We start from the raw sequence: 72,089 nt of genomic DNA, 5'->3' as shown, positions 1-72,089 counted from the left end.
TTTTTGAGATTTTTAAGATATACCTTCAGACGAACGGGAACTTATAGCAGCAACAAAATAGAAATGAAAGCAACAACACTCGATGGTGATAGTAGGGTGGTAGTTAGAAGCTAGCAAGCTGATGGTTTGCATATGGGTTTCACGAGAGAGAAAAAAAATATGCATGGTGTTGGATGGTTGTTAGGGTGGTGCAAGGTGGCTCGTTGGTGGTGGCCGGTGGTAGCATTGATCGATAGGAACAAGAAGAAAAGTAGTAGAGGGTGCTATTCTCAATCATGTATGCATATGATGACTACCACCTTGCTAGATATTTGGGAATTTGAGGACTTGGGTAAAGATATTTGAGTAGAGAGATTTGGCACAAGCAGTGTGAATTGGAAGACTTATTAAAATTTCATTATGTAATGGAACACATGCCATCATGTAGGCAAATGGAAAAGTCAGGTGGCCATATTTTAACAACACGTATTATTTTAAATTACCCTCAATTTGAGATGTGAAGTGTGTACACAAAGACCCGGATCACTAGTTGATAGATATCACCCGTGAAAACTTAATCGAATGATAAGATGCCACGTGGCAATCATTGAGGCAACAAATAAAAAAAAATAGTTCTTAATCTAACATAGTGGATGGATATGAAAAGAAGAAAGCATGTGATAGTGGAAGTAATCAAACAAAAAGCGGTGACCTGATAATTAATCACGGATGTTTATAACTATTTCTCTACCAACACTTTAATCTGGGGGGTTAAATCGTGTTCCGTTGATAATCAGTGGCGGATAAAAAGGACTCAGAAAAATCCCAAATTTTTACAGTAATTATATTTATTTATTTTGGTCATTATGGTATAAAATTCTATCCTTAATTTAATAAACAAAAAGTACATCAACTGTCCCTCTCATTTATGGGTAAAATATAAAAAATGTTAAAACTTAACAAATAGTTCCTAAACACATTTTTAATAAGCCTAAAATTTATAGAACTCATTTTCGGATCACCGTTTATTTTAAAATCATATAAGTTTGAATTTGGTTTGCTTAATATCAATCGGGACATCAAACGAGTATTACAATCGTTTAATATTTATTTTTAATATACATTATTTATATATAGAGATATATTTTAAATAATATTTATTGTAATATCCTATTTTTATTTTATTAATTTTTAATAGCAACAACATATAATACTTCAAATTATATTTCGAATTATTATTTATAAATATACATACACACTTATCTATTTATAATTAGTTATTCTTGAATCGTCAGGAATAGTCAAAGGTATAAATGAATCTATTTAAATAGTTCAACAATTTGCAGACTTAGTTTAACAGACTTTGCTTATCGAATCGAAATCATATAAAGATTAAGTTTAAATTTGGTCGGAAATTTCCGGGTCACCACAGTACCTACCCGTTAAAGAAATTTCGTCCCGAAATTTGAGTGAGGTCGTCATGGCTAACAATAAATATGTTTTCCTGACGAATATGAGCTGATAAATAGAGTTTTATCATTATTGAATAATACAGGTAAAATAATTTGATTAATTGAAGAGTACGAATGAAGCTATCACACAAGAGTGAAATGAATAAATGAAGTTTCGTTTTAATTTTTGACGTTGCCTTGGTTGAATTCCGAAATTCAAGGGATTTAAAAGAAAATCTTAGAAATCTATAAGATCTGATTCTTCGATGAATAAGGAAATTAAGATCTCTTTAATTAAATACGGTGATTTGCTTCGATTACTCTGTCTGATATTTCCATTATAAATTAAGCTCTTCCGTTCCATTATTCTCACCATTCCCATACTCTCTTCCTTAGTTCATACATCCAAAAGATTGTGAAAATGCTTAATCCAGTTCTAATCCTTGTCCTTATCCTTACTATCGTAACAATCATTCTCCTTTTCCAACTTCCACCCGAGGAATCTTCTTACTTCTACTTTGCTCTTGGGGTTATAGTGCTTTTAATTCTCCCTTGTCTTTATGTTGCGATAAACATTGATATACACGGTTTGTAATTTATGCGTTGTTATCGGGCTCTATATCTCTCCTTATATTTCAATGTCCCCTTTATGTTTCCTATAATCATTGTCATCCACAGTTAATACTCCCTCCTATTTGCTACGATTTATACTCCAATTTCTATTTCAGAGCTTTGTCCCTTCGTTTCTTCTTCTAGCGATTTGGCATCTCTTGTAATGGTCCAGAATTCGCAGATATAAGTTTCAGAATGAACATTATTAATGTTCTAAATAAGAAGGAACGTAATAGCACGATTTGACTTGTCAAATTACCAGATTCACTGAGAATAGAACTATCAAGAATATACTTTCTTGATATGTTCAGAAGTTAATCAGAATGACAGAGTTATGTAACATGGCACATGATGACGTTATGATCTGTGAATCATCACGTCCCATTAGAAACTCAGCATGACTTACTGTAATATAATCACGTTGATCAAGTGTCATTATATTATACTAACTCATGCATCAATTCCTAACATTACTTCAATAACATTCTTATTTTAAGCTCGAAAGTTTATAGAATATAGAAACTAACAGTTTCTATATGATGTAATACTGATAGCACGAAGAGATTAATGATTTCAAATAAGAATAGTTATAAAAATATCTCCAGAAATATGGAGGATATTTATAATGAAAGATACGATAATATCTCGGAATATCTAAGATCAGAGGATAATAGAAACTATTGTCTGCAAGGGTTTAGAGTAAGGAGCAAGATATTCACTAAAGACTTTAACAGACATTGAATCATTTGGATTCTTTGAAGTCAAACTTATTCTTTGTGATTTGTCCACGGCTTTCTTCATAGTTTCGCATAATCTGCTTTTCGGTACTAAATTTTCTATTGAATGTTTCCAATTTAATGATACACAGGAAGCACGAAGAGGTAACTAATTTCGGACGAGAATATTTATGAAAATATCCTCAGAAATATCGAAGATATTGATGATGATATTTTGGAATTTCTAAGTTCGATGGTTGATGGAGGAAGATTTTCCGCAAGATTTTAACATGACTTCGGAGCAAGATATTCTCTAAAGATTTCAACGGATCCAGAATTATCTGGATTCTTTGAATATAGGGTATGGTCCTTGTATTTGTCCTTGGTCTCCTTCATGGTTAACTTTATCCGTTTTCCAGTTCCAACGTTTCTGAGCTTTTCCAACATTCAGAGTATCGAATCATAAACTGGGTGCCTTTTCAAAATATTTTTCTAAACATCTTTGGTGGCCGGGTATGAAAGCCGATGTTGCTAAATACGTAGGAGAATGTTTGACGTGTTCTAAGGTCAAAGCTGAGCATCAGAAACCATCAGGTCTACTTCAACAACCCGAAATCCCGGAATGGAAATGGGAAAACATTACCATGGATTTCATCACTAAATTGCCAAGGACTGCAAGTGGTTTTGATACTATTTGGGTAATAGTTGATCGTCTCACCAAATCAGCACACTTCCTACCAATAAGAGAAGATGACAAGATGGAGAAGTTAGCACGACTGTATTTGAAGGAAGTCGTCTCCAGACATGGAATACCAATCTCTATTATCTCTGATAGGGATGGCAGATTTATTTCAAGATTCTGGCAGACATTACAGCAAGCATTAGGAACTCGTCTAGACATGAGTACTGCCTATCATCCACAAACTGATGGGCAGAGCGAAAGGACGATACAAACGCTTGAAGACATGCTACGAGCATGTGTTATTGATTTCGGAAACAGTTGGGATCGACATCTACCGTTAGCAGAATTTTCCTACAACAACAGCTACCATTCAAGTATTGAGATGGCGCCATTTGAAGCACTTTATGGTAGAAAGTGCAGGTCTCCGATTTGTTGGAGTGAAGTGGGGGATAGACAGATTACGGGTCCGGAGATTATACAAGAAACTACCGAGAAGATCATCCAAATTCAACAACGGTTGAAAACCGCCCAAAGTCGACAAAAGAGCTACGCTGACATTAAAAGAAAAGATATAGAATTTGAAATTGGAGAGATGGTCATGCTTAAAGTTGCACCTTGGAAAGGCGTTGTTCGATTTGGTAAACGAGGGAAATTAAATCCAAGGTATATTGGACCATTCAAGATTATTGATCGTGTCGGACCAGTAGCTTACCGACTAGAGTTACCTCAACAACTCGCGGCTGTACATAACACTTTCCACGTCTCGAATTTAAAGAAATGTTTTGCTAAAGAAGATCTCACTATTCCGTTAGATGAAATCCAAATCAACGAAAAACTTCAATTCATCGAAGAACCCGTCGAAATAATGGATCGTGAGGTTAAAAGACTTAAGCAAAACAAGATACCAATTGTTAAGGTTCGATGGAATGCTCGTAGAGGACCCGAGTTCACCTGGGAGCGTGAAGATCAGATGAAGAAGAAATACCCGCATCTATTTCCAGAAGATTCGTCAACACCTTCAACAGCTTAAAATTTCGGGACGAAATTTATTTAACGGGTAGGTACTGTAGTGACCCGAACTTTTCCATGTTTATATATATTAATTGAGATTGATATTTACATGATTAAATGTTTCCAACATGTTAAGCAATCAAACTTGTTAAGACTTGATTAATTGAAATAGGTTTCATATAGACAATTGACCACCCAAGTTGACCGGTGATTCACGAACGTTAAAACTTGTAAAAAACTATATGATGACATATATATGGTTATATATATAGTTAACATGATATTATGATAAGTAAACATATCATTAATTATATTAACAATGAACTACATATGTAAAAACAAGACTACTAACTTAATGATTTTGAAACGAGACATATATGTAACGTTTATCGTTGTAACGACATTTAATGTATATATATCATATTAAGAGATATTCGTACATCATAATATCATAATAATATAATAATTTAAAATCTCTTTTGTTATTATAAACATTGGGTTAACAACATTTAACAAGATCGTTAACCTAAAGGTTTCAAAACAACACTTACATGTAACGACTAACGATGACTTAACGACTCAGTTAAAATGTATATACATGTAGTGTTTTAATATGTATTTATACACTTTTGAAAGACTTCAATACACTTATCAAAATACTTCTACTTAACAAAAATGCTTACAATTACATTCTCGTTCAGTTTCATCAACAATTCTACTCGTATGCACCCGTATTCGTACTCGTACAATACACAGCTTTTAGATGTATGTACTATTGGTATATACACTCCAATGATCAGCTCTTAGCAGCCCATGTGAGTCACCTAACACATGTGGGAACCATCATTTGGCAACTAGCATGAAATATCTCATAAGATTACAAAAATATGAGTAATCATTCATGACTTATTTACATGAAAACAAAATTACATATCCTTTATATCTAATCCATACACCAACGACCAAAAACACCTACAAACACTTTCATTCTTCAATTTTCTTCATCTAATTGAACTCTCTCAAGTTCTATCTTCAAGTTCTAAGTGTTCTTCATAAATTCCAAAAGTTCTAGTTTCATAAAATCAAGAATACTTTCAAGTTTGCTAGCTCACTTCCAATCTTGTAAGGTGATCATCCAACCTCAAGAAATCTTTGTTTCTTACAGTAGGTTATCATTCTAATACAAGGTAATAATCATATTCAAACTTTGGTTCAATTTCTATAACTATAACAATCTTATTTCAAGTGATGATCTTACTTGAACTTGTTTTCGTGTCATGATTTTGCTTCAAGAACTTTGAGCCATCCAAGGATCCATTGAAGCTAGATCCATTTTTATCTTTTCCAGTAGGTTCATCCAAGGAACTTAAGGTAGTAATGATGTTCATAACATCATTCAATTCATACATATAAAGCTATCTTATTCGAAGGTTTAAACTTGTAATCACTAGAACATAGTTTAGTTAATTCTAAACTTGTTCGCAAACAAAAGTTAATCCTTCTAACTTGACTTTTAAAATCAACTAAACACATGTTCTATATCTATATGATATGCTAACTTAATGATTTAAAACCTGGAAACACGAAAAACACCATAAAACCGGATTTACGCCGTCGTAGTAACACCGCGGGCTGTTTTGGGTTAGTTAATTAAAAACTATGATAAACTTTGATTTAAAAGTTGTTATTCTGAGAAAATGATTTTTATTATGAACATGAAACTATATCCAAAAATTATGGTTAAACTCAAAGTGAAAGTATGTTTTCTAAAATGGTCATCTAGACGTCGTTCTTTCGACTGAAATGACTACCTTTACAAAAACGACTTGTAACTTATTTTTTCGACTATAAACCTATACTTTTTCTGTTTAGATTCATAAAATAGAGTTCAATATGAAACCATAGCAATTTGATTCACTCAAAACGGATTTAAAATGAAGAAGTTATGGGTAAAACAAGATTGGATAATTTTTCTCATTTTAGCTACGTGAAAATTGGTAACAAATCTATTCCAACCATAACTTAATCAACTTGTATTGTATATTATGTAATCTTGAGATACCATAGACACGTATACAATGTTTCGACCTATCATGTCGACACATCTATATATATTTCGGAACAACCATAGACACTCTATATGTGAATGTTGGAGTTAGCTATACAGGGTTGAGGTTGATTCCAAAATATATATAGTTTGAGTTGTGATCAATACTGAGATACGTATACACTGGGTCGTGGATTGATTCAAGATAATATTTATCGATTTATTTTTCTGTACATCTAACTGTGGACAACTAGTTGTAGGTTACTAACGAGGACAGCTGACTTAATAAACTTAAAACATCAAAATATATTAAAAGTGTTGTAAATATATTTTGAACATACTTTGATATATATGTATATATTGTTATAGGTTCGTGAATCAACCAGTGGCCAAGTCTTACTTCCCGGCGAAGTAAAAATCTCTGAAAGTGAGTTATAGTCCCACTTTTAAAATCTAATATTTTTGGGATGAGAATACATGCAGGTTTTATAAATGATTTACAAAATAGACACAAGTACGTGAAACTACATTCTATGGTTGAATTATCGAAATCGAATATGCCCCTTTTTATTAAGTCTGGTAATCTAAGAATTAGGGAACAGACACCCTAATTGACGCGAATCCTAAAGATAGATCTATTGGGCCTAACAAACCCCATCCAAAGTACCGGATGCTTTAGTACTTCGAAATTTATATCATATCCGAAGGGTGTCCCGGAATGATGGGGATATTCTTATATATGCATCTTGTTATTGTCGGTTACCAGGTGTTCACCATATGAATGATTTTTATCTCTATGTATGGGATGTGTATTGAAATATGAAATCTTGTGGTCTATTGTTACGATTTGATATATATAGGTTAAACCTATAACTCACCAACATTTTTGTTGACGTTTTAAGCATGTTTATTCTCAGGTGATTATTAAGAGCTTCCGCTGTCACATACTTAAATAAGGACAAGATTTGGAGTCCATGCTTGTATGATATTGTGTAAAAACTGCATTCAAGAAACTTATTTTGTTGTAACATATTTGTATTGTAAACCATTATGTAATGGTCGTGTGTAAACAGGATATTTTAGATTATCATTATTTGATAATCTACGTAAAGCGTTTTAAACCTTTATTGATGAAATAAAGGTTATGGTTTGTTTAAAAATGAATGCAGTCTTTGAAAAACGTCTCATATAGAGGTCAAAACCTCGCAACGAAATCAAGTAATATGGAACGTTTTTAATCAATAAGAACGGGACATTTCAGTTGGTATCAGAGCTTAATTTATAATGAAAATATCAGACAGAGTAATCGAGACAGATCACCGTATTTAATTATAGAGATCTTAACTTCCTTACTCGCTGAAGAATTAAATCTTTTAGATTTCGAAGATTTTCTTTAAATCCATTGAATTTCGGAATTCAACCAAGACGACATCAAAAGCTAAGACGCACCTTATTTTCTAAATTCAAACGTGACTACATCAAAAGTTAAATCTTTATCTCAATCTTTTGTGAGAACTTCACTCGTACGTTTCACATAATCAAATCTTTTTATCTATATTAACCAATATTGATAAAACTCTATTTATCAACTCAGATTCGGCATGAAAACATTTTTATTGTTAGCCATGACCACCTCACTTAAATTTCGGGACGAAATTTCTTTAACGGGTAGGTACTGTGACGACCCGGGAATATTCGACCAAATTTAAACTTAATCTTTATGTGTTTCCGATACGATAAGAAAAATCTGTAATATTTAGTCTCGAAAACTTTGGAACTATGTTCATATGTTTAATTACCCTTTGACTATTCCCGACGATTCACGGGCAATAAAATTGTAAAATAGATATGTGTATATATAGATATGTATGTATATAATAAATTGAAATACATTACTTCACCACATGATACTTAACAACACATATTTAATTTTATTCAATCACATATGACATTATATTAATTAATAATAAGACATTTCACATTTTGTAAACTTGTTTATACTACACACATAAAAATAATATTACTAATACACACACGCTATTATATTCAAACATCCAACTGGCACTTTACATTTTTCTCACCTTACACAATTTATAACTATACATAATTCAGCACACAACCACTATATATATATATATATATATATATATTTATATATATATATATATATATATATATATATATATATATATATATATATATATATATATATATATATATATATATATATATATTAAAAATGCAAATTATATATAAAGATAAGGATCCAAAATTTGCTTTGCCATGTGTTATACTTTTCAAGTATGGCCAACCACGTTTTTTTTTTAAATAAATCATGTGGGACCACATGAAGTTATTGGTCGACAGAAATAGATTTAGAAAAAGGGACGTTCAATTATTTTTTGTTTTTTTAAAGTAACATGGATGATGGAAGATGACTTGAATCATTGGCGTATTATTTTTCTTTCTTTTCTTTGGCAGACGTTTTACAAACAAGGGATCCCACATCCCACTTGATATTATACCAACTCATAAATTATATATATACCCACTAACACTGAATATAGATATATTATATGCACACACACATATGAAAACCAACAAACACTCTAATCACAAAAACCCCACTACGTAATATATCAGTTACTACTTAGATTTATGTTATATTTTTTTTTGAGATTCAATGAACCACATTTTTCTATTATATACAGAATCATATGGACATACATCCACACGAAGACATACACATATATATTTTTAGTTCGTGATCAAATATGATCATCTTCACCCTCCCTACACTCGACAACCGCAAGCAAACCCACCTAATCCGCCATTGTCGATCAACACTCAATCTCCTCCGGGAACCAACATACACCACACTACAAACCACCTTTTTCTCTTTCCACCATCGATCTTCAACTCCGGTTACCATAATCCACCACCATCATCGACACCACAAGATCACCACCTTAAGTTACCATAATCAGGCTGCTGTACATTCACCTGCAACCATCGATAATAGTTACCGGTAACTGCAGTTTCTATAAAAACGTTTATGTCCCATGAACAATCACCAACTGCAGCCACCATCTACTACAGTTCTTTTATTTTTTTTCTTGGTTAAACCAAATACCAACATCACATCTTCGATTCCCTTTTACTGCTGCAGTTTCTGTTTTTATCTTAAACTGTGAATGAAGGATAATGATGATGTTCGAGTAAAGATGATGATGATGACATGATTCAAAGAAGTATGATATTATTGTTGTTATTTTTCTGGTCAGTTTCAAACCCAAAACACTCCTTCTTCGACACCCACGTTATCTTCTATCATTATATGTTTATGTTCGACAGCTCCCACAACCATCTCTTGTTCGATACTATTGCTACGGTGGTCAAAGAAGGCTGCTACAACTTGATTAAGACACCGACGTTTTCTTTCTTTCTTTAAGACAGGTTGGATTTGATTTTTCTTTTATTGGGCTTGTTTTGGTTATATGTTAATGGACTTGTGAAACTAGCGTTTTTATTCATGTTCGAAATTAAAGGGTTTTGCTGTTGGGCTTATTAATAAATTCGGAATGGGCTATTGATTTTTAACCCAGGCTAGTAACAATTCTTTTGAATGAGTAGGCTTCGACTGGGTTTCTACTTGTACACGATTGATGATAGATAATAATGATGAATGATGGGCTGTGATGGTGAGGTCGTGGAGGATTATGGTGATGATTAAAATGATAACATGATTATGAAATGGGTTAGAGGAAGAACTAAAATAATATGGTGTATAATTAAATGGGTTGAGTATGTTAACAGAAGGACAGAATTGGAGTAATGGTTAAGGGTGTTGGTGTAGTAGTGGGAGGTCACGGGTTCGAGACTAGGCAGAGACATTTTTTTTAAAAAAAGCCTAATGAGGTAGTTTTCATACTAAGATTACTTCTATTGTTATTATTATTATTATAAATATTATTGGTATTATTGATATTATTATTAATAATTGTTATTATGTTAATAAATAATAGGATTAATATTATTATGTTTTTTTGATTTTACTAAATATTATCATTTGGTAGTACTAGTATTATTATCATAATTACTATTGATACAAGTATTATCATTATTATGATTATTATTATCATTATTAGTGTTATTATAAAAATAACACAATTTATTACTAATTTCATTAGTATTAATATTAGTATCATTGCATAAGTATTAGTATAATTATTAACATACGTATTATTACTAATGTTGTCAGTATTATCATAAGTATGATTAGTATTATTAGTATTATTATCATTCTTATTATTATTAGTATCAAGATTTACATTTGCACTGAAAATTTTATATTATAACAAGATTTCCCTTTGAATTAAAAACAATCATTTATTATTATTATTATTATTAACAGGTATTATCTATATCATTACTATAAAATCATCATTACTATAAAAATCACCATTATTATTAAAAGTATTATTTTTATAAAAACTAACATTTTATCTTATCATTATTATTATCATTACTTTTATTATTATTATCAAAACTATTAATATCAATATCATTACTAAAAATCTAATTATTATTAATATTAATATTATCATAAAAAGATACAAATTGTTACTTATATTATTCTACCAAATAAATAGCTATATAAGAATATATTTAGTACATATCACATAATAACATTAATATTTTCATAATAAATAAAGTATATAAAATAAATATAGTTAATTTAGTTATTAATAAAACATATAAATTACTAAAATAACAATTAATGATAATACATAAACTTGTCAATTACGATTATACGTTTTAATATATATACAAATAATATAGGTTCGTGAATCCGAGGCCAACCCTATACTCGTTCAATGTCGTCATATGTATTTTCACTACAAAATACATTAGGTGAGTTTTATTTGCTCCCTTTTTACTCTTTACGTTTTTGGGCTGAGAATAATGTAAATGCTTTATTAACTGGTTTACAATATTTATATGCGTGAGTTTCATTAATCCCTTTTTAAATGCTTTTGCAATATATATTTTTGGGACTGAGAATTACATGCGCTGCTTTTATAAATGTTTTACGAAATAGACACAAGTAATCGAAACTACATTATATGGTTGAATGATCGAAATCGAATATGCCCCTTTTTATTAAGTCTGGTAATCTAAGAATTAGGGAACAGACACCCTAATTGACGCGAACTCTAAAGATAGATCTATCGGGCCCAACAAGCCCCATCCAAAGTACCGGATGCTTTAGTACTTCGAAATTTATATCATGTCCGAAGGAGGATCCCGGAATGATGGGGATATTCTTATATGCATATTGTGAATGTCGGTTACCAGGTGTTCAATCCATATGAATGATTATTTTTGTCTCTATGCATGGGACGTATGTTTATGGGAAATGGAAATATGAAATCTTGTGGTCTATTAAAATTATGAAAATGATCGTTTATGATAAACTAATGAACTCACCAACCTTTTGGTTGACACTTTAAAGCATGTTTATTCTCAGGTATGAAAGAAATCTTCCGCTGTGCATTTGCTCATCTTAGAGATATTACTTGGAGTCATTCACGACATATTTCAAAAGACGTTGCATTCTAGTCGTTGAGTTCATCAAGATTATTATTAATTCAAATATAGTTAGATATATTATGAAATGATATGCATGTCGTCAACTTTCGATGAAATGAAAGTTTGTCTTTTCAAAAACGAATGCAATGTTTGTAAAATGTATCATATAGAGGTCAAGTACCTCGCGATGTAATCAACTGTTGTGAATCATTTTTAATCGATATGGACTTCGTCCGGATGGATTAGGACGGAAATGTCCCGTTCTTATTGATTAAAAACGTTCCATATTACTTGATTTCGTTGCGAGGTTTTGACCTCTATATGAGACGTTTTTCAAAGACTGCATTCATTTTTAAACAAACCATAACCTTTATTTCATCAATAAAGGTTTAAAACGCTTTACGTAGATTATCAAATAATGATAATCTAAAATATCCTGTTTACACACGACCATTACATAATGGTTTACAATACAAATATGTTACAACAAAATAAGTTTCTTGAATGCAGTTTTTACACAATATCATACAAGCATGGACTCCAAATCTTGTCCTTATTTAAGTATGTGACAGCGGAAGCTCTTAATAATCACCTGAGAATAAACATGCTTAAAACGTCAACAAAAATGTTGGTGAGTTATAGGTTTAACCTATATATATCAAATCGTAACAATAGACCACAAGATTTCATATTTCAATACACATCCCATACATAGAGATAAAAATCATTCATATGGTGAACACCTGGTAACCGACAATAACAAGATGCATATATAAGAATATCCCCATCATTCCGGGACACCCTTCGGATATGATATAAATTTCGAAGTACTAAAGCATCCGGTACTTTGGATGGGGTTTGTTAGGCCCAATAGATCTATCTTTAGGATTCGCGTCAATTAGGGTGTCTGTTCCCTAATTCTTAGATTACCAGACTTAATAAAAAGGGGCATATTCGATTTCGATAATTCAACCATAGAATGTAGTTTCACGTACTTGTGTCTATTTTGTAAATCATTTATAAAACCTGCATGTATTCTCATCCCAAAAATATTAGATTTTAAAAGTGGGACTATAACTCACTTTCACAGATTTTTACTTCGTCGGGAAGTAAGACTTGGCCACTGGTTGATTCACGAACCTATAACAATATATACATATATATCAAAGTATGTTCAAAATATATTTACAACACTTTTAATATATTTTGATGTTTTAAGTTTATTAAGTCAGCTGTCCTCGTTAGTAACCTACAACTAGTTGTCCACAGTTAGATGTACAGAAATAAATCGATAAATATTATCTTGAATCAATCCACGACCCAGTGTATACGTATCTCAGTATTGATCACAACTCAAACTATATATATTTTGGAATCAACCTCAACCCTGTATAGCTAACTCCAACATTCACATATAGAGTGTCTATGGTTGTTCCGAAATATATATAGATGTGTCGACATGATAGGTCGAAACATTGTATACGTGTCTATGGTATCTCAAGATTACATAATATATAATACAAGTTGATTAAGTTATGGTTGGAATAGATTTGTTACCAATTTTCACGTAGCTAAAATGAGAAAAATTATCCAATCTTGTTTTACCCATAACTTCTTCATTTTAAATCCGTTTTGAGTGAATCAAATTGCTATGGTTTCATATTGAACTCTATTTTATGAATCTAAACAAAAAAAGTATAGGTTTATAGTCGGAAAAATAAGTTACAAGTCGTTTTTGTAAAGGTAGTCATTTCAGTCGAAAGAACGACGTCTAGATGACCATTTTAGAAAACATACTTCCACTTTGAGTTTAACCATAATTTTTGGATATAGTTTCATGTTCATAATAAAAATCATTTTCTCAGAATAACAACTTTTAAATCAAAGTTTATCATAGTTTTTAATTAACTAACCCAAAACAGCCCGCGGTGTTACTACGACGGCGTAAATCCGGTTTTATGGTGTTTTTCGTGTTTCCAGGTTTTAAATCATTAAGTTAGCATATCATATAGATATAGAACATGTGTTTAGTTGATTTTAAAAGTCAAGTTAGAAGGATTAACTTTTGTTTGCGAACAAGTTTAGAATTAACTAAACTATGTTCTAGTGATTACAAATTTAAACCTTCGAATAAGATAGCTTTATATGTATGAATCGAATGATGTTATGAACATCATTACTACCTTAAGTTCCTTGGATAAATCTACTGGAAAAGAGAAAAATGGATCTAGCTTCAATGGATCCTTGGATGGCTCGAAGTTCTTGAAGCAGAATCATGACACGAAAACAAGTTCAAGTAAGATCATCACTTGAAATAAGATTGTTATAGTTATAGAAATTGAACCAAAGTTTGAATATGATTATTACCTTGTATTAGAATGATAACCTACTGTAAGAAACAAAGATTTCTTGAGGTTGGATGATCACCTTACAAGATTGGAAGTGAGCTAGCAAACTTGAAAGTATTCTTGATTTTATGAAACTAGAACTTTTGGAGTTTATGAAGAACACTTAGAACTTGAAGATAGAACTTGAGAGAGATCAATTAGATGAATAAAATTGAAGAATGAAAGTGTTTGTAGGTGTTTTTGGTCGTTGGTGTATGGATTAGATATAAAGGATATGTAATTTTGTTTTCATGTAAATAAGTCATGAATGATTACTCATATTTTTGTAATTTTATGAGATATTTCATGCTAGTTGCCAAATGATGGTTCCCACATGTGTTAGGTGACTCACATGGGCTGCTAAGAGCTGATCATTGGAGTGTATATACCAATAGTACATACATCTAAAAGCTGTGTATTGTACGAGTACGAATACGGGTGCATACGAGTAGAATTGTTGATGAAACTGAACGAGGATGTAATTGTAAGCATTTTTGTTAAGTAGAAGTATTTTGATAAGTGTATTGAAGTCTTTCAAAAGTGTATAAATACATATTAAAACACTACATGTATATACATTTTAACTGAGTCGTTAAGTCATCGTTAGTCGTTACATGTAAGTGTTGTTTTGAAACCTTTAGGTTAACGATCTTGTTAAATGTTGTTAACCCAATGTTTATAATAACAAAAGAGATTTTAAATTATTATATTATTATGATATTATGATGTACGAATATCTCTTAATATGATATATATACATTAAATGTCGTTACAACGATAAACGTTACATATATGTCTCGTTTCAAAATCATTAAGTTAGTAGTCTTGTTTTTACATATGTAGTTCATTGTTAATATAATTAATGATATGTTTACTTATCATAATATCATGTTAACTATATATATAACCATATATATGTCATCATATAGTTTTTTACAAGTTTTAACGTTCGTGAATCACCGGTCAACTTGGGTGGTCAATTGTCTATATGAAACCTATTTCAATTAATCAAGTCTTAACAAGTTTGATTGCTTAACATGTTGGAAACATTTAATCATGTAAATATCAATCTCAATTAATATATATAAACATGGAAAAGTTCGGGTCACTACAGTACCTACCCGTTAAATAAATTTCGTCCCGAAATTTTAAGCTGTTGAAGGTGTTGACGAATCTTCTGGAAATAGATGCGGGTATTTCTTCTTCATCTGATCTTCACGCTCCCAGGTGAACTCAGGTCCTCTACGAGCATTCCATCGAACTTTAACAATTGGTATCTTGTTTTGCTTAAGTCTTTTAACCTCACGATCCATTATTTCGACGGGTTCTTCGATGAATTGAAGTTTTTCGTTGATTTGGATTTCATCTAACGGAATAGTGAGATCTTCTTTAGAAAAACATTTCTTTAAATTCGAGACGTGGAAAGTGTTATGTACAGCCGCGAGTTGTTGAGGTAACTCTAGTCGGTAAGCTACTGGTCCGATACGATCAATAATCTTGAATGGTCCAATATACCTTGGATTTAATTTCCCTCGTTTACCAAATCGAACAACGCCTTTCCAAGGTGCAACTTTAAGCATGACCATCTCTCCAATTTCAAATTCTATATCTTTTCTTTTAATGTCAGCGTAGCTCTTTTGTCGACTTTGGGCGGTTTTCAACCGTTGTTGAATTTGGATGATCTTCTCGGTAGTTTCTTGTATAATCTCCGGACCCGTAATCTGTCTATCCCCCACTTCACTCCAACAAATCGGAGACCTGCACTTTCTACCATAAAGTGCTTCAAACGGCGCCATCTCAATGCTTGAATGGTAGCTGTTGTTGTAGGAAAATTCTGCTAACGGTAGATGTCGATCCCAACTGTTTCCGAAATCAATAACACATGCTCGTAGCATGTCTTCAAGCGTTTGTATCGTCCTTTCGCTCTGCCCATCAGTTTGTGGATGATAGGCAGTACTCATGTCTAGACGAGTTCCTAATGCTTGCTGTAATGTCTGCCAGAATCTTGAAATAAATCTGCCATCCCTATCAGAGATAATAGAGATTGGTATTCCATGTCTGGAAATGACTTCCTTCAAATACAGTCGTGCTAACTTCTCCATCTTGTCATCTTCTCTTATTGGCAAGAAGTGTGCGGATTTGGTGAGACGATCAACTATTACCCAAATAGTATCAAAACCACTTGCAGTCCTTGGCAATTTAGTGATGAAATCCATGGTAATGTTTTCCCATTTCCATTCCGGGATTTCGGGTTGTTGAAGTAGACCTGATGGTTTCTGATGCTCAGCTTTGACCTTAGAACACGTCAAACATTCTCCTACGTATTTAGCAACATCGGCTTTCATACCCGGCCACCAAAAATGTTTCTTGAGATCCTTGTACATCTTCCCCGTTCCAGGATGTATTGAGTATCTGGTTTTATGAGCTTCTCTAAGTACCATTTCTCTCATATCTCCAAATTTTGGTACCCAAATCCTTTCAGCCCTATACCGGCTTCCGTCTTCCCGAATATTAAGATGCTTCTCCGATCCTTTGGGTATTTCATCCTTTAAATTTCCCTCTTTTAAAACTCCTTGTTGCGCCTCCTTTATTTGAGTAGTAATGTTATTATGAATCATTATATTCATAGATTTTACTCGAATGGGTTCTCTGTCCTTCCTGCTCAAGGCATCGGCTACCACATTTGCCTTCCCCGGGTGGTAACGAATCTCAAAGTCGTAATCATTCAATAATTCAATCCACCTACGCTGCCTCATATTCAGTTGTTTCTGATTAAATATGTGTTGAAGACTTTTGTGGTCGGTATATATAATACTTTTGACCCCATATAAGTAGTGCCTCCAAGTCTTTAATGCAAAAACAACCGCGCCTAATTCCAAATCATGCGTCGTATAATTTTGTTCGTGAATCTTCAATTGTCTAGACGCATAAGCAATCACCTTCGTTCGTTGCATTAATACACAACCGAGACCTTGCTTTGATGCATCACAATAAATCACAAAATCATCATTCCCTTCAGGCAATGACAATATAGGTGCCGTAGTTAGCTTTTTCTTCAATAACTGAAACGCTTTCTCTTGTTCATCATTCCATTCAAATTTCTTCCCTTTATGCGTTAATGCAGTCAAGGGTTTTGCTATTCTGGAAAAGTCTTGGATGAACCTTCTGTAGTAACCAGCTAGTCCTAAAAACTGGCGTATGTGTTTCGGAGTTTTCGGGGTTTCCCACTTTTCAACAGTTTCTATCTTTGCCGGATCCACCTTAATACCTTCTTTGTTCACTATGTGACCGAGGAATTGAACTTCTTCCAACCAAAATGCACACTTTGAAAACTTAGCGTACAATTCTTCCTTTCTCAATACTTCTAACACCTTTCTCAAATGTTCACCGTGTTCTTGGTCATTCTTTGAGTAAATAAGTATGTCATCAATGAAAACAATGACAAACTTGTCAAGGTATGGTCCACACACTCGGTTCATAAGGTCCATGAACACAGCTGGTGCATTAGTTAAACCAAACGGCATGACCATAAACTCGTAATGACCGTAACGTGTTCTGAAAGCAGTCTTTGGAATATCATCTTCTTTCACCCGCATTTGATGATACCCGGAACGTAAGTCAATCTTTGAATAAACAGACGAGCCTTGTAGTTGATCAAATAAGTCGTCGATTCTCGGTAGTGGGTAGCGGTTCTTGATGGTAAGTTTGTTCAACTCTCGGTAGTCGATACACAACCTGAATGTACCATCTTTCTTCTTGACAAACAAAACAGGAGCTCCCCACGGTGATGTGCTTGGTCGAATGAAACCACGCTCTAAAAGTTCTTGTAATTGGCTTTGCAGTTCTTTCATCTCGCTGGGTGCGAGTCTGTAAGGAGCACGAGCTATTGGTGCAGCTCCTGGTACAAGATCTATTTGAAATTCAACGGATCGATGTGGGGGTAATCCCGGTAATTCTTTCGGAAATACATCGGGAAATTCTTTTGCAATGGGAACATCATTGATGCTCTTTTCTTCAGTTTGTACTTTCTCGACGTGTGCTAGAACAGCATAGCAACCTTTTCTTATTAGTTTTTGTGCCTTCAAATTACTAATAAGATGTAGCTTCGTGTTGCCCTTTTCTCCGTACACCATTAAGGGTTTTCCTTTTTCTCGTATAATGCGAATTGCATTTTTGTAACAAACGATCTCTGCTTTCACTTCTTTCAACCAGTCCATACCGATTATCACATCAAAACTCCCTAACTCTACTGGTATTAAATCAATCTTAAATGTTTCGCTAACCAGTTTAATTTCTCGATTCCGACATATATTATCTGCTGAAATTAATTTACCATTTGCTAATTCGAGTAAAAATTTACTATCCAAAGGCGTCAATGGACAACTTAATTTAGCACAAAAATCTCTACTCATATAGCTTCTATCCGCACCCGAATCAAATAAAACGTAAGCAGATTTATTGTCAATAAGAAACGTACCCGTAACAAGCTCCGGGTCTTCCTGTGCCTCTACCGCATTAATATTGAAAACTCTTCCACGGCCTTGTCCATTCGTGTTCTCCTGGTTCGGGCAATTTCTAATAATGTGGCCTGGTTTTCCACATTTATAACAAACTACATTGGCATAACTTGCTCCGACACTACTTGCTCCGCCATTACTCGTTCCGACACCATTTGTTCCTTTCGTTCTATTAACCCCTGGTCCGTAGACCTCACACTTCGCCGCGCTATGACCATTTCTTTTACACTTGTTGCAAAATTTGGTGCAGAACCCCGAGTGATTCTTTTCACACCTTTGGCATAGCTGCTTCTGAATTGGTATCATATTGTATAAAGATTCATAATATATTTACTCATATTATAAACAATTATAAGTTAATATTTATATGTCGACACATCTATATATATTTCGGAACAACCATAGACACTCTATATGTGAATGTTGGAGTTAGCTATACAGGGTTGAGGTTGATTCCAAAATATATATAGTTTGAGTTGTGATCAATACTGAGATACGTATACACTGGGTCGTGGATTGATTCAAGATAATATTTATCGATTTATTTCTGCACATCTAACTGTGGACAACTAGTTGTAGGTTACTAACGAGGACAGCTGACTTAATAAACTTAAAAAATCAAAATATATTAAAAGTGTTGTAAATATATTTTGAACATACTTTGATATATATGTATATATTGTTATAGGTTCGTGAATTAACCAGTGGCCAAGTCTTACTTCCCGACGAAGTAAAAATCTGTTAAAGTGAGTTATAGTCCCACTTTTAAAATCTAATATTTTTGGGATGAGAATACATGCAGGTTTTATAAATGGTTTACAAAATAGACACAAGTACGTGAAACTACATTCTATGGTTGAATTATCAAAATCGAATATGCCCCTTTTTATTAAGTCTGGTAATCTAAGAATTAGGGAACAGACACCCTAATTGACGCGAATCCTAAAGATAGATCTATTGGGCCTAACAAACCCCATCCAAAGTACCGGATGCTTTAGTACTTCGAAATTTATATCATATCCGAAGGGTGTCCCGGAATGATGGGGATATTCTTATATATGCATCTTGTTAATGTCGGTTACCAGGTGTTCACCATATGAATGATTTTTATCTCTATGTATGGGATGTGTATTGAAATATGAACTCTTGTGGTCTATTATTATGATTTGATATACTGAGAATAAACATGCTTAAAACGTCAACAAAAATGTTGGTGAGTTATAGGTTTAACCTATATATATCAAATCGTAACAATAGACCACAAGATTTCATATTTCAATACACATCCCATACATAGAGATAAAAATCATTCATATGGTGAACACCTGGTAACCGACAATAACAAGATGCATATATAAGAATATCCCCATCATTCCGGGACACCCTTCGGATATGATATAAATTTCGAAGTACTAAAGCATCCGGTACTTTGGATGGGGTTTGTTAGGCCCAATAGATCTATCTTTAGGATTCGCGTCAATTAGGGTGTCTGTTCCCTAATTCTTAGATTACCAGACTTAATAAAAAGGGGCATATTCGATTTCGATAATTCAACCATAGAATGTAGTTTCACGTACTTGTGTCTATTTTGTAAATCATTTATAAAACCTGCATGTATTCTCATCCCAAAAATATTAGATTTTAAAAGTGGGACTATAACTCACTTTCACAGATTTTTACTTCGTCGGGAAGTAAGACTTGGCCACTGGTTGATTCACGAACCTATAACAATATATACATATATATCAAAGTATGTTCAAAATATATTTACAACACTTTTAATATATTTTGATGTTTTAAGTTTATTAAGTCAGCTGTCCTCGTTAGTAACCTACAACTAGTTGTCCACAGTTAGATGTACAGAAATAAATCGATAAATATTATCTTGAATCAATCCACGACCCAGTGTATACGTATCTCAGTATTGATCACAACTCAAACTATATATATTTTGGAATCAACCTCAACCCTGTATAGCTAACTCCAACATTCACATATAGAGTGTCTATGGTTGTTCCGAAATATATATAGATGTGTCGACATGATAGGTCGAAACATTGTATACGTGTCTATGGTATCTCAAGATTACATAATATATAATACAAGTTGATTAAGTTATGGTTGGAATAGATTTGTTACCAATTTTCACGTAGCTAAAATGAGAAAAATTATCCAATCTTGTTTTACCCATAACTTCTTCATTTTAAATCCGTTTTGAGTGAATCAAATTGCTATGGTTTCATATTGAACTCTATTTTATGAATCTAAACAAAAAAAGTATAGGTTTATAGTCGGAAAAATAAGTTACAAGTCGTTTTTGTAAAGGTAGTCATTTCAGTCGAAAGAACGACGTCTAGATGACCATTTTAGAAAACATACTTCCACTTTGAGTTTAACCATAATTTTTGGATATAGTTTCATGTTCATAATAAAAATCATTTTCTCAGAATAACAACTTTTAAATCAAAGTTTATCATAGTTTTTAATTAACTAACCCAAAACAGCCCGCGGTGTTACTACGACGGCGTAAATCCGGTTTTATGGTGTTTTTCGTGTTTCCAGGTTTTAAATCATTAAGTTAGCATATCATATAGATATAGAACATGTGTTTAGTTGATTTTAAAAGTCAAGTTAGAAGGATTAACTTTTGTTTGCGAACAAGTTTAGAATTAACTAAACTATGTTCTAGTGATTACAAGTTTAAACCTTCGAATAAGATAGCTTTATATGTATGAATTGAATGATGTTATATATTATATTTAGTAAATGTATATTACATAATGACACCGTATGTGCTAACTTCCTCCGTAGCTTATGGGATTTTAGTATTATATATGCATATGTAAATTATGTATTGCAGGGTACTAATCTACATCCTATAATCTATTTCTTATCGAAAATCCTTCATCTGATCGTACGAGATGAATCCCTCAACCAGTTCGAGTCCATCAGATTTCGATAGCTATTTCGATAGTTATTCCGACAGCTATTTCGATATGGATTTCAACTCGAGCTCCGAAAGCAGAGTAACCGGAATGAATCGATCAATTAGCCATCATCTATTCTGAATGAATTGGAGATGGGTTCGTAGTCGACTTAATCAATGGAAACGCGAAGAAGGCGATCATTTCCACTAACCAAATTCACCTCTTGACAATGAACCTAAAACGTTTACCGGCGAACCTGTTCGAGACACCATTTTCTCTCTCATTTCCAAAGTATCTCATCACGATCATATACTATCTCAGATTCTAAACCTCATTCATCCGCTCGTCCGAACCGACAATCATCCCGGTGTAATAGAAGAAGTTAACGAACTTCGCGCATAAGTTGTAGTCTTGGAAAATATGGTGCAAAACGTACCAGCTTCATCCAAATCACCGGCACCAACAGTACCACCAACAACCCAAATTTCAATATCACATGCCTCAACATCTCAATCTATACCTCGAGTATAATCATCATTCTACATGACATTCTACATCAGTTATCTTCGTTCGACATGGTGATTATGTAATCTCTAATGTTTTAGAGATTATTTATTCTAGTTCCAACTGAAAACTAAATGAGTTTAATATCATGTTAACTCATTAAATTCATGATTACATTTGAAGAAAATATATATGTATATATGTTTTCATAAAGATTGTAATTAAAAATTCTTTTGTACAAACTGTTAATAATAAAAATATTTTAACGGGTAGGTAATACCCGAGGAATATTTAAATTTCACATTAATAAGTTACACTGTATATTCTTCGAATCTGATTCAACAGTTATTCACTATCCTATTTACAACCACCGGGATACTTATCCATTCACCAAAGAATAACTATTTTTATTCAAATTCAATTTCATATTTGAATTTTGACATATCAGAATCCAACAAGTGGCATAATGAAGAAATAATGGACACAATAAAAATTGATTAGAAACAGACTAAATAACAATATTAAATTTTATTAAGAAACCACGCTAACAAAATCCTAGCTAACTGTTTCTAGCTAACTGTTAATTTCGTATTACATTTTATTTATCGCAATTTATTTATCGCAATTTATATTCTCGCAATTTTATTTATTGTCATTTAATTTCTGTTATTTACTTTACGCACTTTATTTATCGTCATTTAATTTCTGTTATTTATTTTACGCACTTTAAATATCGGGACACGTATACAAGGTTTTGACATATCATATCGACACATCTATATATATTATTTGGAATCACCATAGACACTCTATATGCAGTAATGATCGAGTTCTCTATACAGGGTTGAGGTAGATTCTATAATAATATATATACTTTGAGTTGTGATCGAGTCTGAGACATGTACACGGGTCACGATACGTATTAATTAATTCAAATATTATATATTAAACTATATATGAATGATTGCACTGTCAACTGTGGACTATCGACTGTGGACTAATAATATTGGACAATTAAAATGAATTAAAATATTGAATATAACATATGAAACTAAACAATTCTTCAAGTTTGCCACTTGATTTCGTCTTAAACCTCATTTGTATCTTCACGATTACATTCTGCGTTCAAACCTTTCATGATTCTTGAAAACACCTCAATCGATAGGATGAATCAACCGCACTTCATCTACGGAAGGAAAGATTTATGCATATAGTTATGCACCTGAGAAACTCTCGGCAATTGAGTAAAAGTTCAACACATAGCCGCGTCAGATCCTTTGGCATTTATTAACAAAAACAACTTTGCGATCCCTTTTCAAAATTAGCCAATTTTGTCACAGCTCCAACAAGTCAACTTCGACTTTTCGTACGAAACAACCTTATTATAACGTTTATATATACGCGTGCTCTTTTATTGTTACCAGGTAACCTTTCATATTCCATCATATTACCATCAGCGTTTAATCATCTAAAAACACAATTCTCCTGAAACCACCTCGGATTAATAACCGATGATTCAGATATCATAGCATTAAATGCAGAGGAAACGGAAAAATGGTAGATGGTCTAAACGGACAAAAGTTTGATGATAAAGAAAGGAGTGTTAGGAACGCTCGATAGAAAATTGGGTATTGAAAAACATATTGAGTTACCCATGAAGGAGACCAAGGACAAATACAAGGACCAAATCCTATATTCAAAGGATTCAGGTAATTCTGGATCCGTTGAAATCTTTAGAGAATATCTTGCTCCGAAGTCATGTTAAAATCTTGCGGAAAATCTTTCTCCATCAACCGTCGAACTTAGAAATTCCAAAATATCATCATCAATATCTTTGATATTTCTGAGGATATTTTCATAAATATTCTCGTCCGAAATTATATACCTCTTCGTGCTTCCTGTGTATCAATATATTGGAAACATTCAATAGAAAATATAGTACCGAAAAGCAGATTATGCGAAACTATGAAGAAAGCCGTGGATAAATCACAAAGAATAAGTTTGACTTCAAAGAATCCAAATAATTCAATGTCTGCTAAAGTCTATAGTGAATAACTTGCTCCTTACTCTAAACCCTTGCAGACAATAGTTTCTATCATCCTCTGATCTTAGATATTCTGAGATATTATCGTACCTTTCATTATAAATATCCTCCATATTTCTGGAGATATTTTTATAACTATTCTTATCTGAAATCATTAATCTTTTCGTGCTATCAGTATTACATCATATAGAAACTATAGTTTCTATATTCTGTAAATTTTCAAGCTTAAAATATGAATGTTATTGTAGTAATGATGGGAACTGATGCATGAGTTAGTATAATATAATGACACTTGATCAACGTGATTATATTACAGTAAGTCATGCTGAGTTTCTAAATGAAACGTGATGATTCACAGATCATAACGTCATCATGTGCCATGTTACATAACTCTTTCATCCTACTTAACTCCGTAACAAATCAAGAAAATGTATTCTTGATGGTTCTATCTTCCGTGATGTTGATAAATTTGAAAATCAAATCGTGCTATCACGTTCCTTCATGCTTAGAACATTATAATCATTCGAAACTCTATATCTATAAATTCTGGACCATTATTCGCTTGACTTGAAGTCGGGAAGAGAAAACAAAAGCATAGAGCTTTGAAATATAAGGGAGAATATAAAGTCCGATAACAACACATAAATTACAAACCGTGTATATCAATGTTTATCGCAACATAAAGACACGGGAGAATTAAAAACATTATAATCCCGAGGGCGAAGTAGAAGAAAGCAGATTCCTCTGGTGGAAGTTGGAAAAGGAGAATGATTGTTGCGATAGTAAGGATGAGGACAAGGATCAGAACTGGATTAATCATTTTCAGAATCTTTTGGATGTATGAACTAAGAAAGAAAGTATAAGAATGGTGAGAATAATGGAAAGGAAGAGCTTAATTTATACTGGAAATATCAGACGTAGTAATCGGGGCAGATCACTGTATTTAATTAAAGAGATCTTAATTTCCATAAATCCCGAAGAATCAGATTTTATAGATCTTCAAGATTTTCTTTAAATCCCTTAAATTCCGGAATTCAACCAAGGCAATGTCAAAAGTTAAGACGCGCCTTATTTTCTAAATTCAAACCTGACTACGTCAAAAGTTAAAAACAAATCTTTGTTTCTCATTTCATCCTTTTGTGAATAGCTTCATTTGCACTCTTCGAATAATCGAATTATTTTTATCCATATTACTCAATGATGATAAAACTCAAGTTATCAACTCATATTCGTCAGGAAAACATATTTATTGTTAGCTATGACGACCTCACTCAAATTTCGGGACGAAATTTCTTTAACGGGTAGGTACTGTGATGACCCGGGAATTTTCGACCAAATTTAAACATAATCTTATATGATTCGACTCGATAAGCAAAGTCTATTAAACCAAGTCTCATTATGTTTGAACTATTTCATGATAACATTTGACCTTTAACTATTTCCGACGATTCACGAACCTTTAATTGTAACTAAGAATGTAAATATAAATAATTATATATAAAACTAATTATATTAGTATTAATGAACTATTAAGTAATTTTGTTATTATAAAAGATAACATTTAATAACTAAAGATTTTCATTTTGAATATATATAGTATATTGTATATAAATGATTCAAACATATTTTACCAACGTTATCAAAATATTAAATGTACAATGTTATACTTTGTAGTTAATTGTTTAATATACATAATTAATCATCTACTCAACATTTAAAACATGATTTTATATATATGGTAGTATACATATATACATAAATATAACTATATATATATGATTTTATACATAATTATTATATTATGTATATGTAGAAATTTATATTTATAATATATCTATGATGAAATAATGTACTATTTTAATAAATATATATAATACTTACATATATAAAAAATTTATATTTTTCATAATTACATACATAAGTATAATATAATTAGTATGTAAATAAATATTATAATATATTTATATTAAAATGCATAAATATATAATATTCAGTATATGTTACAATACATATTACATAATTATTAAATATTACATAATAATAGATGATATTAATAAATTAAATTTAAATACAAATATAGTTGTTGTAGTAATGTTATTTGTATCGTCAAATATCAATATTTGTATTCATAATATCACTTTATATCATATAAAGATGAAATTGGATGTATAAATTAGATTATTATTACTAATATTATTATTATCGATAAAATATTAATATTATCATAATTAGTATGGTATTATTATTATTATTATTATTATATTATTATTATCATTTTTACAATTATTATTATCATTAATATTATATTTATCATTATTATTAATTTTATTAATATTATTAGATATTAATAGTATTGTTATTATATATTATTATTATTAATTAAAAAAAAACAGTAGGGATCTATATTATACGCGTGACCTCTGTATCCTTTATCTCTATTATTATTATTTTTTTTGTTTCTTTCCTGCTCCCAACTCGTGAACCTGTGTTGACATTTTCTCCATTTTTTATCAACCGATCTCTATTATTACAACATGATTATGTATAATTGCAAATCAAATAAAAAGGAAATCCAATGGGATTAAAGAGCACAGCGATATTTTTTTTTTCTTCTTCTCTGCACGTTCCAATTTTTTTTTTCTCTTAATTCAATTTCGAATAAAGTTTCAAAATCTAAAAATGCAGAAAGGTTAGAAATCTTTCTTTGAATCTATCTGCAAAATCTCAACTCTCAAATCTTTATATCGATCTTGAATTTTGAAGTCAAAGTTTAGTTTAAAAAAAGTCAACAATTGTTCTTGAGACAAATTCGCGTTCGTGTATATGTTTCTGATCAAATTGACGATTCCAGTAGTTTTTATACATGTTTAGAAAACTATTTCGTGTTATAAACATTATCTATAATGTTATCTATTACGAAATCAATTTTTTTTGTTTTGTTCCAAGAACCGACGCTGCAGTAGGCCTTTAGTATTTTTTTTTTATTATTTTAGAACCCAAATTATTATTTTTTCTGTAATGTTTTGAAGCTTTAAAGGGAACCCCGATTTTTTTTTTTTTTTTGGTTATTGATGTTTTGTTGAATCCATGAGACTTGTGGAGAAGAAGAGGAATAGAAGAAAAACAGTTTATATATAAAATTTAAATTCGATATTAGTACAGAGAATCAGAATTGGTGGGATGGTCGAGAGTGTTTGCGTGTGAGCATGTGGTCACGAGATCGAGTCCAGAGGACGGTAGTTTCTTTCTTTTTTTTTTGAAACTCTTTTCATGTGAGGTAGTTTTCTTTTCTAATTTTATTATTGTTATTATATATTAATTATTATTAGTATTATTATTATTATTGTGATTGTTTTGATTGTTATTGTTATTGTTATTATTAGTATCATACTTGTTATCATATTTGAAAGTATTATAGACATTACTATTATTATTATGATAGGTATTAATAATATTATTATTAGTAATAAACTTATCATTTTAGTATTTTATCATCATTAGGATTATGATTATGATTATCATTATTATTATTATGAAGGAAATAAAAATATATTATTATCATCAATATTAGAATTTGTACCGGTTTATAAATAATAGTATCATCAGTACATTTACAATTAATAATATCATATTTATCAGTATCATCATTAATATTTACTAGTATTATTATGATTATCATTTATCATTTTATAAATATTAGAACCCTTATTATTAACATAAGTATGGTATTAGTATTAATATTATTTTAGAGTTATTATTATTAGTATCATTAACAGTTATCATTTTCATTTTTTTTACTATTAGTATTATCATTATTAATAAAATTATTATTATTATTAGTAAATCATTATTATCTAAATTATTATTTTAACAAATAAATCTTTTGTACACTATATATATACTTATGGTATATACTAGGATTGTATTAATAATTCACATAACAAACTAATAAAATTTCATAAATACAATACTAACCACAAATATATGTATATAAATATATTAATGTCACTATTTATATAAACGTAAATCATTATAGATATATATACATAAAATAGATATATATATATATATATATATATATATATATATATATATATATAAAATATAACTTAAAATATAATATAAGTATACGTTTTAAAATAAAGGTTAGAATAAATTCTACAAAACTATAATATATAAATAATACATATTAATAAATGAAATTTTGTAACTTACATTATACGTATTAATATATACACAATTGATATAGGTTCGTGAATCCGAGGCCAACCCTGCATTGTTCAATGACGTCATATGTATTTTTACTACAAAATACAGTATCGTGAGTTTTCATTACTCCTCTTTTATATATATTTTTGGGACTGAGAATACATGCGCTGCTTTTATAAATGTTTTACGATATAGACACAAGTAATCGAAACTACATTATATGGTTGGATTATCTAATCGAATATGCCCTTTTTATTAAGTCTGGTAATCTAAGAATTAGGGAACAGACACCCTAATTGACGCGAACTCTAAAGATAGATCTATCGGGCCCAACAAGCCCCATCCAAAGTACCGGATGTTTTAGTACTTCGAAATTTATATCATGTCCGAAGGAGGATCCCGGAATGATGGGGATATTCTTATATATACATATTGTTAATGTCGGTTACCAGGTGTTCAATCCATATGAATGATATTTTTGTCTCTATGCATGGGACGTATGTTTATGAGAAATGGAAATCTGAAATCTTGTGGTCTATTAAAATGATGGAAACGATTGTTTAAGTTAAACTAATGAACTCACCAACCTTTTGGTTGACACTTTAAAGCATGTTTATTCTCAGGTACGAAAGAAATCTTCCGCTGTGTATTTGCTCATTTTATAGATATTACTTGGAGTCATTCATGGCATATTTCAAAAGACGTTGCATTCGAGTCGTCGAGTTCATCAAGATTATTATCAAGTCAATTATAGTTGGATATATTATGAAATGGTATGCATGCCTGTCAACTTTCGATGTAATGAAAGTTTGTCTTTTCAAAAACGAATGCAATGTTTGTAAAATGTATCATATAGAGGTCAAGTACCTCGCGATGTAATCAACTGTTGTGAATCGTTTATAATCGATATGGACTTCGTCACTCACTTTTGTCTTGAAGGTATTTAACTCGACTTGGTCTCCGATAGATATCACGAACCTAACCATATATATAATATATCAACATATTTTCTTTTCAAGTAATCGTTACATATATATATATATATATATATATATATATATATATATATATATATATATATATATATATATATATATATATATATATATATATATATACTTTTAATACTTTTAATATTCTCTTAGTCCGTAGTTAGCAGTCCGATGTTAGTGGTCCACAATTAGTTGCTTAAATAAAATAAATAAAGACCCCATCGTATTCGTGTTGATCAGAATTAATCTTGACCCATGGTACCATGTTGTCAAATGACGTGTTGCGTACATAAAGTACCGTGTTGTCAAATGATGTGTTGCGTACAATCATGAGGTCTTATGATTAATCTTCTCGTGTTGTTTACGGGTGGTCCTGAAATATATAAAATAAAATCATAAGTAAATATATATTAAATATTATGTTAATTAGCCAAGATATGATTAATCCGATTTTGTCATAATATGATATATTACAGGTCTTGAAGTGTTTTTAAAAATCAAATTAGAAGGATCTATTTAGTTTGCGAACAAGTTTGAAATCACTCAAACTATGTTCTTGTTGTTAAAATTTTATAACACAAAATAAGATAGCTATATAAATATGAATCGAATAAGGTTATGAATAAGGTTACTACCTCAAGTTACTTGGACAAAGCTACTGGAAAAGGTAAGAAAAATCTTGGAATCAAAAGAGTGGTGGAGTGGGATTGAAAGATTGGAAGTAATCTTCTTGAAATCGGATGACTATATTGATACGTTCTTGAGTAGGTAAATGAAGAGAGATTAGGGAGTGAATTAACTTGAAAGAAAATTGGAAATGAAATTGTATGTGTGTGTGTGCAAAATAGCATGATTATGGGATGGATATATAGGAGATTTAGTTTGTTTTCTTGCACAAAAGTCACACATGAGGTTAAATGGCTGGTTCCCACATGTAACATCATGTCTAGTGGCTGATCATTGAAGTTTATTGTTGGTATATACCAATAGTAAATACGTATAGAAGCTGGGTATGATACGGTTACATATACCCTAGATATAGTTGTAGAAATTTTGAGGAATCGGAACGAGAATTCAAATATGGACGGGTTTATAACTGTAAAAGAGGCTCAAAACTGGGCTTTTATTTTTGGGTCAAACCGGGCCAAAATAAAATTTTAAGACATTTTTAATAAAGCAATGTTAGCCCAAAAAAAAATTTTCCAAGCTGACCTGGCAGCTCGACCCCAGCCAGGGGCTCTGCCCCTTGGACCCCGCTTATCGGGGGCGCTGCCCCCGAACCCCCGTCATAATCAAGATAAGTTCAAACAAGTGTGCACTCCACACTTCCCCAAACTTGTTCGATATTTATCAAGATTATTTTGGTTACAAATTAATCGCATTACACTTAAATCATATTGGTGACATAGATCACCAACACATTATATATTGTAAGTATATATGTCAAAGAATGTTACATATAGTTATCGTTTTGATAACTTAAGTTAGTGGTCTCAAAGTATACTTATAACTCATTGTTTTTAGTTCACAATAAAATGTTAAACCATCCTTAAATCATGTTAAATATGTATAGATATGTACATATACATATTCGTATAATTATCGTGTGTTATATAGTTCGTGATATCATCGGTCAAATTGGACGGTCAAACGTTGTGTGAAACTCTTTTCAAAAACATAAGTCTCAACATTTGGATTGCTTATCATGTTGGTAAGGTTTATTTTATGTAAATATAAATCTCATAAGTATAAAACGATCGAAAAAATCCGGGTCGTTACAGGAACACTTTATATGGTTGAAGTGTTTGATGAAGACACGGTGGTTGCTACGGTTAATGTTGAGTCCGAATCAACTCTATGGCACCGAAGACTCGGGCATATGAGTGAGAAGGGTATGAAGATGCTTGTTACGAGTGGGAGAATTCCGGATTTAAAAAAGGTAGAACTTGGGTTTTGCGAACCATGTGTATATGGGAAGCAAAAGAAGGTGACTTTTGGGAAATCGGGGAATGCACCTAAGTTGGAGAAATTGGAGCTCGTTCATACGGATGTGTTTGGTCCAACCAATGTAGAATCACATGGAGGTTCTCGCTATTATGTCACCTTCATTGACGACTCCACTCGAAAGGTATGTGTTTATTTTCTTAAAGCTAAATATGATGTATTTAATACTTTTGTGAAGTGGAAAGCTATGATAGAAAATGAGACTAACTTGAAAGTCAAGTGCTTGAAGTCGGATAATGGAGGAGAATATGGTAGTCTTGAGTTTAAAGACCATTGTGCAAAGCTCGGTATTAGAATGTTGAAAACGGTACCGGAGACACCGCAACACAATGGGGTCGCCGAACGTATGAATCGTACGTTAAATGAAAGGGCTAAGAGTATGAGACTACATGCCGGTTTGCCTAAGATGTTTTGGGCAGATGCGGTTAATACGACGGCTTATTTGATAAATAGGGGACCCTCAACACCGTTGGGTTTCCGAATTCCCGAGGAAGAATGGCAAGGTAAGAAGGTGAGTTATAATCACCTTAGGATCTTTGGGTGTAATGCTTATGTGAAGACCAAAGATGCGAATAGAGACAAGCTTGAAGCTAAGTCAAAGAAGTGTACTTTCATAGGTTACGGGTCGGATGAAATGGGTTATCGTTGTTGGGATAACGAGGCTAGAAAAGTGATTCGTTCTCGTGATGTTACCTTTGATGAAGATTCGGTTTATGGCAAACCGGAAACGGGGAGTCCTAAACCGGGTCATGTTACTTTTGACGATGTTTCTATTGATGATCTTGCAGGTTCTAGTGGGAGTACGGGTAACAATGAATTGCCAATTAACGTTGAGGCGTCAGAAAATGCTAATGATGGAAATGATTCGGAAAGCGGTGATGATTCTGAACATAGTGCGAGTTCTAGTGATGAGGAGGACACAAATGAAACCGGTCCAACCATTTCGATTGCTCCTACACTAAGACGCTCGACTAGAGTGCCCAAACCTAATCCTAGGTATTCTCCATCAGCAAACTACTTGCTCTATACCGAGAATGGTGAACCCGAAAGTTACTTTGAGGCAAGGAAGACAAAAGAATCCATACAATTGGAGCTTTCCATGAAAGAAGAGATGGGGTCACTTGAGAAGAATAAAACTTGGTCACTAGTGAAATTACCTCATGATAAAAGGGTGTTGCAAAGTAAATGGGTGTATCGAATCAAGAATGAGTTGGATGGCAAGAAAAGGTACAAGGCTCGTTTGGTGGTTAAAGGCTTTCAACAAAAGAAAGGAATTGACTACCAAGAGATATTTTCACCGGTGGTGAAGATGACTACTATTCGTTTGGTACTTTCTATGGTTGCATCCGAGGACTTACATCTAGAGCAACTAGATGTGAAGACCGCATTCTTAAATGGTAACCTTGATGAAGAGATCTATATGAGGCAACCCGAGGGCTTTGAGGTAAAGGGTAAAGAGAAGTGGGTTTGTAAGCTAAAGAAAAGTTTGTATGGATTGAAGCAAGCACCTCGGTAATGGTACTTGAAGTTTGATGATTTTATGAAGAAGATTGGTTTCTTAAGATGTGAAGCGGATCACTGTTGCTACTTGAAGAAACTCAAGTCTTCTTATATAATCTTATTGTTGTATGTTGATGACATGTTACTTGCAGGTTCCAACTGAAGGTATTTCATATGCCCGAGAGACATAATTAATTATTGTGGCCAATATGTTATGATCCAAGTCGGGTCATACCCAATAACAAACCGTCAACACTTTTATGTATTTATTTTAATGAGTGGATCCTTAAATTAAATACTTGACACTTAGACTTTAGAATTTGGTATTCTAAAGATGAAATGCAAGAAATAATTATTTGGATAATTATAAGTGCAAGTTTAATTATTAGTATGATTAAACTTATATGTGTGTGCTATAATTTTATAAAGTGGTTTATAAAATTGTATTTATATGTGTAAGTAACATATACATATATATATATATATATATATATATATATATATATATATATATATATATATATATATATATATATATATATATATATATATATATATATGTGTGTGTGTGTGTGTGTGTGTGTGCATGTAATTTTAAATAAAGAGTGCATGGATATTGATATTAAAAGAAAGCAAAAAAAAAAAAAAAAAAGGGTAATAAAAGGGGACGGTTTTGGGGACTCCAAGGAGGGCCTCCCCATGCTTGCTTTTAATCAATACACACTCTACCTTATGCATGCTTGCACAACTTCTCACACACACTTGAATACTTGCATTTTTGAACTAACAAAATACTCTTCCTCCTCCCTCCCATTTTGGCCGATTTTTGGATCAAGAACAAGGGATTTTTTTGGTTGATTTTGCTAGTCAAGAAGTGTCTTAAAAATCCTAACCAAAGAAGGGTGTTGATACAAAGGTTTGTGGGTATCAAAGGCTTGAGGTTTCAAGTAAGAAACTAGCTTCTTCATCATCTCCATTTTCTTGTTTCTTCAACCTCCATTTTAGGAGAAGGTATAAACCCTAAACTAGCTCTATTTACATTTTAGTATATTTTCAAGACTAGATCTATGAAATGGAATACATTTAAAAGGTTAAAATATACATGCAAACACTTGAAATTGCTTCCGCTTACTCTATGTTTTAGGCCGAAATATATGCATATACAAAATGGGTTTTGTGAATTGTTTACATGTGGTATTCCATCAATGGTATCTAGAGCCAAAGTCTTGTTAATATACTTCTTGTTTTTGGCTTGTAAACTCATTTATTTTACAATCTACTAACATGCATGAAAGTAGAATGGAAAAATCATGAGTTTTGGGTGGTTGTTTGGTTTGGCCGAATTATTGGGGTCCCAAAAGTGGGTTTGGGACTTCAAGTTTGGCCAAGTTTGTCGTTATGTTATTGTTCACAATCGAGCCTAGACCATGTGGTTGTATGTTTGAATGATTTGGTTGTTATTCATGATTGTAACATTCATTCATATGGTTTGTATTAATTTGTAATAATTTTGTAATTTTGGTTTGTAATAAGTTGTAAGTAAATCTTGTAATTTTTCATGTAATTTATTCTATTTGTTTGTAAAAATAGAATAGGTTGTTATTTTATTTTCTAGAAAAATTGTATTAGGATATAATTTTGTAAAGAGAAAATGAAGAATCAAGAAGAAGGTTACAAGTTGGAGCTCTTGAAGATTACAAGATTAAGTGGGAGATTTTGCTTAAAATCTCTTACTTTCCTTTACCCTTACCGGTGACATTTGTTTTTTGGCTAAACAAATGTCCACCAAAATGGCTCCCGATTGTGAACATATTTTATTTTGCATGCTTGTATGGTTTTGTGTATGTGTTTGGTTGCTACAACAATTTCACATGTTTACAACTTGCAAAATACATTATAAAAGGTTATAATAAAACATAACAAAATGACACTAATAATTGGTTATTAGATCTAAATAAAATGGTTTATTTAAAAGGTAATGAAATGGTTTATAACTAGTAATTGGTTTACTAAAAGGACATGAAAATAGGTTTTTCATAAAACACTACACACCAAATGCATGTTGGTGTATAGCATTTTGTTTTCTAAAACTAGAATGTAGAAAACTTAAAATTCCTTTAACTAAAACAAGGTAAACAAGTTAAACGCCATCCTTTTGTATGAACACTTAGACATATTAGGAAACTCTTGATGGGATAAAGGTCACCTAACCGTCATGAGCGAACTAATATGAATAAGGTACACTTCGCATACATGTGGGATAAAGGTCACCTAACCACTTGTATGTTAAGTCTACATGTTTGCACAAGTAGGACGACTTGATTTGGGAATCATGAACTTAGGGTCACCGAAGCATGAGGAACAAATAGGCGTTGATGGGATTAATATGCCATGCAAAAGGATTGCATGATCCCATAAAATTAGAAGTTGCAAAAGGATTGCAATTGTCATTATGACTACCTAGCTAAATCAAATGACGGGATAAAGGTCACCTAACCGAAATTTGATTTACCGATGGATTCTAATATTTAATAAAACAAATTAAAAGGGTATTGTTTATTAAATCTAAAATCGATACTTAAAATGAACTTTGTTGAATTTTGTAGATGTCCGCTAATAACAACAACAACATGCAAAACGCACCACTTAACATGAACAACCTATCGTTACGGTCTCTCCTCGAGAAAGACAAACTCAACCATACCAACTTTATGGATTGGTTCCGCAATCTTCGGATTGTCCTCAAACAAGAGGATAAAGCGTATGTACTTGAGGACCCCATTCCCGATCAACCGGATGAGAATGATGTGGTGGCAATGGCCTCTTACGATAAGTATTGCCACGACTCCCTTCAAGTCTCATGCCTAATGCTTGGGACTATGATACCCGAACTCCAAAAGGATTTCTAGCATCATAGTGCATACGACATGATAACGCAATTGAAGGAGATGTTCCTTCAACAAGCGCGTGTCGAGCGCTTCGAGACGGTTCGGGCGCTACATGCTTGTCGTATGGACGATACCCAATCGGTTTCATCTTATGTGCTTAAGATGAAGAGCCTTATTGATCGTGCTAACCGTCTTAACCTAAACATATCAAATGAGTTAGCCACCGATCTTATCCTTAACTCCCTATCAAAAAGGTTTGATCAATTTGTAATTAATTACAATGTGAATGGGATGGATAAGAGCATAGGTGAGCTTCACGGTATGCTTAGAACGGCGGAAACTAGCATGGGTAAAAGGGCTTTACCCGTGTTAGCAATCTATCAAGGTGGGTCAAAAGGTAACACCTCTAAGCCAAAGGTGGCCAAGAGAAAAGGACCCGCCCATCAAGGCAAAGGGAAAGGGAAGATGGTTACCCCAACCATCAATAAGGCTAAGAAGCAAAAGGTAGCCGAGAAGGCAAACCCCAAAGAAGACCCATGTTTCGGTTGCGGTGAGATGGGTCATTGGAAACGAAACTGTCCGGTCTATCTTAAGGAGTTGAAGGACAAGAGGGATGCAGGGCAAACCTCAGGTAATATATATATGGTATATATAGAGCTTAGTATTACTTCTTCTAATACATGGGTATTAGACACTGGATGTGGAACTCATATTTGCAATTCTTTGCAGGGGTTCAAAAGAAGTGATCATAAGGCGGGAACATCAAGTCTCTATATGGGCAATGGTGCAAAGGTGCATGTTAAATCTCAAGGAGATTTTATTTTGAAGCTTCCAAGAGAATTGGAACTTATTTTAGAAAATGTTTTGTATGCTCCGGATTTGTGTAGAAACATTATTTCTATTTCTCGCTTAAAACAATGTGGTTACATTGTTAATTTTATTGATGATGATATTCATGTTTCTAAAGATAATGTATTCTATTTCAAGGCTTCACCTTCAAATGGAATTTATGAATTGGTTCATGATGACGCATCATCGAGCTCTATATACCATACTAGCACCAAGAAACTCAAAAGGGATTTGAGTGATTCCTATTTATGGCATTGTCGCCTTGGTCACATAAACAAGAACCGAATGCATACACTTCAAAAGAATGGACTTTTGAAATCAAATGAAATGGATTCGTTTGATGTATGTGAATCTTGTTTACAAGGCAAGATGACTAAAGCACCTTTTAAAGGGACTTATGAGAGGGCTAAAGATTTATTGGGATTAATACATTCGGATGTATGTGGACCCTTTAAACCCATGACTAGGACTGGTGAAAGATACTTTGTTACTTTCATTGATGACTTTAGTCGTTTCGGATATGTCTATTTATTAAGACACAAGGACGAAACGTTTGAAGCATTCAAAGAATATCAAAACGAAGTACAAAATCAACTCAATAAGACAATTAAGGTACTACGTACCGATAGAGGAGGTGAATACCTAAGCGATGCCTTCCAAGATCATCTTAGGAGTTGTGGGATTATCTTACAACTTACTCCACCCGGAACACCCCAACTTAATGGAGTTTCCGAAAGGAGGAACCGAACCCTAATGGATATGGTTCGATCTATGATGGCAAGAAGCTCGTTACCTCTATCATTTTGGGGTTATTGTCTAAGCTCCGCGGCTCATATTTTAAATATGGCCCCAACCAAGAAAGTGGAACGAACTCCTCATGAGATGTGGTTTGGAAAACCTCCTTCTCTTTCATACTTGAAAGTATGGGGATGTGAAGCTTATCCTAAGCGTTATGTAGCGAATAAGCTACATGCTCGATCCACAAAGTGTATCTTCATAGGATATCCCAAAGATGACATGGGATATTACTTCTATGATCCATCCGAGCAAACGGTATTTGTTGCTCGAAAGGCGGAATTCCTTGAAACCAAGTTCCTTATGGAAGGTGATGGTGAAAGGAAGATAGATCTTGTAGAGGTACAAGATCAAGCCGATGATACACAATTGGTTGGCACTAGTACTCAACATGAGGATGTTGAAAATGATCAAGTGGATGATCAAAGTACACAAGACGTTCGAAGATCTAGTAGGATTAGTAATCCTCCCGAGAGATATGGGTTTCTCGTGGATGGTTGCTATACGGTCGATTTGGATGAACCGACAAACTACAAAGATGCTTTATCAAGGATTGATAAAGATAAATGGCAGGAAGCCATGAACGCCGAGATGCAATCCATGTATGAAAACCAAGTTTGGGAACTTGTTGTGCAACCTCCTAGCTCCAAGCTAGTTGATTGCAAATGGCTTTTCAAGAAGAAAACCGACATACATGGAAACTTGGATACATACAAAGCTAGACTTGTAGCAAAAGGTTTCACTCAAACTCAAGGGGTTGATTATGATGAAACTTTCTCACCAGTGGCAATGCTAAAGTCTATTAGGATATTATTTGCCATTGCTGCTCACTATGACTATGAAATATGGCAAATGGATGTCAAAACCGCTTTCCTAAATGGATATCTTGAGGAAGATGTCTATATGGTACAGCCCGAAGGTTTTGTTGATCCGAAAAATCCTAAAAAGGTATGCAAGTTAAAGAAGTCAATCTACGGATTGAAACAAGCATCTAGAATGTGGAATCATCGCTTTAATGAAGAGGCAAAGAAATTTGGCTTCATTAAAAATGGTGATGAAGCTTGTGTGTACAAGAAGGCTAGTGGGAGCTCTATAATGTTCCTTGTACTATATGTGGATGATATATTATTGTTTGGGAATGATATTACCACAATGCAAGAAGTCAAAACTTGGCTAAAGAGTTGCTTCTCTATTAAGGATCTTGGAGAAGCACAATACATATTGGGGATTGGGATCTATAGGAATAGATCCAAGAGATTGATAGGTTTAAGTCAAAGTGCATACATTGATAAAATCTTGAAAAGGTTCAAGATGGAAAACTCTAAGAAAGGTTTGGTACCTATTCAAAAGGGAACCATTCTCAGTTCATCTCAGTGTCCTACCACAAAAGATGAGCAAGAGAGAATGAAGAAAGTCCCATACGCATCTGCTATTGGGTCTATCATGTATGCAATGATATGTACTAGACCGGATGTGTCATGCGCCCTAAGCCTGACAAGTAGATACCAGAATAACCCGGGAAATAGTCATTGGACTGCGGTTAAATGTATATTGAAATACCTTAGAAGGACTAAGGATATGTTTCTAATATATGGGTCTGGTGAAGAGGAACTCGCTGTAAAAGGTTACGTGGACGCGAGTTTCCAAACTGATCGAGATGACTCTCGATCACAATCCGGTTATGTCTTCATGTTAAATGGTGGTGCAGTCTCTTGGAAGAGCTCTAAACAGGAAGTTGTTGCGTTATCCACTACAGAGTCGGAGTACATTGCCGCCTCACTGGCAGCTCAGGAAGCTGCATGGATGAAGAAATTCATCGACGACTTAGGAGTGGTCCCTTCCATTCAGGACCCTCTTGAGATCTTTTGTGACAACGAGGGTGCGATTGCTCAAATCAAGGAACCTCGTGCTCATCAAAAGACTCGTCACATTGAGCGGAGATTCAACTACATTAGGGATGAGGTTGAAAAAGGAATGATATGTATTCACAAAGTTCACATAGATCAAAATGTTGCGGATCCACTCACGAAGCTTTTACATGGGCCAAAACATGAGGGACATGTTTGTGCATTAGGGCTTCAATATTCTAGTGATTGGAATTGATCTATTTTAAGTATTGTAACGGAACGAATTAGTTCAAACTCATTAATATAATTATGGTATTAATTTAATTATGAGTCATGTTCCAATTTTGCATATTTTATCCATGAATAAACTATTATTCTAAATTCCGTAGTTGATCACATTTGTGGGAACAAGTGTGAGGTCTAGACTATTATGAACTTGGATTGATTAACATTCAAATGGTGAATGTGGGGCAATGTTGCAACCAAGGTTCATAGATATTTGTGGGACACAAATATTGGAAGACCCGCTCTCAAGATTTACTATATGGAGCCTTTGTGGTTGATCACATGTAATCTTGAGTAAAGGAGAATATCATTATATCCTCTGACCTGAGACACATATTGGGTTCGGATATTCACCGAATATTGTGCCTTGATTCTTTCCTTCGCTATTCTGAAATATGGTAGTACATAAGGGAGGCTTCAGGTATGGTACAAGGTGTAGTGTCTAGGACGTATGTAGTCAAGATGGAATTTGTCCCTCTTATTCGTTGAGAGTCGGATGTCTAAGGCCTGATAAAGTTAAATCTATAAGAGAGTGATCATTCTATGTCTCTTGGATTTGACATGACATCTAGGACGAAAGGATATATTGAAAGATTCACCTAATCATATTCGAGATGGGAACTCGAAAGGGATGATGTTATTGAATGGCACTAAGTCATAACACATTGGGGTGATGGACGGTCGTTAGGTGGTATCCGTCACTTGCATTAATTCCTTATGTTTCTCGTGCAAGTGGGAGATTGAAGGTATTTCATATGCCCGAGAGACATAATTAATTATTGTGGCCAATATGTTATGATCCAAGTCGGGTCATACCCAATAACAAACCGTCAACACTTTTATGTATTTATTTTAATGAGTGGATCCTTAAATTAAATACTTGACACTTAGACTTTAGAATTTGGTATTCTAAAGATGAAATGCAAGAAATAATTATTTGGATAATTATAAGTGCAAGTTTAATTATTAGTATGATTAAACTTATATGTGTGTGCTATAATTTTATAAAGTGGTTTATAAAATTGTATTTATATGTGTAAGTAACATATACATATATATATATATATATATATATATATATATATATATATATATATATATATATATATATATATATATATATATATGTGCATGTAATTTTAAATAAAGAGTGCATGGATATTGATATTAAAAGAAAGCAAAAAAAAAAAAAAAGGGTAATAAAAGGGGACGGTTTTGGGGACTCCAAGGAGGGCCTCCCCATGCTTGCTTTTAATCAATACACACTCTACCTTATGCATGCTTGCACAACTTCTCACACACACTTGAATACTTGCATTTTTGAACTAACAAAATACTCTTCCTCCTCCCTCCCATTTTGGCCGATTTTTGGAGCAAGAACAAGGGATTTTTTTGGTTGATTTTGCTAGTCAAGAAGTGTCTTAAAAATCCTAACCAAAGAAGGGTGTTGATACAAAGGTTTGTGGGTATCAAAGGCTTGAGGTTTCAAGTAAGAAACTAGCTTCTTCATCATCTCCATTTTCTTGTTTCTTCAACCTCCATTTTAGGAGAAGGTATAAACCCTAAACTAGCTCTATTTACATTTTAGTATATTTTCAAGACTAGATCTATGAAATGGAATACATTTAAAAGGTTAAAATATACATGCAAACACTTGAAATTGCTTCCGCTTACTCTATGTTTTAGGCCGAAATATATATATATACAAAATGGGTTTTGTGAATTGTTTACATGTGGTATTCCATCACCAACATGTCCGAAATTAACAAGTTGAAGGGATTACTTTCCCGTGAATTCGAGATGAAAGATCTTGGTGGTGCTAGGAAAATACTTGGCATGAGTATTGTGCGTGATTGTGTGAAGGGTACTCTATACTTGTCTCAATCCAAATATATTGAGAAAGTTGTAGAGAGGTTTAACATGGAAAATTCAAAGGCTCGTTCTATGCCGTTGAGTAGCACGATAAAGCTATCGAAAAGTCAATCACCTAAAATGGAAGAAGACAAAATGGAGATGGAAAAGGTTCCATATGCATCGGCTGTGGGTAGTATTATGTATGCCATGGTTTGTACAAGACCCGATATTGCTCAAGCAGTGGGAGTTGTAAGTCGTTATATGTCTAATCCGGGGAAAGAGCATTGGGAAGCGGTCAAATGGTTGCTTCGTTAGTTGAAAGGTACTTCTAATATGGGATTGTGTTTCTCCAAAAGCAATCTCATACTTAGGGGTTATGCGGATGCTGATTTGGGTGGATGTGATGATTCGGGGAAAAGCACTACGGGTTATGTTTTCACAATAGGGAAGACGGCGGTTAGTTGGATGTCTCGACTACAAAAAAGTGTTGCTTTGTCAACTACCGATGCCGAATATATGGCTGTTGCAGAAGCTTCTAAAGAGCTTGTTTGGTTGAAGAACTTCTTAGGTGAGTTGGGTAAAAGACAAGACTATTGCGTCTTGTATTGTGATAATCAAAGTGCAATACATCTTGGGAAGAATCCGGTGTTTCATAGTCGTACGAAACACATCAAGATAAGGTATCATTTTATTCGAAAACATATAAATGATGGTACTTTATTATTGGAGAAAATCCTTGGTACGAAGAATCCTGCTGATATGTTTACTAAGGTTGTTACGACAGAGAAATTGAGGTTTTGCATTACCTCAATTGGTCTTCTAATGAATTGATGAGAGAAGACCCCAACTAAAGAATTAGAGAGTTAATGTTTCAATTCTAACAAGTAGTGTTGAAGACCTTGTATCGAAAGTCAGCTCATCCGAAGTATGTGTTGAGTGTGCGTGTCCCAAATGGAGTTTGGCGGTATAATGGTGGTTTAACGTTCTTGGTTAGATAGTTGATATTTTGGGTTGACGAAGGTTGGGTTTGTTCAAAGTCTCCAAGTGGGAGATTGTTGGAGATATGGAGAACTTTAAACAATTAGAGGGAAGATTCCAGGAAACTCACACGAAGCTTCCACGAAGTTGTTAGGAAACTCACATGTAGCTTCCACGAAGTTGTTAGGAAACTCACATGTAGCTTCCACGAAGCTGTCAGGAAACTCACATGTAGCCTCCATGAAGCTGTCAGGAAACTCACATGAAGCTTCAAGGAATTGTTTTTAGCTTACTCCTTAAACCATTCTATAAATATACCCTCTTGTAACTCATTGTAAACACACCACAAATATTCAGTAAATACATTCTCTAGTTGGTCCGTGGACTAAAGCAATCACAACGATTGCATATAACCACGTTATCTCTTGTGTCGATTTACATTTCTTTCATTTATAATCTTTCGTTCATTAAGTGGGTTAGTAATCTTGTAGAATTACTATCGGTGAGTAATCTTGTTGAATCACTTGCGTTGTTTTGGGTCATAATATCCTTACATCTTGAAGTGAGTAATGCAACCTTACATGAGAATGCCCAGCCAGACGTCGACATTGACCATAAAGAAAACCCATTTCACGAGTGCCAAACACCCATCTCCTCCGAAGGAAGATCCTAAAATCAAAAAATACCATAATAAATAAATATCGTGTTTACACATTTATATATAGTATTAATGAATATGAAGTAATGAAATTGACTAAATACCTTATCAGGACTAATGTAACGATACAGCTCATCCATATAGCTCTGGCAGAAGTGCATAATCTACAAATAGAAGATCATAACATTTACTAAAGGCACGACATATGATCAAATGTATACAATTTAAATCTATAAATACCTCGTTATCACTTTTCCCTTTTGGATCAAAATCGCTTCCACCTGATGCTCCTCCAAGTCGATAAGGAGATAATGCCGCCCTTAACGTCTGTGAAGTCAAACACAAAAGTAACAAATTTGTAAAATAATCGAAGACGATATTCGGTGGCAAATTGGGTAAGAATGTTCATTTAATTAGAGGTGGAAAGATGTCAACTTTATTTAGAAAAAGTGTAAAACTTTGAAGTATGCCTGCTGAAAACCAAGAAACTTAGCTATGATCCTCATTATAACATCTTGACTTTGACCAGATCCGACCATAAGTGACCATGGCCCAATTTCCGACATGCCAAATGTTACAACCATCTGCATATAATCAGTTAACTTTATAACATCTTTGACAGGTAACTTTTTTATTTTTTTAAAGAATAAACTTTTGTTGCACATTAGGTATTTTGTGTCAACACAATCCGACCCATACTCAGCAGAATTTAACTCAAACCTATTTTCACCCATTACCTGACCCGCCCATTTTGCAACATAATGTTTGCCTGATTGGCTAAAACTGTCACATCCCACAACAGTTGAAGATGTGACAATCGGGTGCGTGAAACTGGTAAACGTAAGTTTGATTGATGATGAACAGATTTTTTTGGATCGGAAGGATTGAGAAAATACGTATGTAAAAGTTGGAGGAAGAAATCGATTTTGGAACCCTAATTTTGAAACTGGGGCGGTTTTTGTTAATTAGCAGAAAAACGACGATTAATGTGTTTAATTTGGGACACGCGTCAGATGTAGGAATTAAGGAATTTTTTAATTCAAAATTCTGACAAAAAAGTATTTTGTGAGGTTGAATAAGGAGGTGACACGTGGCGGATTTATGTATGGGATTTATAAAGATAATAATAGATAGTTACAAAATTAAGAAATAATCGGGATTTTTTCTTTTTCTTTCTTTTTTGAAAAAAAAGGAGAAATTATTTTACTCTTATGTTAATTAAACAAAATCGTAAGGATGTAAATGAGCCGAACTACTCGAGCTCGACTTGTTAAAAGTTCCGTTCGAGACGAGCCTAAACGAGTTCGATCTCGAACTCGAACTTAATTTAAAGTTCGTTTATTATACGAGTCCGAGTTTCATATCTCGAGCTCGAACAAGCTCGCGAGCCTAAATGAGTTTTTCATTTACATATACAAAATATTAATTTTTAAACAATATAATACATATTTATAAAATAATTAATTATTAATTATATATTATTAGTAATAGTTGAAAGAATAATATTAAATCTTATTACATGTTGATAAAAATTAAAAAAACAATGAATTCGAAATATTAAAAAATTAAATAATATAAAGAAAAAAGAAAATTATATAACTAACAAGTTGAGCTCGAGCGAGCTTGAGCTTATAAAATCTCAAACGATCCGGGTTCGAGCTTAAACTATAGACTCGAACCGAGCCGAGCTTAAGCTCGAGCTCCTTTCTTTGATAAATGATCACTATGAGTCAGACTCAATAAAATTTGATCAATCATTTTTTCTCTATCAAATTTAAACGAGCCGAGCTCGATCCTAATCGAGCTCTGGCTCGGCTCGGCTCGTTTACAGCCCTACAAAATTGTGACGTTGATCCCCAAATTTTGTATCATATATAGGTGATCTTTCTTTTTTTTTTTCTTTCTAACTATCATTTATTAATTCATTTCACGGTTTAACCCTAAAACTAACTTTCGTTAAAATTGGTCACATGTTTGTCATAAGAGGGTATTTTCGTCCTTTTATTCTTTTTATCTTCAATTTTCAAATCCAATTTCATCACCAAATTTAAATTGTGAAATAGCCTCAAAGGGTATACTCATGGTTGATAAATTAAGCTGTTAATTTTGGTTATTTTTATAACTATTCATTTGATTTTCTATGACTTTTATTTAATTTATGGTGCCCCATAAATAAGCTTTCTTGATACGTATTTGCATTTGAAAGGTTTTCATTGATGATATGCATATCTCCATTTTACGAATTGTCTTAGTTTTCATTATTGAACTAATATAATAATATGAATAAATAATAAATAGTAAAGTAATGGTAATTTATTACTTTACTACATCATTGTTAATGCAAAATATTAAACATCAAATAATAGATTAACATATGCAAATTACTTTTTAGACAAACTTTATTTATTTTGAAAGGCCCCTAGAAGGAGGCAAGAGCTTGTGATGTCGTATCCGAGTAACCGCATATCAAAAACTAACGAATGGGAAGACCCAAGTGGGCAGCTTAAGAAATAATATAATAATATAATAATAAGTAAAAATTACTTATAAAATCACAAATTCACAATGTGTTTAAACGACAAGTTGAACCAAGTTGTTTTATTCCACTTATCATTTTTTTTTTCCTTTAACATCAACCATTGGCATCCAATAATCACCATCTCTCTTTAGACGACATATTTAACCTTAAACAAAAGTATTATACTAATACCCCTTCCAATGCCCAAGTCTAACAAAATTTGGCCCGATTCAATTAAAACTGAAAATATTACAAAATTTAATTCAATTTCAGTAAAACTACATTTAACGAAAAGTTGATGTGACATAAAAATCATATCATACTAAAAGAGTACATTTTTAAACATTCACTTGTAAATAAATGTAATACGGAGTAAAATTTTCATGTTTTGCTATGTAATATTGATATTGATTTCATATTTTGATATAAAATGTATTAAACAGATATATACCGTTAATACAGTTCATAAAACAGAAATGCAAAGAAGCATTATAATTGGCATTTTTATTTTTAGACAAATTTATTTATTTATAATTTATTAACTTATTATTTAAAAAGTCAAACAATCACTAGCAGAAACAGAAAGTCAAACATAACCTTTAGGTAGTCTATGGACTAAACAACACTTTTTGGAAAGTTTAGGGGGGTCAATAAATAATCTCTGTATATATATTCTTCTTGTTTTTTTCCCTTTCGGTACCTATTTATAACTCCATTTTCCTATCACTAAAACTCACATTTCCACAATTCCACCAGCTTTCTTTATCTGTTAACTCATATTCTTCTATAATTTCTCATGGTTTATCTCTCTGTTTCAGGTACTTTTTACCTACCTTTTATTCTTACTGTTCTTAGATACATCTTAGGGTTATTTTAACTTTATGAATAGTTATTATATTATTATTACTATACGTATTTAATTAGATTCATAGATCACCTGAAATGTTATGTGTGGCGACTCTACTATATTATAATATAAGTATTTAATATTTAATTATACGTAGATCATGCAGTGGTGGTCCGCCTCTCTCAGCGAGAGGTCTGGAGTTCGACTCGGTGTGCACCATTGCACACAAAGTTGCCCCTTAATTAACCCTGAATTTCACCCAATGGTGTCTTCAGCACATCGCGTTGCTGGGCAGGGGTTAACCGCCCATGCACTCGGATTGAGCCGCTTTTTCTTCTTACAGCAGATTCTTAAATTCTTCTTTTTTTTTGTTTGTTTTGAAAAGCATTATTAAATTCTTATGGTGTCTCTTCATTCGATTGTAGGTGAAATGAAAACTCGAAAATATATCAATATGAAGCAATAGAGTGTGCTTTCTTGTAGACGCTAAACTCGAATGGATAGATCAGATACATCCGGGTTTGTGAGTAGTGGAACTAGTTTATTGCGAAACTCTCATGTTCTCTTCATTTTGATCTATAGATTTTTGTAGGCATAATCATTTAGCATATACTTAGTACCTGCCCAAACTTCCTTCACAAAAATGGTATATGATAACCCGATGATCGATCTCAATAGCAACCTTGCAGCCTTCAGGAACGATGACCTGAATAAGAGTGATCACATAAGTGATACCACGTTACGCTTGGAATGTTTTGGTTATGGTGGTACCAAATCAAAGTCTAAAGAACAGAATAGTAAGACTGCAGCCCATGGTAGCGGGCTGGTCCTCGGGTTAGGGCCCACACCAAGTAATTATACTAGTGAGGTTGATTCAATTTTAAAACTTAGTCTTTCACATCATTCGACTAATACTTCTGAATGTAATGTGAATTTTTTAGCAAATCATCAAAGTGCGTCTATTGAAGTTAATAATAGATTTGGGATTATTAATAATAATGGTTCCACATCAGCAAATAAGTCAGGTGGTTATATGCCTGCCCTGCTTTTGGCTCCAAGAATAAGTAACACCACACTGCAGAAGCGTAAAGTCTCCGACTTTGACTCATCGGTTGTCTCGGATTATTCAACCGCAACAACATTGGATCAACAAACAAGTAGCAAAAAGTGTAAGTTTACAGGGTGTTTTAAAAGGGCTAGAGGAGCAACAGGTCTATGTATTAGCCATGGTGGTGGTCCAAGATGTCAGAAACCAGGGTGTAACAACGGTTCAGAGAGCCGAACCAACTACTGCAAGACTCACGGTGGTGGCAAGCGGTGCGACCGTCTCGGATGTATGAAAAGCGCCGAAGGTCAAACAGAGTATTGCATTGCACATGGCGGCGGGACCCGGTGCAGTCACCCAGCAGGTTGTAGTAAAGCCGCTAGAGGGAAATCGGGGTTTTGCATCAAACATGGTGGAGGTAAGAGGTGTGTGGTGGAAAGTTGTATTAGAAGTGCTGAAGGACAGCTTGGTTTGTGCATTGCGCACGGTGGTGGTAGGCGGTGTCGGTTTCGTGATTGTAAAAAGGGGGCTCAGGGAAGCACAATGTTTTGTAAAGCGCACGGTGGCGGTAAACGGTGCGAATTTAGTGGTTGTACAAAAGGTGCTGAGGGTACGACACCGTTTTGTAAAGCTCATGGTGGAGGAAAACGGTGTCTGTATGAAGGAGATGATGGTAGTTGTCCGAAAAGTGTTCATGGTGGGACCGACTATTGTGTGGCGCATGGTGGTGGAAAGAGATGTGCGGTACCGGGTTGTACTAAGAGTGCACGTGGGCGGACTAATTGTTGCGTGAAACATGGTGGTGGGAAGCGGTGTAAATTTGAAAGGTGTACGAAAAGCGCCCAAGGAAAAACGGATATCTGTAAGGCGCACGGTGGTGGTAAGAAGTGCGTTTGGGGTGGTGATGGGAAATGTGAAAAGTTTGCTAGAGGAAAGGGAGGTTTATGCGCCGCTCATAGTAATATGGCTCGAGGAATTGAAGAAATCACCGATGACACTCTTGGTATCATGCCAGGGCTCTTTGATGGGCTCGTTTATGGTTTATCGGACGACCACTCGTTGTCTAATGTAAGTTTCGTTTCTAATTCGACAAGCTGGAGAGAGAATTCGGTTATAAGAAGACAACTCATTCCATCACAAGTGCTAGTTCCGTCATCGATGAAATCGTCGTCATTTATGTCATTCAACAATCAAATAAGCTCGGGGACTCGCAGCACTGGTGGCCGATCTGAGCTAGTGGTTCCAGAGGGGCGGGTACATGGTGGCGGTCTACTTTCGTTGCTTGGGGGAAACTTAAGAGATGCTGTTATTGATTAAAGGGTTTTGACCTAGTTGTGTTAAAAGATTATGGATTCAAAATGTATAAAAAAATGTATATATTTGTGGTAATAATATCATTGAGTTTTGCCTTCCTTAAAAAATAATTTAAACTACTCAATACACTTGAGAGAAAGAGAAGTTATACTTCGGTTTAACGGTATTGTGCAAATCAACGTTCCAAATTGACCATGTAACAATATATCAAACACTATGCGACACTTTATCTACTAACGAATGCCCAACATTAACAAAATCCAAACAAATAAAGTAAATCGACATGAGAAATTTCGTGTAATCTAGGGTCCAAGGAGAATTGGTCATTCATGTTTGTGAACGAATCGAGACCTTTGTCCCACATCGGGAAAAGAGAAAAATATCATGTTGGTTATAAACTCGATTCATAGTGGTGTAAATTATCAAGACCAATGGATGATGTGATTGGGCTCTGACTCCATTTAAACGGTTTCATGCTCAGTAAAGTCCCCGGGCCATTAACGCAGAGATGCGAACCCGGAAACGGGTTAAGCTTCGGAGAAATTGATTCTGGCTGAGACAAGCGTTTGGAGCCTATAGATTCTAAAACCCGAAGTGCACTTGGCCAAACTTAACAGTCATTCACATGGTCATTGTGACTAACTTAACGGGGCTTACGATCCATTGGTCAATTTCTTTTTGAATATTTTTTTATTTATCAATTATCTTGTAATATTTGCAGTTAATTATCATTAAACAGGTTACAAGAGTGTCTTACCTAGAATTTATCGCATGTTTCTTGAGTTGGACCACGTATCATATCATATGAAATATAAATAAATAATTTATTATTATATACGTATGAAACTTTAAGTTTATTAAATAATTGTCAACTTATATCCTAATAGCATAAGTTAAGTATAAACTTTTAATTTTTTTGGACTATTATTTTATTTGAAAGGCATACAGGAGGCAAGATCTAACGTATAACTTATCCGAGTAGCAACATACGATCAAAGGACCTTATGGGAAAAGCCAAGTGGTAAATTAGACATCAAATAATGCACCCAAATAATATGATCTGGAATATTATAAATGTAAGTTGCCACATGCCACATCATATGTTTATCTCCTTAGTAAAAAAAAAGTTTGTTATAATTATTAAGTGATGAACCATCCCGATTCATTCAACTTTATAAGTTATTACTTATAAAGGATAAACGAATACAATTTTTTCTTTTGATAGTATCTGAAAAAAAATATTATATATACTCAGATTTAGACAATCTAACCGAATTATCCCCGACTCTTTTTTTACCCCTAACCACCCCAAGATATAATGTTATATTTAAATTTTGAAATTCGTATAGAGATGTTATATATTTAATGAGTTTGGTTCAATTTAACTTCATCGGCCTACGGTTCGGCCTCAACTTTTTTTTTTTTTGAACGGCAGAACTTTTATTAAAACAAAACAAAAAACCTCTAACAAGATGCTAGAGGTAAAACAACCAACAAATACAACGGCATACAAGCCATACGAACCAACCACTACAAAGGCTTAGAAAGCCAGTCGGACCAACTAATGTTCGTTTTCCTCTACTTACAAACCAATCAAAAGAATACAACTGAATATAATCGAAAATACAATCCTTCTTCAATTTTTTAGAGTCGAAGACAGCCCCGTTACGCCATCTCCAAACGGTTCGGCCTCAACTGTTCACTGTAATCGAATGTCACGTAATGAATGTAGTGAGGAGGTATATGTATATGAATACTATGCTACAATATGTTATCGAATCTTTAGAGCAGAACCATCAATTAACTTTCTCACTCTACCCTCAAAGCTTCCTCCAGCTTTCTCACGAGAAAGTCAATGCGGCCTTTATCCGCTCTCACACTCCGCCCTCCTCTCGGTCTTTTTTGCAATATGTTAGAGAAAGTTTGTATGAAAATTGATTGTACATATAGAATTCCTATTTGTACATTGGATTATGTGACGATCCTTCCAAATCCCTTTGGACGAATACATCATTCATTGATTTCATAGTGAGGTTTTGACCTCTATATGATACGTTTTGTAAACATTGCATTCTTTTTAAAAGGTACACAATAAATGAATATCAATTTCTAAGGTTTTCAACGTTTGATGATTTCTACATATAGACAATCACCATAAATAATAGTTTACCATAATACATTTGTTGACAATGCAGTCAAAATAAGATACACGGTGATGATTTTATGAATGCAAAGTTTTCTTGAATAAAGCATGTATGACTCCATACACATAGCTTGTATCACATATAAGCAAACAGCGGAAGACTTCTAGAAACCTGAGAATAAACATGCTTAAAAGTGTCAACACAAAGGTTGGTGAGTTCATAGTTTTAATGTTGCGAATAATCTGTATATAAAGGTGAATCACAAGTTTTCAGTTGTTTCATCCAGAAACGTTTATCAAAATATTCTACGAAATTGAGCACCCTAGTAACTAAACTTAACGTATATATAATTTATACCCTTTGTATAATCATCTTAATAATACACGCAAACCAACGTGTACGCTTCTCAAATAGCATACGTCCATTAAAAGGCTAGTGCTCTAGCTCGAACGGGGATATCAAGCCCTATGTATCCATATATAACTACTCGCGCCTACCAGTTCTTATAACCGGCAATTACTAGTTACCAAAGCTAAGGGATTTTCGGTTCAAACTCGGTGTAGAATTTAGTATGTACTTGTATCCATTGCGTTTAAAATAAAGTGCATGTATTCTCAGCCCAAAAATATATATATTGCAAAAGCAATTAAAAAGGGATCTATAAACTCACCTTAGCAGCACATAAGGTCATTCACCAAAAAGTGACCAAAACTCAGAATGCAAAATTAACCGTAGATCTCAACCTAGAGAACATATGTTGGTCAATACATGTCTAATAAGCTATGTTGGGTCATAGTGTATCACAATCCTAATGCTCGAGACCGACATGTGAAAGTTAACAAAAATCATTTCAAAAGTCAACCTGACCCAATATGATCTTTAAATCTATACATGTTTATTATATTAACATAGTATAAGTCTTGATAGTTGAAAGAATTTATAGTTTATCAAACTCAAAACATTATTTATTTCAAGAGTTATATTGTATTTGAATGATCATGGCAATTGAATATATTTTAACATTTCATATAGTTTTCCAATACTTGTAAAATCAGATTATAGTGTTTATAAAGCTTTAAAACATGATAAGACAGTCAACTTTGACAATTGTTCAACAAGACGAGACGTGTCTTATATAGAAATTCATTTACTCGATTAGTAATATCTAAAAATTCAATTTATCAATCTCATAGACAAGTTGTTTAAATATTAATTTACAGTTTCAAACACAATTTCAATTAACGTCATACATAATTCAGTTGACCATATCTTTTAATTCGTTCATCGAAATCACGCGATTTCTAAATGAAACGTTAATAATTTTTCGCCACCTTTTCAAAAACATGCATATCATATACTTTATATTCGTAGGATGTGTATCAAATTCGTGATTCATTATACACTATAAAATGACGAAATTAAATATACAAGCATGCATAATCATATATACTCGAGCACTAGTCAAGGATACACTATTAATATATAAAAGATAAGATATAAATGATTACGTATCAATATTGTGATTCAATATTGCAGAAAAGTACGTAGACGCAACGGAGATGACAAACACTAAATTGACCTCACGAGCATACCCATGAACCATACCCATCACCTTCATAGCTATAACCCATAATTTCCTTAGCCCTATCCTACTCGCAAAACCCGTCTTGAAATAATTGGTTCATGACTTCGTCGTAGTATTTCATGTATAATACTAATAATAATACTAATAATAATACTAATATTAATAATATAAGAATAATAATATTAATCTTTAATAATAATAATAATAAAATAAATAATCTATTACGGAGTGTATGTTTTAGAGAGATAGATAGTTAAAGTGATTCAGGAACCAGTCGTCGAATGCGTTTTAAAGACATTTGTTGCACCTAACCTCCATGCACTCGCATGGAGAGTGTGCTTGTAGATCATGCACTCGCATGAAGTTAGAATTAGGACACAATGTTTTTTTTTCTTTATCGACACCATTTTTATATTATTTATATATATAATATATTTAATTCATATAATTAATTATATATTATATTATATTTACGTGCATAGTTAAATTGTAATTTTTGTTCAAATGACTCGTACGTTGTCACTCGACTCATGTACCACTTTCGGTTTTTCGAACGCACTTTCGTATGTTTAGAAAACTAGCCTTTTACGTTACGCGTGTAACGACCCAACCCGTATTAAAACCGGCCCATAAATTTTTTTTCCTTTTAATACGCGTTAAATAAAACTTTAGATCTCAAATATGTTTCCATAAACATCTTTAATACAATAGTAAGTTTAATAAACTTTAAAACATTTAATACGTTAGTTAATCGTCCAAACGGACATACACGACCCGACTAGATTAGTTTCCAACAAAGCCGAGCATGGTGATTTGGGACTACGCTACCCAAATCCTAATCAAGTACAAAAACAAGATCTTCTAAGCAACCTAGCCAAGATCTCTAATCCCCAAGCTTACCCGAGCCGCCAAGCATGCAACCTATAAAAATGTAAACAACAAGAGGGGTAAGCAAAGCTTAGTGAGTAGAATAACTATATACATGCATATAAGACTTACCCACTCGCATCCACGATATCAAATAACGCATACAATCGAATAACATCTCGGTATATAAGCTAGTATCATCAAACCGTACAACTAGCCACATTAATAGCATAACTATCATAACATAAATCAAATGCTAGCAACATCAACTAAAACCATGGTTAACCAAGTTCTTCGCAAGGGAACGACTTCGCGAAACAAGTCATCGATGTTCATAATATTCGTTAGCTTTAAAACACGGCTATGGCATGCTAACCCCCGAGGTGTTCCAAAAACGGCTATGGCATCACCCCCAAGTGTTCCAAAAACGGCTATGGCATCACTTGATCAATGAGTGAGTAAAACACGGCTATTACTCACAATCATGTGCACAAACACGGCTATGTGCACAATTAATACGGATAACAATGTGGGAGTAAAACACGGCTATTACCCACAATCATCAATATGGACAAGAACGGCTATGTCCCACAACTATGGTCACAAAAACGGCTATGTGACACCATTAACACGGGCACATAAATCATATACATACATACATAGATATCCCACTCACCTTGAATACTTGAAGAACGTATCCCGTGGTCTTAACTTCTTCCACCGACTTCACGCAAATCACCTACGCAAAGTATAAATGCAAATAAGCTACACACAATGCTTATTCAACTCAAACGACACTTATGTTCTTCTAGAACATCCTATTTGACCAACTTTGACCAATGACCATTTTTCGCTCGAAAACCTACATAATCCCAAATGACTTGTGGTTATGCCTCAACAACATCATTTAAACATGGTTTGGTTAATCGATCACTCATTTAAACACACGACCCGCCCATTTGGTCCTAAAATGTGTTTTACACCTTTTTATGCATAAAACGGTACTCGAAAGTCCAACACTTATGAAATCACTCCCCGTGTTCCTGAAATAGCTAATCTTAACTCTTATAGCCATTAAACGCAATTTATCGGGTCGTTTACTCAAAAACCCATTTTATGAACTAAACTAGTCAAACTTTCAAGTTCATGAGTTCTTTCATCAAATCCTTTAATCATAAAACCCTTAGATGAATTAAACCCTTTAATTAAGTTCCTTAATTAACTAATCACTTTTATCAAACCCTAATCTCATAATAAACAACTATTTTCATCATCACTAGTTTAAACCTTCATGTTCATGACTAGTGGGGTTCTTTAAACTAATTAACAAGATCATTAACACAAATCAACCCCAAATCATATGAGAAATCAACCAAAAATGGATCTTGAAGTTAATACATACCATTTGTACTTTCGTATAGCCGAGAACGAGAGGAACGAGAAACTTTCACGCACCAAAAGTCGAATCACGAGCCTTGAACCTCAAATCTTCACTTGAATCTTGAGTGTGTTTAGAGTTTAGAGAGAAATTGGAGAATTAAATGGAAAAGAAAATGAAATAAGAAGATATATGGCTGGGATTTAAGTCCACAAACTGATCCACACGTGAAAAGACAATTATACCCTCGATTACACCTCAATTTAACCAAGAAACTGGCCTGGGATCTGGCACGGTTGCGGCGCGACCCAGAATGTCGCGGCGCGAGGATGTGCATGAGCTGGCACTTCGAATAAGCCTTATTCTGTCTCATTTTTCCTTGTTCTATCGCGGCGCGACTACTTCCCTCCGCGGCGCGACGGTTAAAGGGTTTTGCTCCATTTTCATCTAGTTAAGTCCTCGGTTTGTATCCTCACTCGTACGTTCCTTTCCCGACTTGATTATGCAAGAAAATCCTTCTTGAAAACCCTAACATGAACTCATACTCACAAACCCTTGCATGCGTGCATATCCGTCACCTTATTCATGCATATAAGCTTATACATATATACATCTTGCATGCATACATATATATATATATATATATATATATATATATATATATATATATATATATATATATATATATATATATATATATACTCATACTTGTTTGTTTATGTATCCATCTTGCGTATCAACTTTCTATATGTATATATATGTTAACTCATACGCATGAACCTATATATATATTTATATGCACTTACGTAACCCGAACTATATATATATATATATATATATATATATATATATATATATATATATATATATATATATATATATATATATAATTAAATACCTCCAAGCTCATGTACATATATATATATACATATACTTTACGCGTCTAAAAATATTCGAGTCTTACAACTCTCCCCCACTTAAACTCGATTACGTCCTCGTGATCTTCGTTACTTAACCATTCGGACATACACCCTGTAGACAAATCCGTCAACTAAGTACACACTTGCACGCATTCCAAGCCGTGCAACACACACAACATCCAAAGTCTATAATGATTACTTAGAGTACGCGGAATCACCATGTATTATTCTACTCCTCGAGACGATTCTTTGTTAAAGAGTCACCATTAACAACTAAATCGTCACCCGCGTTTTATCGAATTTCACAAATTCGAGCACAAAACTTGCTCAATCCCTCTCATCGGGAAAACTCAACCGATCTCGTACCGAGATATCAAACCCTCAGCGTACTCTTACCGAGTACAACGCTAAAAACAACCAAGTCTCAACCTAAGGTCAACAACCCGAAGCGATGAAAACCGAACCACACGAATCCTTACGGATAACACTTACCATCTAACACCCTTAGTAGTGCGTAAACACGGCTAATACGCAACTACCGCAATTACGTGAGCAAAACGCGGCTATTGCATCACTAATCGCACAACATGGTCCTTACTACCGAACCATCAGAGCTTATAATAACCAGTGGTTCTCAAGTCCAACAATGCGAAGGTTAGTTCACACGAAACCCAAGGTGTACAAAAATGGCTATTGCCACATCCTCAAGTTCACGAAAAACGGCTATCGTGATATGTCCGTAGTGTGCAAAAACGGCTATTGCAACACTACCATCAATATGTGAGCGAAACACGGCTATCGCATCACTAATTACCAACGTGTGAGTAAAAATCGGCTATTACTCACAACCATGTGCACAAAACGGCTATGTGCACAATTTATACGGGCAATTAGCATCATAACCTTACAAGTAGCGGTTCCTTCCAAAAACCGATCACCAACAATCACAACCACGAGTGGTTAACGAAGAGCTAATCCTTCCGGATATCACTCGTCGCCTATCATAAGTCAAACGCGGTCAACATACAGATAACCCCAAATAAACACCATGTAATCACCTTGTAGTACATTTGCTATTGTGTAACTACCACCCAAGGTATATGATAATGAGGCATCACAACCTTTCTCAAAGTCCCATTAATCTATTCCCAAAGGTAACCACACGGCTACCATAGTCGAGCCAAGAACCATCCATATTACTCATAGACATAACAATAATTCCCTAGAAGAGAATCCGGCATACACATCCCTTAACCGAGGGATATTACCTTTCTCGTCGAACACGTCCATTATCTCCCAATGATATTTACCACATTACCACCTCGGTGATAATTTAAATCCAAAAACCACAAGTACAATTTATTCCAAATTGCGCTTTTACCACACTCGACCAACATAGGTCTCAACACTAGCCTCGAATCCCTACGAGCATCGTCCAAATATCACCACACTAGAACACCTTCGTGCGAGAGTACCACTCCCCCACTTAGAACTCCGTTCCGCAACCACATCGTCGAATAATAGCATCCCGTGGAATGACCACTCATCAACATACACAACCAATATCCTCATTGGCCATAGTCCTCGAATTCCCATGAATTCGTCTTCAACGATAAATCCCGACGATAAGCACATGCTCACTCTTACGGAAAGAGTAACCACTAATCCAACAACTAATGCGCCATTCGCATTATCATAACTCCTAAGAGAGAGACGAGGTTCACCCGTCTTGCATCTCTTAATACGAACGCCACCAAACCTTGTTCCATTCTTGAGCACACGAAGGATTTTAACCTATCCTTAAACACTTCGAACGAAGAGTTTACCACAATTTACACAAACTCAAACCTTGCAATGCTCCGATTGCTCTAGCTTGTCAAATTTCCACCTAGTCACTCATGTACCTAAGGGTTTCTCCCCGGTACCCTAAGTACAATGTAACCGCAACACCATCGGAGTCGAACACCACGCTAGTAGGTATGAAAGAGGCACCTAACGTTGTGTCCCGTAGACTCCATTACCAACATTCATCTAGATCAAACACTTGGTCTTAATGATTTCATCCACCCGACGAACCTCATGGCTCATCAACTTTCACACGAAAGCGAACATGCTCTAATCAATCGAACACCAAAACCCATTTCCATGGCTTGGTAGAAACATTTCCCAAATACTAAGGAATGCTTGGTTACGCCAAGTCTTACGCCCTTCGCCCAACAATCAAAACGTCACCATAGGGTACTTCCATTAGGAACGTCACCCATGACAATAACATGCACAGCATGATGCATTTAACATACTCCAATTCAAACGGCACTTAATAAATAATCAAAGGGCATATTTATTAAAACAAAACGTACCTTAACGTCTCCTTGCCGCACCCGTCCCCGCTAACTTGGGACATTCCGACTTACGATGTCCTTCTTCTTGGCAATTGAAACACACCATACCATCACCCTTTGGTACCGAACATTCCCAAGACTTGTGACCCCTCACGCCACAATTGTAACATCTAGGCGCACTAGAATCCAATATACTCGTCCGCGTACCACCCGTGTTCACGCTCGGACCCTTAGTCCTCTTACTCGGAGCACCATACGAAACAACCCTTCTCTCACTTGAAGGTTCACCAATCTTTGATCGCGTATACGACTCGAAACCTCTAGCTACGACGAATAATTCTGCAAACGATTTCGCGTGACCCCGGCTAATCTTATTCTTCAAGTCATCTTTCAAGGTTCGATAGAAATCTTGCATCAACAAATTATCATTCCCCAAATACTCCGGTTAAAAATGAGCCTTTCACCATAAAGGTCGTCTTGAGAGTATTCAAATCCATAGAACCCTGTTGCAAATTTCGCAACTCATTACGCATTTCCGACAAATCGGCTGAAGTCCGAAACTCCTCGAAGAATTTCTTCTTAAACTCGTCCCATGATAACGCCATAAACGGTTCACCACCGACAAGATCAATCTTACCATCCAACCAATCCTTTGCCCTACCCCGCAACAAACTAGTAGCGAGTCTCGTCTTCTTCTCAGGAGGGCATTCAATAGTACGAAAATACCCTTCGACATCCGAGATCCAAGTTGTGCTTACCAAAGGATCCGGTTTTTCGTCATACATCGGGGGTTTAGTCCTCATGAAGCTCTTAAGGCAACGCTCCATTTCACTACTACCCCGAAATTCGGAATACCTCCTATCCATTTCTTCTCGAAACGCACTCATTTGCTCCGCAACGGCGGCCGCAACGGCGGCCGCAACTCTAGTGTTAAACTCAGCATTGTTCATCTCGATCCCACTTCCCGTCGCCATTCTAAGGAATGCAAAGCGATTAGATCATGAACGTATAAAACAACACGCTCCACACCGGTCCATCTTGCTAAACACTCATCGTACATCACTTGCTAGACACGATTTGCACCCGTAATAAGGTTTGCAAGTCCTTATTACGCACACACGCCGTATCGACTCGTTAGTACAATGACCGCCTCGCTCGATGATATAAACAATCACAAATAAAATCCTACGCGATATAAGCACACGCAAGAATTATCATCACAACACAATAACATATTAATAATATCCGCATTACTAATATAAACGTCAGTCCACCTATAAACAAGGCACTAACTATAACCTATTCCGATCCGTACTCCTACAAGTCCCGCACAAAATTAAGCACACATAAAAGTCTAAGTCTAGGCACCTATCTCAAGTCACATAAATCCCTTAGACCATGCTCTGATACCACTTGTAATGACCCAACCCGTATTAAAACCGGCCCATAAAATTTTTTTCCTTTTAATACTCGTTAAATAAAACTTTAGATCCCAAATATGTTTCCATAAACATCTTTAATACAATAGTAAGTTTAATAAACTTTAAAACATTTAATACGTTAGTTAATCGTCCAAACGGACATACACGACCCGACTAGATTAGTTTCCAACAAAGCCAAGCATGGTGATTTGGGACTACGCTACCCAAATCCTAATCGAGTACAAAAACAAGATCTTCTAAGCAACCTAGCCAAGATCTCTAATCCCCTGTGATGATCCGGGAATTTCCGACCAAATTTAAACTTAAACTTTATATGATTTCGACAAGATAAGCAAGGATTGTAATGTTAAGTCTCTAAAACTTTGAACATAGTTCATGCATACATTTGACCTTTGACTATGCCCGATGATTCACGAACAATTATGTTTAAATAAATATGTAAATATATATATAGATATATAAATATAAACAAAAGTATATATAATGATTTGAAATAAGAAAATACAAATTAATCATTAGAATATAATATGTAAAATAATATATAAAATAATCAAGCTATTATTAAAGTGAGTCTATATAAATATATATATGATGCTTGTATACAATAAATATTATTTGTATATTGTAATATATATAAATTATTTAAATATTAAATAAGATATTATATAATATAAGTATTACATAATTATAAGGTGTAAAATATGTATCAAATTTAATTACAAGTTAAAATATAGCTATTATATTAATAAATAATAATGATATTAGTATTATTAATATTATCAATTTGGTATATAGTATATATATATGAGAACGAATAAGCATTAGTTTTTATATCAATATTATTAGTATTACTTTCATTATTAGTATTAATGTTATTATTAATGTTAAAATATGTATATATATATATATATATATATATATATATATATATATATATATATATATATATATAAAAGTTGAAACATATAAACTTACTTACAAAATTTAAAATATTACACTATTATTAATATTAGTGTTATTATTTCTAATAAACCTTATAATTAGTAATAAGAATATGATTTTTGTTATTTTTGTGACATCATCAATATTATTATTGTTCCTATTATTATTATTATTATTATTAGTTTTATTATTATTAATAATATTAAAAGTATTATTATTAATCATATTTACATTTGTTTATTTATTTACCAAATCTTGCAGACAAATACAAATTCTGTTATAAATTGGATTCCCCTTGTCTCTAATCCAAGTACGGGTCCAAATCAAGATAGATAGAAAAAAAATTCAGTAGAGATAAGATTCAATCTATTATTCAATCTGTTTGTTTTATTTTCTTATTTTCTCTCCCTCTGTCTTCTTCTTCTGCTAGCAATATTCGTACCACCTAAAAACAATCAATCGGCTCAAATTGATGAAGAGATAATTCAGTCTTCCATTATCTGTATCCATTATAATTCCACTTAACTGCAACTATCTGAGAAATCAAAAACCCAGAAATTGTTAACAGCTCGATACCCCTGTCCAGTTTCATTTTTCAAAGGCTTCGGTTCAGAGTTTAAATGCAAAATCTTTCAATGCAATTCTGTTTTAAATGTTTCATATAAACTAACTGCAAGGTTTCATAGCCCAAATTATCCTATCGAGCTTTAATTTTGAAGTCAAGGTTATTTTCTTTAAAAGTCAACAGAATCGTTCTTGAGGAAATTCGAACTCGTTTTAATGATTCAAGTCCAATTGTCGATTCCTTTAGTTTCTAAAAGTAATTCACAATGTATTTCATTTTATGATCTTGGCCTATAATTTAATCAATCGCAAAATCAATAATTTTTTTTTTTAGAAAATAACGACGCAGCAGCTGATGTCTTTCTTTATTTTTTTAATTTTTTTTTCGTTTTTCTTTTGGTTTAGGATCACACTTATGGATTATTATTGTTCACAAGTCCTAATTTAGGCCACAAAATTCGTTACTTTGGTTTTGGAAGTTCACTGGTCGACTTATCTATGAAGAAGAAGAAGAGATAGGATAAAAAGAGTAAAAACGGGTTATAGTTAATTAATCAGTGTATAAATCAGAAAAGGAATGGGACGGAGGAGTGGTCAGGATGTTGTGTCGGGTTACGAGAGGTCTCGGGTTCGAGCCCCGCTGGTGACATCTTTTATTTTTCAGCCATTTTGAGAGGTAGTTCCATCTTTAACTTATTATTATTATTATTAGTATTTTTTTTTATTTTTAATGTTTTTATGAATATTGTTATTGTTAAATATTGTTACTAGTACTAATTAGTATAGTTGTTAATTATTATTATTATTATTACTAGTATGTATTAATTACCATTCATCATTATTATTAGTATAATTATGATTATAACTAGAAATATTGCTATTACTATTATTATTATTATTATGATTATTATTATCTTATTTATTAACTACTACTAGATGTGTTATCATTGTTATTATTACGTTAACATAAATACTATGATTAACATTATATTCATTTTGTTATTAGGTAACGCTATTAAGTGTTATTAGCGTTATTATTAGTATTACTAATATTAAAATATGTATTACTATGATTAGAATTATTATTATTGTTATTATGAAAATAATTCGAACAATCATTATTTTCAGTATTAGTATCACTTTTGTAATTACTTGTATTATTATTATTATTATTAAACAAATGTATTATTATTAACAATATCATTATTTTTATTAATATTATCATTCTTAATTATGTTATTATTATTATTATTATTAGTAAATCATTCATATCATAACCATCATAAACAATAAAATTAATACTTTTACAAGTACTATTATTAATATCATTGTTACTATCACTAATAGGTTTGTTATTAACATATGTATACTATTAATGTTATTATCATTATTTTTACTAATATTAACTTAGTATAATAAAACTACTATTTTGATAAACAAATGAAATACATATATAAATATATATATATATTTATATTTAACACATATAACATAACAAAATTTAATATTTTTTTTCATATACAAAAGGAACATATAAAACATATATATATTATTAACATAATAATGATATAACTAATACAATTATATATATGTGTTCAATTACAACTATGAATATTAATAAATATACAAATGATATAGGTTCGTGAATCCGAGGCCAACATGCATTGTTCAATATCGTTATATGTATTTTTACTACAAAATACATTGGGTGAGTTTCATTATTCCCTTTTTAAATGCTTTCGCAATATATATTTTTGGGACTGAGAATACATGCGCTGTTTTTATAACTGTTTTACGAAATAGACACAAGTAATTGAAACTACATTATATGGTTGAATGATCGAAATTGAATATGCCCCTTTTTATTAAGTCTAGTAATCTAAAAATTAGGGAACAGACACCCTAATTGACGCGAACTCTAAAGATAGATCTATCGGGCTCAACAAGCCCCATCCAAAGTACCGGATGCTTTAGTACTTCGAAATTTATATCATGTCCGAAGGAGGATCCCGGAATGATGGGGATATTCTTATATGTATATTGTGAATGTCGATTACCAGGTGTTCAATCCATATGAATGATATTTTTGTCTCTATGCATGGGACGTATGTTTATGAGAAATGGAGATATGAAATCTTGTGGTCTATTAAAATTATGAAAGGATTATTTATGTTAAACTAATGAACTTACCAACCTTTTGGTTGACACTTGAAAGCATATTTATTCTCAGGTATGAAAGAAGTCTTCCGCTGTACAATTGCTCATTTAAAAGACATTACTTGGAGTCATTCATGACATATTTCAAAAGACGTTGCATTCGAGTCGTCGAGTTCATCAAGATTATTATTTAGTCCATTATAGTTGAATATATTATGAAATGATTTGCATGTCATCAATTTTAGATATAAAGCAAGTTTGTCTTTTAAAAACGAATGCAATGTTTGTAAAATGTATCATATAGAGGTTAAGTACCTCGCGATGTAACCAACTATTGTGAATCGATTTGTAATCGATATGGACTTTGTCCGGATGGATTAGGACGGGTCTTTTCATCCCCAAGCTTACTCGAGCCGCCAAGCAAGCAACCTATAAAAATATAAACAACGAGAGGGGTAAGCAAAGCTTAGTGAGTAGAATAACTATATACATGCATATAAGACTTACCCACTCGCATCCACGATATCAAATAAAGCATACAATCGAATAACATCTCGGTATATAAGCTAGTATCATCAAACCATACAACTAGCCACATTAGTAGCATAACTATCATAACATAAATCAAATGCTACCAACATCAACTATAAACCATGGTTAACCAAGTTCTTCGCAAGGGAACGACTTCGCGAAACAAGTCATCGATGTTCATAACATTCGTTAGCTTCCAAACACGGCTATGGCATGCTAACCCCTGAGGTGTTCCAAAAACGGCTATGGCATCACCCCCAAGTGTTCCAAAAATGGCTATGGCATCACTTGATCAATGAGTGAGTAAAACACGGCTATTACTCACAATCATGTGCACAAACACGGCTATGTGCACAATTAATACGGATAACAATGTGGGAGTAAAACACGGCTATTACCCACAATCATCAATATGGACAAGAACGGCTATGTCCTACAACTATGGTCACAAAAACGGCTATGTGACACCATTAACACGGGCACATAAATCATATACATACATACATAGATATCCCACTCTCCTTGAATACTTGAAGAACGTATCCCACGGTCTTAACTTCTTCCACCGACTTCACGCAAATCACCTACGCAAAGTATAAATGCAAATAAGCTACACACAATGCTTATTCTACTCAAACGACACTTATGTTCTTCTAGAACATCCTATTTGACCAACTTTGACCAATAACCATTTTTCGCTCGAAAACCTACATAATCCCAAATGACTTGTGGTTATGCCTCAACAACATCATTTAAACATGGTTTGGTCAATCGATCACTCATTTAAACACACGACCCGTCCATTTGGTCCTAAAATGTGTTTTACACCTTTTTATGCATAAAATGGTACTCGAAAGTCCAACACTTATGGAAATCACTCCCCGCGTTCCCGAAATAGCTAATCTCAACTCTTATAGCCATTAAACGCAATTTATCGGGTCGTTTACTCAAAAACCCATTTTATGAACTAAACTAGTCAAACTTTCAAGTTCATGAGTTCTTTCATCAAATCCTTTAATCATAAAACCCTTAGATGAATTAAACCCTTTAATTAAGTTCCTTAATCAACTAATCACTTTTATCAAACCCTAATCTCATAATAAACAACCATTTTCATCATCACTAGTTTAAACCTTCATGTTCATGACTAGTGGGGTTCTTTAAACTAATTAACAAGATCATTAACACAAATCAACCCCAAATCATATGAGAAATCAACCAAAAATGGATCTTGAAGTTAATACATACCGTTTGTACTTTCATATAGCTGAGAATGAGAGGAACGAGAAACCTTCACGCACCAAAAGTCGAATTACGAGCCTTAAACCTCAAATCTTCACTTGAATCTTGAGTGTGTTTAGAGTTTAGAGAGAAATTGGAGAATTAAATGGAAAAGAAAATGAAATAAGAAGATATGTGGCTGGGATTTAAGTCCACAAACTGATCCACACGCGAAAAGACAATTATACCCTCGATTACACCTCAATTTAACCAAGAAATGGGCCTGGGATCTGGCACGGTCGCGGCGCGACCCAGAATGCCGCGGCGCGAGGATGTGCATGAGCTGGCACTTCGAATAAGCCTTATTCTGTCTCGTTTTTCCTTGTTCTGTCTCGGCGCTACTACTTCCCTCCGCAGCGCGACGGTTAAAGGGTTTTGCTCCATTTTCGTCTAGTTAAGTCCTCGGTTTGTATCCTCACTCGTACGTTCCTTTCCCGACTTGATTATGCAAGAAAATCCTTCTTGAAAACCCTAACATGAACTCATACTCACAAATCCTTGCATGCGTGCATATCCGTCACCTTATTCATGCATATAAGCTTATACATATATACATCTTGCATGCATACATATATATATATATATATATATATATATACACTCATACTTGTTTGTTTATGTATCCATCTTGCGTATCAACTTTCTATATGTATATATATGTTAACTCATACGCATGCACCTATATATATATTTATATGCACTTACGTATCCCGAACCATACATATATATATATATATATACAATTAAATACCTCCAAGCTCATGTACATATACATATACTTTACGCGTCTAAAAATATTCGGGTCTTACAACGCGACGTGTATCCTTATCAATAATTTGACTTACTTATCAAAAAAATTAACTTATAATAAATGTAACTTATAAAATTGAGCGTTGTGGTCATTTGCTTCTATAAATCAGTGACTCGTTGTTTGTCAAAATATATTATTTTAAATCAGAACGTTTTATGACTAAGTTAAAATATATATATATTTTTATTTAGAATCTTAAATTTGTACGTTATATATATGTTTGAAATATTTATCTAATGATATAAAGATAAAGTTTAAATTTGTTCGAAAATTTCCGGGTCGTCACAGTACCTACCCGTTAAAGAAATTTCGTCCCAAAATTTGATCGTGGTCGTCATGGCTAATCATAAAAATGTTTTTATGACGAATATGAGTTGGTATATAGAGTTTTATCACTTTTGAGTAATATAGATAAAACAATTCGATTACTTGAAGAGTACGAGTGAAGATATCCTAAAAGAAATGAAATGAGAACTAAAGTTTTGTCTTAACTTTTGATGTTGTCTTGGTTGGATTCCGGAATTCAAGGGATTTAAAGAAAATCTTCTAAATCTAAAAGATTTGATTCTTCGGCGAATAAGAAAATTAGGATCTCTCTAATTAAATGCGGAGATCTGCCTTGATTTCTCTATAAAATATTTTACTATAAATTAACTTCTTCCGGTTTGTCACTTTTACCATTCCTATACTTAATTCTCAAATTCAAAAGATTGTGAAAATGCTTAATCCAGTTCTGATCCTTGTCCTTATCCTTACTATCGCAACAATTATTCTTGTGATGACCCGGAAAATTCTGACCAAATTTAAACTTAATCTTGTATGATTAACATTTCCGACACGATAAACAAAGTCAATGAAGTTAAATCTCAAAATTTTGAACTGTTCAATTAATCTTCGATTGTTCTCAACGAAACGCGAACAATTATATATAGATACATATACTATAACTTGAAAACGTAACAAAGTGTTGAGGATATGATACTGTGCATTAAACTTATTGGTTTAATTATCTGATTGATATATTTAACTACAGAGTTAAAAGATTATGCCAAACGATTCAAGTAAAAGATATTTACCGAGTCTCTTAAGAATTATGATATTATTACGAGTCTCTGTTGAGAGGTCCACTTGATTTGAGAAATCATTTATTTTAACGGTATTCGGAATAAATGGTGAATTATTTGTTTAAATAACGTAATTTGGACACATACAATAATAAGGAATATTAACTGTTAAGAATTAATTATATGAATAACTTGCGAACCTATTTTAAAACGTGTTTATAAATATTGAGAATAGATATTAACTTGGTTATGAAATGTTTGATAAATACTATTATATTAATAAATAACGAGACAATGATTTATAGAAGTAAATGACCAAAATACTCTAAAGTTTAAGATATACTCTGGGTGGTATAATTTAGGGATAATTTAAGGCTATATTTTGACAAAGGTACGTGTCCCAAAATGAAAATTACAAGTTTTCTCAGCGTACGAAGGGACACTCGAAAAACCGAAACCGGGACATAAGTCGCGTAACAACGTACGACTTATCGGAACAAAAATTACAAGTTAACTATGCATGTGAATTTAATATAATATATAATTAATTATATAAATTAAATATATTATATATATTATTAATTATTATGTCGACAAACAAAAAAACAAAAATATGTGAGCTGGATCTGACGGCCATGCGATCGCATGAGAAATAGGCATAAAACCCATGCGATCGTATGGGCATCAGAATCAGGAATTATGCCTATAAATACCAGGTTTCTGCGCGAGTTGTTTTACACATATATTACTATGTGTAAATTTATTTATTTAAATTATTATTATTATTATTATTATTATTATTATTATTATTATTATTATTATTATTATTATTATTATTATTATTATTATTATTATTATTAAGATTATTATTATTTATTTTATTATTATTAATAGTATTATTATTATTATTAATTATACCACTTAAAATACTACGACGAGGTCATGAGCGTGTCACTTTCAAAATAGGTTTTCAAGTGGGATAGAGCTAAGGAAACTATGGGTTATTACTAAGGAGGTTATAGGTATTGTTCGAGGGTTTTGCTCGTAAGTCAAACCTAGTGTTTATCATCTCCGTTACTTCTACGTACTATCCTACAATATTGAATCTCAATATTGATACGTAAGCACTCATATTTTATCTTTTATATATTAATTGTGTATCCATGTCTAGTGCTCGAGTATATATATTTATACATACGTGTATGCTAAATTTCGTCGTTAAACAGTTTATAATAGATCATGAATTAAATACATATATTACTGGTAAAAGGTATATGATATACATGTTTTTGGAAAGCTGGCGAAAAATCAATAACTTTTCATTTAGATATTGAATAATTTCGATAAACGGATTAAAAGATATGAGCAACTGAATTATGATTGAAGTTAATTGAAATTGCTTTTGAATCTACAATTAAGATTTTAACAACTTGTTTACGAGATTGATAAATTGGACTTTTGAATATTACCAACCGAGTAAATGAATCCTTATATAAGGTACGTCTCGTTTTGTTAAACTATTGTCAAAATTGACTTTTTGAAACGACTTTGGATAACTTTTATATGTCGATCTCGAGCATTAGGATTGTGATACACTATGACCTGACCTAAATTGATAGACATTTATTGACCAACATATGTTCTCTAGGTTGAGATCTACGATTCTTTGATATACCGAGTTTCGGTTACATTACGATGAACAACTGTATCTGCTGCTAAGGTGAGTTTCATTTGCTCCCTTTTTAATTGCTTTTGCAATATATATTTTTGGGCTGAGAATACATGCACTTTATTTTAAACACAATGGATACAAGTACATACTAAATTCTACACTGAGTTTGAACCGAAAATCCCTTAGCTTTGGTAACTAGTAACTGCCAGTTATAAGAACTGGTGGGCGTGAGTAGTAGTATATGGATCCATAGGGCTTGATATTCCCGTCCGAGCTAGAGCACTAGCCTTTTAACGGACGTATGCTATTTGAGAAGCGTACACGTTGGTTTGCGTGTATTATTAAGATGATTATACAAAGGGTACGAATTATATATACGTTAAGTTTAGTTACCAGGGTGCTCAATTTCGTAGAATATTTTGATAAACGTTTCTGGATGAAACAACTGAAATCTTGTGATCCATCTTTATTTACAGATTATGCGAAACATACAAACTATGAACTCACCAACCTTTGTGTTGACACTTGTTAGCATGTTTATTCTCAGGTTCCCTAGAAGTCTTCCGCTGTTTGCTTATATGATAGACAAGCTATGTGCATGGAGTCTTATATGACATATTTTTCAAGAAAACGTTGCATTCACCAATTCATCATCATGTACCTTATTTTGACTGCATTGTCAATGGAAGTACTATTGTAAACTATTATATACGGTGATTTTCTATATGTAGAAATCATCAGATGTCGAAAACCTTTGATTTAAATATTCATTTATGGTATGCCTTTTCAAAAGAATGCAATGTTTACAAAACGTATCATATAGAGGTCAAATACCTCGCAATGAAATCAATGAATGACGTGTTTGTCCATATGGATTTGGAGCGATTGTGACAGTTGGTATCAGAGCGTTGGTCCTAGCGAATCAGGTCTTGCGTGAATGTGTCTAACTGATAGTTGTTAAGATGCATTAGTAAGTCTGGACTTCGACTGTAGTGACCCGAACTTTTCCATGTTTATATATATTAATTGAGATTGATATTTACATGATTAAATGTTTCCAACATGTTAAGCAATCAAACTTGTTAAGACTTGATTAATTGAAATATGTTTCATATAGACAATTGACCACCCAAGTTGACCGGTGATTCACGAACGTTAAAACTTGTAAAAACTATATGATGACATATATATGGATATATATATATATATATAGTTAACATGATACTATGATAAGTAAACATATCATTAAGTATATTAACAATGAACTACATATGTAAAAACAAGACTACTAACTTAATGATTTTTAAACGAGACATATATGTAACGATTATCGTTGTAAAGACATTTAATGTATATATATATATATCATATTAAGAGATATTCATACATGATAATATCATGATAATATTATAATTTAAAATCTCATTTGATATTATAAACATTGGGTTAACAACATTTAACAAGATCGTTAACCTAAAGGTTTCAAAACAACACTTACATGTAACGACTAACGATGACTTAACGACTCAATTAAAATGTATATACATGTAGTGTTTTAATATGTATTTATACACTTTTGAAAGACTTCAATACACTAATCAAAATACTTCTACTTAACAAAAATGCTTACAATTACATCCTCGTTCAGTTTCATCAACAATTCTATTCGTATGCACCCGTATTCGTACTCGTACAATACACAGCTTTTAGATGTATGTACTATTGGTATATACACTCCAATGATTAGCTCTTAGCAGCCCATGTGAGTCACCTAACACATGTGGGAACCATCATTTGGCAACTAGCATGAAATATCTCATAAAATTACAAAAATATGAGTAATCATTCATGACTTATTTACATGAAAACAAAAGTACATATCCTTTATATCTAATCCATACACCAACGACCAAAAACACCTACAATCACTTTCATTCTTCAATTTTCTTCATCTAATTGATCTCTCTCAAGTTCTATCTTCAAGTTCTAAGTGTTCTTCATAAATTCTACAAGTTCTAGTTACATAAAATCAAGAATACTTTCAAGTTTGCTAGCTCACTTCCAATCTTGTAAGGTGATCGTCCAACCTCAAGAAATCTTTATTTCTTACAATAGGTTATCATTCTAATACAAGGTAATAATCATATTCAAACTTTGGTTCAATTTCTATAACTATAACAATCTTATTTCAAGTGATGATCTTACTTGAACTTGTTTTCGTGTCATGATTCTGCTTCAAGAACTTCGAGCCATCCAAGGATCCGTTGAAGCTAGATCCATTTTTCTCTTTTCCAGTAGGTTGATCCAAGGAACTTAAGGTAGTAATGATGTTCATAACATCATTCGATTCATACATATAAAGCTATCTTATTCGAAGGTTTAAACTTGTAATCACTAGAACATAGTTTAATTAATTCTAAACTTGTTCGCAAACAAAAGTTAATCCTTCTAACTTGACTTTTAAAATCAACTAAACACATGTTCTATATCTATATGATATGCTAACTTAATGATTTAAAACCTGGAAACACGAAAAATACCGTAAAACCGGATTTACGCCGTCGTAGTAACACCGCGGGCTGTTTTGGGTTAGTTAATTAAAAACTATGATAAACTTTGATTTAAAAGTTGTTATTCTGAGAAAATGATTTTTATTATGAACATGAAACTATATCCAAAAATTATGGTTAAACTCAAAGTGGAAGTATGTTTTCTAAAATGGTCATCTAGACGTCGTTCTTTCGACTGAAATGACTACCTTTACAAAAACGACTTGTAACTTATTTTTACAACTATAAACCTATACTTTTTCTGTTTAGATTCATAAAATAGAGTTCAATATGAAACCATAGCAATTTGATTCACTCAAAACGGATTTAAAATGAAGAAGTTATGGGTAAAACAAAATTGGATAATTTTTCTCATTTTAGCTACGTGAAAATTGGTAACAAATCTATTCTAACCATAACTTAATCAACTTGTATTGTATATTTTGTAATCTTGAGATACGATAGACACGTATACAATGTTTCGACCTATCATGTCAACACATCTATATATATTTCGGAACAACCATAGACACTCTATATGTGAATGTTGGAGTTAGCTATATACAGGGTTGAGGTTGATTCCAAAATATATATAGCTTGAGTTGTGATCAATACTGAGATACTTATACACTGGGTCGTGGATTGATTCAAGATAATATTTATCGATTTATTTCTGTACATCTAACTGTGGACAACTAGTTGTAGGTTACTAACGAGGACAGATGACTTAATAAACTTAAAACATCAAAATATATTAAAAGTGTTGTAAATATATTTTGAACATACTT

The 72,089-nt window shown here is 33.2% G+C and overlaps 1 protein-coding gene across 1 annotated transcript; it reads left to right on the top strand.

Annotated features, from left to right (window-relative positions):
* Window positions 1-46,608: 46,608 nt before the first annotated feature.
* Window positions 46,609-49,093, top strand: LOC139845245 (uncharacterized). Its single transcript, XM_071835497.1, has 2 exons — window positions 46,609-46,664; window positions 47,119-49,093. Exon 2 carries the CDS (start codon window positions 47,337-47,339, stop codon window positions 49,053-49,055), a length of 1,719 nt encoding a protein of 572 aa, XP_071691598.1. The 5' UTR covers window positions 46,609-46,664; window positions 47,119-47,336; the 3' UTR covers window positions 49,056-49,093.
* Window positions 49,094-72,089: the final 22,996 nt, after the last annotated feature.

The sequence above is a fragment of the Rutidosis leptorrhynchoides genome, chromosome 4, assembly GCF_046630445.1.
Source record: "Rutidosis leptorrhynchoides isolate AG116_Rl617_1_P2 chromosome 4, CSIRO_AGI_Rlap_v1, whole genome shotgun sequence".
In the NCBI taxonomy this organism is placed as follows: domain Eukaryota; kingdom Viridiplantae; phylum Streptophyta; class Magnoliopsida; order Asterales; family Asteraceae; genus Rutidosis; species Rutidosis leptorrhynchoides.
Note: the sequence above shows the minus strand (reverse complement) of the source record. Positions and strands in the feature narration are given on the sequence as shown.

What these genes read in the sequence shown, in the direction of transcription:
- LOC139845245 (XM_071835497.1), top strand. Translation starts at nt 47,337, where the DNA reads ATGGTATATGATAACCCGATGATCGATCTCAATAGCAACCTTGCAGCC.